Consider the following 59637-nt stretch of genomic DNA (forward strand, 5'->3'; position numbering starts at 1 on the left):
AAGAATATAGATCAGCAATAACCAAAACATCCAAACACATTGACTATCTTCGAGAAAAAATAATATCTCTACAACACCCAAGAGAAATTCAACCACCATTCGATCACCCTGTTCATCTACTCTAAAGCGCAGACTTCTATATTCTCCAACTAGGAGCAAGAAAACTAACCTGGACATAAGTGCAAATAATATCTCTATGATTTCCGAGCCAAATATATAGCTACATGAGTCAAGGACTGCTCCCGCTTCAGGCTTCATTCACAGCAGAATTTTTCGAAAGAATGAATGACTTATTTGACTTAGTTAATTCAAGATGTGTTAAATTTAACAAAAATGTTCCATGTAAGGGTCCCATGACTGCAAAGTCACCACACATGGAGATATTCGAAGACATGGCCCAATGGTTAAAATTGTGGAGATTTCCAGGTTGTAAGTTTTCTACAGTTCCATGTTTAGAAGGTTGGAAGTTGGCCATTCAGGCAATCATCGGATTATACAATGAGCTGACCACTAAGTACAAATTTGAATATTTCCTTACCGGCAAGTGCAATCAAGATTTCCTTGAGAATTTTTTTGGGGTCATACGGCAACATGGAGGAAACCGAGATCACCCCTCATGCCAGCAGTTCCGTAGCAGCTATACAGCTGCTAGTGTTAACTTTCTACTAAAACCATCTGCCAAATCAAATTGCATTCAAGATGTGGATGAATTGCTTTTCAACGTTGATACATTTGAAAAAGCAAAAAAAGTTCCAATAGTAATTGAAGAAAATTCTAGTGAAGAACTCAAAGAACACGAAAATTTTGAAACCATGTTCGAACAAATAAGAGAAAATAAAGATGACAACCATATATAATACAATAACTTACATAAATGGTTATATTTTAAAGAAATGTTTTGAAAACAAAAATCATTTGCATTGTGAGTCGTGTAAAAAACAGCTTTTAGACTATAAAGGAGAACTCTCTAATTCAAACCTTTTTTCTTCATTCAAGTCCTATGATGTAGAAAGTGTTAGAAAACTGACCATGCCCAGTACTGCATTCGCTAATTTCTTAATTGAACTCAACAAAGAATTTGATCAACTTTTTCCAAAGATCATTCATATGAGTAATATAAAAAATCGCTTAGTAAGACACATCCAAAGTAAAGTAGATAAGCAATGGTTCAATGCAAAAGAAGATAAGTGTATAGATTTATACGACTACACAATTAATTATTTTGTGCGATTTTCTATATTTTCTGCCATAAGCCGTATAAATCTAGGAAAAGAAGCCAAGAAAGTACAAGACAGGGTAGACAGAAAAGCACTTAAAGTTAAACACTAAGTGGCTGTGATATTTAGATGTTAGGCTTTAGTTCCTATTTTTTTTAATATCTTTAAAACAGAGATATTATGAAGAATGATTTCTAGATAAACCGTTGTGATATTTTTGTATAGGCTTTAGTTCCTATTGATTCGAAGTATCATTAAAACTGAGTTATTGTATTAAATGATCTCAATAAATTTCCTGTTTTAATCACAAAACCTTGCTTTCAATAAAATGTTAAAACATATTTACTTTATTATGTTAAAACATATTTACTTTATTATGTTAAAACATATTTACTTTATTATGTTAAAACATATTTACTTTATTATGTTAAAACATATTTACTTTATTATGTTAAAACATATTTACTTTATTATGTTAAAACATATTTACTTTATTATGTTAAATTCATATTATATTAATTATATTCTATTGCACGAAACATAATCACGAATTATTTTATTTCATTTTATTATATTTAATTTATTTATGTTAAAAAGAAGTATGGAAGGAATAGTAAAAAATGACCTTAGCGCAGCTATATACTATATCTGGTATTTACCTTCGTAGATCGCGATTCTCGCTTTCACTGAATCAGTGGGTATTGTTTATGTTATAAACTTAAGATATTTTAATTAATAATTATTATGTGTCGGGTTTTGGTTTAAAACTAAAATAGTTGTTAATGTGATGTAATATTTTCATTTATACGAACCACCTTATTAACGGCGATTATAAACAATTTGGTAAGTTTATCTAGCCTTTTCTTTTACCAGATTCTGTTATTATAAGATTTTTTATTTAAAGCGTACTTATTCTATTTCAGTTGTCTGTCTGGAACATTGTATGAACATGATTGACAAAGGAAAATATCACCAAGTCTATGGTTTGAAGACTTGCTCGGCTCCGCAATGTAACAACAAACAAGGGCAAGGGGTGGAAGGAGGTAATTTATCATCACGAACGGTATGACTTTATTGGGTTTTTCATCATGATATGTGACCGGTACCGACTACGCCTCATTATAGGTCTCAGTGACGGATGTTTTTGTTTCGTCGTTCATCAAAAACTACAAAGGTTATCCATTGTAATTTCTTACGTTAATATACAATTATTTTGTCAGATGTCAGAAATGGGTTTCAAACTGTGGGAATATGGAGTTTCAAGGTTTAAACTCATTGGTATTGTACAAAAGTCACCGATTATGCGGAAAACACTTCGAAATATCGCAGTTTATGAATATACCGAAAAAAAACTGATGCCAAATGCTGTTCCGACAATTTTCAGCTGCAAAGAGCCATCAGCAAATTTACCGGAAAGACTTGTGGGAGCTAATACATCAGTCCACGTCAGGAATAACAAAAGTTCTGTAGCGGCAACACCATTTAAACAGACTATACAGATTAAAAACAAAAAAGGGGTGGGGGGGGGGGTTTCTAAAAAATTGATTTCCACGCAGAATTGCGATAAAGACCGTCGTCAAAGTTCATCGGTTCATCGGGTTATTTTTTCGTTTCATAATCTCAATACTTTCACGAGTATTGCGTTGAGCAAATGTATTTGGTTGAGCAATAATTTTAGACTTGTTCAAATCTATCATGTGACCTGTTTTTTAACTATGGTAGGCTACCGCAGATTTGTTCCACTCACATCGGTTTAGGTGACCTTTATGTTCCGAAAGTCTCTTTTTGAAATTGCGTTTCGTTTGTCCTATGTAAGTTTGGAGCTTAAAATGCTATAAAGTTTTGAGGAAGATTTTCTGCCTGCCACATCCAAGAACACTACGTGATTGGCTTTCCACGATAAACATCCAGACAGGTTTTGAAGAATTAGTGAAGAAGGCTAAGAACATGAAACCTAAGGATCGAAATTACATTTTGACAGTAGATGAGGTGTCTCTTTTTGAAATGCTCGCTTATAATCCGGCCAGATATGAAACTGAAGGCTTCGTGAATTATGGGGAAAATGCAAAAGAACTAATGAAGCTCTGGTGGTCATGGTCCATGGGCTATTCAAACAATATTAAAGGCGTTTTCCCTCGAGATCTTCGGTTTCCCCTTCCCATAAAAACTTGCTGAGGTTAACGGTAATAGTAAGTGTAGGGAGCTGACGGTTGGCTCGCGTGGCATGAAGGGCTTGACACCACCCTCCTACGCATTGTAACCCGGCCACCTGTTACTTGATCACGCATAAGCAACATTGCTTATGTAGTCGAAGGTGGTGCCTTGGGTATTAGCTCTATTTAATATATATATATATATATATATATATATATATATATATATATATATATATATATATATATATATAAACAGCCAGTATCGTACATTTTTTGAAAAACTTCCTAATAGAATCTATCAACCAATTACACTCGAGGGCCCCCTCAAGTCGATTTGTGGGCCCCTAAGTGTAAAACAAACGTAGGCTATAGCCCAGTAGTGCATGCACGATTTTTAATAACCTTGGCTTTAGCCTGTCTCGCTTACCCCTAACGCCGCCCCTGGTTGCGAGTATTAACCCAGTGCCACAAGCTTGGATCAACCCCAGCTCCTCTCAAGTCGATTTGTGGGTCCCTAAGTGAAAACAAACGTAGGCTATAGCCTGTCTCGCCTACCCCTAACGCCGCCCCTGGTTCTGAGCTCCTCTCCTCTTGTTGCGAGGTGAAAGTGCTAACCACTTCACCACTCCACAGATATGTCACCGTCTCCATTTTGGAGAAAAGAGGTTATTTCGACGATGCACAACTTGGCTTTGTTATGTACGGATCCTGCTTTACAAATATCCTGGTTCCATTTGAAAAAGTAACGAAATGTAATATACCTTGATCTTCAAAAGGCGTTCGACACTGTTCCGCATTAAATTAAATTAAAATAACGTACACTTGACCCCCCTCTTCCAGTTGTACGTAGCTGGATCGCCGCTTGATTCTCTCAAAGGAAACCGAGTCTGCTTCAAAGGCTCAAATTCATAATGATTCTCTGTAACTAGTGGTGTACCTCGGCGATCCGCCATTTATTTTTCATTTTTTTGGCTGACGATAACAAGTTTGGTAAAGCTATCAGAACAATCGCGTGCTCAGATACTCTGCTGAAAATGACATGCGCTTTAATCTTGAGAAATCTGTTATGGTGCATATTGAAAAAAAAAAAAACAATCCCTGTTGGAAGTACACTTCAATGGGTAGCAGTGGCGCCGATCCCATGGGGGCGGCGGGGCCGAAGCCCCCATTGGTAAAACCGCCGATGTTAAAGGCCATTTACTTTTAAGCAAGAAAGTGTTGCCAGCAGCCTCATTCCAAGATTATTAGTGAGCTTCGGCCCCCATTGGGAAAAAAAGCGATCGGCGCCACTGATGGGTAGAGTCATTAACTTAAGTGTTGTTATATCCACCATATGACTGCCTCGTGTTCCACCTAGGAATATAATACTGCGCACCTGGAACATAAATTTGTATTCCCCCATCACGGACTCACTGTTTTAGCTTCCGCAACGCGAGAGCTATAAAATTTCGGAGCGCCATCGTAAAAATAGGCGGAATTTTTGTCTCTATAAATTTTGCCTACTTTTCATTCTATTCACAAGGATTTTTTGTACAAGTTGAAACAGGAATATTCTACCTGGATTCTACGAAACTAATTTCGGAGATGTTTATTTAATTTGAAGACCAAATAAATAAATCTTTGACACGATTTTAAAACCGGCACGCATTTCTAACCAAGTCCCAACGAACACGCGGACGAAATTTTGACCACGGTGTCCGCTAGGTGTCTCTAGTATCTTATTCTTATGTCCGAATTCCCCACATTGCCAGGCCTATATTTATCCCATATTTCCCCTCCAGTATTTCCATCCTCCTATAGGTTCCACTAGAACTGCGGCTTCGAAAGCTACCCGTGTGCTCTTTATTCTTCGTTGCTCATTTTCTCACATGTTAGAAAAAAATTTGGCATACTTTACCGAAGCCCTCACCTCATTAAAGACATAGAGCGGTACTAGAGGCTTGCGCCGCCGCCGATAATTTGGAACGCGCCGATCGCGCCGCCGCCGATTGTTCGAAAATCGGCGCCCGCCGCCACCGCCACCGATACAAAGAACGGTGTTTCTTTTTTTTCTTTATACACTTTTTACCTCTCCGAGGGGACTTTGTATCCTGGAGGGGTATTACAATCACCGTGTCTGTCTGTGGGTCTGTCTGTCCTGCGAACGCGTTCGCATTTTCCGTGCAAAGGTTAATCATTGCGTACGCAGTTTCTCGAAATCTCTGCGTTCGCAGTTTCTCGAAGGGTTGGCAAAACCACCGTGTGACGGTGAGCGTTAACGGGTTCATTTGCGGTTTGGTTTGGATGGTGTTTTTTCGCTCACCGTCGTGACGGTTTGGTGTATTACGTTTTTGTAATGTTTATGCGTAGGTTGTGAGTGTTGAGTTTGTTGTGTTTGTGTTTTGATGGTTGTGCATGTTGAGTATGTTGTGTTTGTACGGGCTTTTTCTCTCCAGCTTCTACTTAATGACTTTGGGACGGAACGAGTGCTGAGTGTTATGCAACCTTCCAACGTCCAATGGCAGGGTTTCCACCAATTGTTCACGGTATTCGTCTAAGTATCTGCCTCGTGCAAGAGATTTACTCTAACCACTCAGCCACCAACGCTTGTTAAGTTACGGTGTTTTTCTAAAAAACAGCTTTGGCAAATGTCATTTACAAAGTTATAACGTTAGGTACTATCATTTATTCTACATCATTTTAAATATTTATAAATTATATTAATCTTATATTTAATGAAATCTTTATAAATTATATTAATCTTATATTTAATTAAATATTTATAAATTATATTAATCTTATATTAATAAATTATATTAATAAATTATATTAATCTTATATTTAATTAAATATTAATAAATTATATTAATATTATATTTAATATATTTGATCGTGTTCAGGAATTGAACTCGGGTCGCATCGTTACAATGCAGATAGTTTACCGCCGAGCCATTGACTTCCTTTAGGACCTTATGAAGTAAAGAAACCATTATGATAAGGCGGGTTTTTTACCTTTTAATAACGCTTAGAAATAGGATAATTATTCAAAACTCCCGCGGAAACTATATAAAAGTAATAATATAGCGCCACCGCGTGGAGAACTATCAATCAAACCGGGTAAAAAATATAATATCTTGACGGGTCTAAAAAACACCAAATAAACGTATATAAAGCCGTTGCCGTCAATATGGAAGATTTAGTCTTTCTTAGTTCTTGGCTGTCAGACGAACTACTACAGGACGGGGTCCTGGTGTCGGTCAAATGTTATGAGGTAACTTTGCGGTTTTAATTAGTATGTTCGGTCTTCGGTCAAGGAAAGAGTTAAATTGTGTTTCGCGTTTGGAACGTGAGCGAATGGACTTCAGTGTATGAACAGTGCGTGTTTAAGACTGAAAGTGTTAAAGTAATTGTGAACTAACTCAAGTCAGCTGTAAGATAAAATTGATGGTTTTTATTTTTTGAATTAAAATAACCTAATTATACCCTTGAAATTATCAACTCAACCTGTGAGGCTAATTAAGTAGATTGGAAGTAATTAGTAGCGAACAGCTCTCAGCTGTTAATTAAGACAAGAAGAAACCTTCCTTAGTCTATGGTCCAACCCTGTGCATGTCCCATTCGGCTTTTATCAGAGAACGTTTACAAAACTTTGCTATTCCTTTATTTAAAATTTTAGCGCGCTATTGTATTCACGCTGTGCCATCCATCCCCGAACCACTAGTGCTATCGCGAGACGATGGTAAATGGTCTGATGGCTTGTCCTTGATCCCATAGTCTGGTGGGAATTTAAACACCATTTGTGTCTAGATATTTTAAAAGACAAGTGATTTCTATTTAAATTTAAACTCTTAATTAATTATAGAAATTGTTTTAATTTATTGTTACGGGCCTCCTTGTAAATCAGTCATGTACTGAAGGTGAAACCCAATAAAAGCATTTTTATTATTATTATTATTATTATTATTATTAAATTGCTTGTGTAAGATTTCACCCACACTGATCCTCATGCACAATATTATTCGGTTTTCATAATTTCTGAGCCTCTGCCCAGGCTGAAATCAAAGATAATATAAACCTCGTACCCTAGATTCGAAATAACAGCCTCGCGCATAGTCAATAGCGTTTCCCACTTCCTACATTAGCTCCATACTTACCATGCCAACCAACTATAGATAAAACTACAACCAACTTTGGAAAACATTAGCTCCATACTTACCATGCCAACCAACTATAGATAAAACTACAACCAACTTTGGAAAACATTAGCTCCATACTTACCATGCCAACCAACTATAGATAAAACTACAACCAACTTTGGAAAACATTAGCTCCATACTTACCATGCCAACCAACTATAGATAAAACTGCCACCAACAGCACGTCATCAAAGTTGGCCATGATATGACTATGGCAGCGACCGATGGAGGCATAGTTTTCGGCGGTCACGTGCCGGAAGTGGGTAAACGTTTCGTTACAAAAACTTAAATCAGAAAGCTATCCGAATTCGAATCTAGGGTACGAAGTTCTATATCAATTTTGCTGAAATGAAGAATAAAGCCTGGAAAATAATTTAGTGAACTCTAGGTTCTTTCTGGCGCGACGGTTTGGCTATAGTTTTATCAAACTAATATATTATCATGTTTATTTGTCAAAGGAATATATTTTTATTTACCAAAATAATATATTTTCAAAATGATATGATACAACACATTTATAAAATTTAAAAAATCTTTAGTTGTATCTATCCTAAATTCATCCTATACCAATCCTATATCTTCTGAGCTTTAACAAACACTCCATTCTTCGGAGCTGATATCGCCACTTTAAAAACAATTTCGATATCTCCCTGTAAAAAATATATATATATAATTAAATTAATTATCAGAAGATGAAACGAACATTCGAGTAGACCAAGCCTCCCAATGTGAGAAGAATATTGAGAAAAACCTTTATCTGGTAAGTGCCTAAGATCTGAACTGCTCAAAATGGAGACAGCGAAAGCCAGGGTACGGTATCATACAAGGGCATATCCAGGGTTTTATTTGATTTCGGGGGGGAGTTGACCCCCAAACTCCAACCCTGAAATACGCCCTTGGTAGTAATACAGAGAGCCAGGACATTCTTGTGAAAGCGTTATATTTTAACGCGCGCGCTGCTTAATATTCCAATATTTAAAGGCTCGTTCAATTTCGCACGCGCCTCCTGAAAGAAAAACAAATGAACGCGTTATCAACTTAAACGCACTCTCGCCAGCTGAATTTTCTCACATAGGTAGCTTTTAGTTCTTTGATGAAAAAGAGATGGCGATGGAGTCTATCGCGACTCATGCTACGAGCTATTCCAATCTCACTTCAATGTTTATTGTGAAAGTCGAACCTTAGAGTAAAAGTATATGTGGGAAGGAATGAACGATATGCCACAAAGAGTTAGAAATCAGTCACTCCAGGGGGCTGAAAATCCTCTCTCCGCTACCTTTGGCTGTACAGCGTAGTTAGAGACACCTCCGCTACTCTCATTGCCGCTACTATCTAATGGAAAAAATTGAAATAAAATAAGTAGTCCCGAACTCGACGCTAACACCAATTTTGAGCTTGCGAGAGTGCGTTTAAGCCTTACAAATAAAACTAACATGAACACGTGACTATTTTATACAGTGACTCACGCGTATGCGCGTTGGGGGGAAATAAAAAAGAGAGCGGTATTTATTGAAGGGCCTATCCCTACGCAGTGTGCCAGAGACCCGAAATTTTTGAATAATTTCCAGGAAAGATAATGTGGAAATATTTTTACATACTTTGGTTCATTACACTGTACGATTTCCTATAATATAAGAACGGAAACACTGCGAACCCTGGTGGCGGAACAAGCTTCCGTGAAGGAATATAAAAAAAAACACCGAAGGTAATGGCATGGATAGTACACCATTAGATTAGTCAATTTGGACATTTTTAGCTTCTTAGGTATATTAAAACGCTCTGCACAGACGAAACAAGAGTGAAACAAGCCAGCCAAGGCCGTAATATTAGTTCCACATCAATGAGGTGAAATTAATTTTTCCCTAAGCCTTGGAGCGTGTCAAATGGTTAAGCATAGCGTCAGACGTAAGCTTCTTTATCTGTATTCTAAGTTTGAGCTCCGTATCTCAAATCCCATAGGAACTACGAAGAAAATTCGCATACGCTCACTAACCCTTGGCGCGGGCTAAAAGAGTTAAACATAGGGTCAGACTTCAGCTTCCTAACTGGTTTAAAAGTTTGAGCCCCGTATCTCATATCCAGTCCAAACTACGAAGAACATTCCTATAGGATCTATAAGCCTTGGCGCATGTTAATATAGCTAAGCATAGTGCCAAACGTAACCACCTTTACCTATATTCAAGGTTTAAGCCCCGTATCTCAAATCCAATAGGAACTAAGAAGAAAATTCGCGTACGCTCAATAAGCCTCGGCGCGTGTTGAAATGGTTAAGCATAGCGTCAGACTTCAGCTTCTTTATCTGTATTCTAAATTTGGGTCCCGTATCTCAAATCCAATAGAAACTAATCTATTAATAACGCATTATCCGCGAGATTTTTGGGAACTTTCGTACTCTGCGTAAATCAACGCTCAAAATCAGAAAAGGGGGCTGTTGCGTCCCCTGTTTTCCTGACTGAGCTGAAACGTGCACACAGTGTAGAGGTATAGCAGTAATAAAGATGAGAAATGAAACGGAATTTCAAGGTCAATCGGATCCAAAATTATAAGACTGCGTAATTGTTTTTAAATAGGGGGCAGTTGCGTCCCCTGTTTACCTGACAGAGCTGAAACGTGCACACAGTGTAGAAGTATAGCAGTAATATCAGAAAACTATAGAGGTATACACTGGGAATGTCTAAGGTTCCATTGGGACGGTGATGAAAGCGCGTCGAGAAAAAGGCGGGGCTTAACTACGTCAAGTGTTAGACGTAACACGACATTTCAAATTCATTGGAGGTTTGACGCGAAAAGAATGCGTCGTCATGGTAACAAATAGGCGATCTTCCCGCGCAAAATAGACTTATAAAACAATAGATTTAAAAACCTCAATTTGTTATCGTACTTAATATTTTAAAGTAATTATAATGTTCTTCGCGAAAGAAGTGTAGTGATACCTAATTTCAGGTATTTGTATGGTTATAAAAGAGATAATCAGGTAAGCAAATAATATAATAACCATGACTAGGCTTAATGACGAGTTTTCGTCGAATTAGGGTACCGAGGCGCGAGTTTTTATCGTGAGTTTTCCCGCTTTAAGACACGGCCGTAAAAATCTTCCTTAGACGTTCCAAGTGTATACCTATATAGTTTCCTGGTAATATAGATTAAAAATTAAACGGAATTTAAAAGTCAATCGGATACAAAATTATAAGACTGCGTATTTTTTAAAAATGTTTTCAGTGGGGGTCGGATGAAAGGGGCTGACAAATCGGCCCTAACTACTGTTTAACCTAGTTCCTCTATGGTTTAACCGCGGAACTTGGTTGTGCAGATAGAGACAAATCTATTCAATGAGAAGCCTACCACGGCCGCTAAACGGACTGTGCGTCGATGAACCATATCAAGAGCATGGATGTCACGGATCTTGTCGGGATTCCACACCGCGGAACAACATTCCAGGATAGGCATTGCTTGCGAATGAACAATGGGATAAATGCCGGCGGAAGAGTCTCAGTCTCCAGAGATCGCGACGCTTGGGAGGTTATTTTATCGACATGGGTGGGTGTAAGTGTAACACCGAGGTATTTTTGGGCAGTGACTTGCCGCAGCGGTGCTTAATGAGTGACGTGAGGGTCAGCACTGTGAATTTAGCCGTATTTAACGGAAGACGCCCAGTTTGACTACATTCCGGGATGGAAGTAAGGTCTTGTTGAAGAATTGAGACGTCGGGGGAGAGTAGATGGTACGCGAGAGCGCGACGTCATTGGTAAAGATATAAATTGGTGACACAACGCCATCGCATGTCGTTATTGTAGATGACGAACCGCAGGGGGACTCCAGAGGCAGCGTGGAGCCATTCCGATGTAGCCCCTGGAAGGACCACGGAGGTAGGCGCCGAGCCAAAAAAGGGTTTTGCCCTGGACTCCATACGAGTGAAGCTTGGCCTTCAGGAGATAGTGGGGGACCGAGTCGAAGGCCTTGGGAAAGTCAAGGAAAATGATGTCCAGCCACCCAGAAGATTCAAGACCAGAGGACTAGTCGTCAACGCAGCACTGTGTTTCGGTGCTGAATCCGCTGCGAATCCCATGCTGTTACGGGCGAATTAGATCATGGATGCTGAAATGGCTCGTAATAGCCGGGGCACCGACGTGCTCGTTGATCTTGAGGACTAGACAGAGCAAGGCAATGGGGTGGTATTCTGCTGGATCGGAATCTTCGGTTCCTTTAGGGACCGGGGTAACGTTGTCCAAGTCCGTGACGTAGGACAGTTGGAATATGGACGCCAGCGGTGCCGCTAGCAGGTCGGCACAGTGGTGGATAAGAGCCGACGGGACCACATCAGGCCCAGGAGCCTTGAAGGCCTTGGTTAGAAAGAGGAGTTTCTGGATACCATGTGCAAAATATGTGATCGGAGCCATCGCCGGGCCTTCGAAGGAAGGAGCGGGATAATGTCATACTCGTGACGGCAAGCAGAGTAGCTTTGGCAGTGGCGGATGCGAAAGTCTTGCCACCCGACCTGCGCTGGTAAAATTACCGGTGGTTAGTATAGAAAGGTCCACTGCAACTTGATCGAGATGATGAGTGCGAGTGGCTCGGAGAGCATATTTTTCGTTCAATCAAAAAGTTAAAAAACTAATTTTCGCGTTAAGCCTTGGCACTGGAAGTCAAGTTTCAAAACGTTGCTCTTTAATACAATTTTTGAGGGGCGTCATAATAATTAATGTCAGCCCAAATACAAGAACTTCGGTGTTAGAACGAGTCGGGATTTCGTAAATTCATTTTCTGTGTGAGTTGAAATGACAATGGATGCTTAAACATTCCATACATATATAATTTACTGGTAGAACCAGATAAATAACTTTAGTTAATTTCAGTGTTCTTAACATAAAATTCAATTGGTTACGAAAGCACATCTTAATTAGATGAAAAAAACATCTAATTTCAACTTACAGTTTCAGTTTTAGCACAGGGAAGCAACTTGTATTGCCGTAGTATTCGGGCGAGGGCTAATTTAGCTTCCACTTGGGCGAATCGCATCCCGATGCAGTTGCGGGGACCTTGCCCAAACGGCTGATAAGCCATTGAGTTTATTTTGCCCCGGTTCTCTGGGGCGAATCTAAAAGGAACAAATGTAACTTTGGAGAAAGCTCTTCTAAAAGAAATAAACAACGAAAGACTGACCTTTCGGGAATAAATTGATCTGGTTCGCTCCACAACTCGGGATCTCTGTGTAGAAGTTCCGCTGGGACGATCACACTGACGTCTTTGGGGATTCGAACGCTGCCGTATGAAATATTCTTTTTGGAAAATCTTGATACGAATCTGAAAAGTAAGTATAAGAAATTATACAATGAACATAACAGCTGGGGAATTAACGAAATGGTAGTATAACTTGAGGTTCAGTTATTGTTTCATTATATCGATTAGTAGAATGGCCGCCATTTTGGGGGAAAAAGGTTTATCTACAGGAAAAATCGAGGGTGATGCATAAGAGAGTATACAGAAATTTAAGATGTTCTTAGGTGGCTCAACGAATTTCACGTTTTGTTTAACTTTTTTCCACTAGGAGGGCGGTTGATTGACCTTTAGAATGAGAAGACTGTAGGAGTTTCTATTCCTACAATCTTATGTAGAATTCCGACGCCTGAGCTTAGACGGAGATAGATTCGTTCAAAGAAAACCCTGTGTAAACTTGAGAAAAACTCCTATCTTACGATAAATGAATGTAGATTTCGCGGAGTGTAAAATGGTAATTTAAAATTGAAATATGTCCACCACCAAGTACAACCTCCCAAATTTTAAAGCATTTTATATTGCTCTTAATGGCATACTTAAGAGTGTGTTTGTGGGTATAGAGATATAGTACGCTAGTGGCCATTTGGTTCCAACCATTACTGGTCACCTTGCTATCGCAGTTGTTTAAAAGTTGGCAGTTATAATGGTACAGTAAGTAACAGACTTGTAAATAGTGACTATTTTCACGAGGGTGCTCTGGACGCAGACCCCTCAATCTGTTGATTTTCTTTAGGAGTCCAGGACTCCCTCATATATCTGATTTTTTAAATTACCCCGTTTTCTTCATTTCCCAATTAAGATTTTAAATTCAACTAACATCAACTTTTTAACGGTATTTACGGTTTAATTTTAGGGGAGCTCAGCGGACTCTTTACCCGCTTTTGGAAATTTTTTATCAGTAGTACAGCGAAATTTTCAAGGAATTTTGGTCTGCCAAGAAAAATAGGTATTTCCATAAAATAAGCTACGCTTGCTGAACTGTCTTGTTGTTATGTAGCTCATTCGTCACGAAATACGAAGAAGTTCAATTCATTCTATACTTAAAAACAGGGAGCCTCGTCAAATTAACCTTTATATAATTTCATAGTTATACGTCATCGATACGTTATCCGTGACGCATCAGAAGCATCAAAACAAGAATGCCAATGTTACTTTACAGAAAGGCCTACTAACAGATAAATAATATGAAGTGTTTCGCATTCATATATTCATATTCAAAACCTAGTCAAACCTTCACCCCTTCAAACTCAAAAGGGAGAAAGCTCTCTAGCAGAAGCAGTTCCAGGATGATAGGAGGAATATACCAAGATCACCACCTACAATCACTGCTAGGTGAGCGAGGATAGCGGAGATAGTGAGAGTGCAGTACGATTGATATATTTTAACCTCTTTTGAAATTAGGTACTAAGACAGTATAAATAGAAGGAAATTAACTTACGTGGTAACAGGGGGATAGTATCGCAGTACCTCCGAGAACACCATGTCCATGTATTTTAGTTTACTTAAACTGATATAGTCTATTTTACCCTGAAATAGTTCATAAGATAATTTTATTGATTTATATAATTGATTTTCGTATAAATTATAATTCTTGACGGTGGTTCGACATTTTTTAACCACTCCTAAGGTCAATCATGATTGCAATTTTATATCGCCGAGGCTTAGAAGAGGGGGGGATTACGATAGAGGACAAAGCACCTTATTTTCTTCAAAGTCGTCTGCTCCTACATCATGTCGTGGACGTTTTCTAACTATTATATGTGTAATAATTATTTTTATATTTTTATGGAATTTTTTAATTTGTATTACGAGTGAATACCAATAAATTATTTCGAAAAATTTAATTGAAGTAGTAGTAGACGACTTTAAAGAAAATATGATACTTTGCCCTCTTTCGTATTTCCCCCCTTTTCAGCGTCACCTGTTAACCGAATGTCGTGCTTTTGCTAAGCCTTAATATGTCAAACACTTGTACTTCGTACAGGTGAAAAGTTTCTATTATTTCAAGTAATTACTTGCAGGTCATGTCTCTCGGATATATTACTTATTAGCAATTTTCTTGTAGATGTTTTAATGAAGCGTCTATAGCCTTTCAAGGTTTTTGGGGAGCCTGATTAGTCTTTTACACATCTTACATTGTAAAAAATTAAAGATATCCCAAAACCATCGCTAAATTAAAAGCAAAAAAACTATTTACGTCTTCCTCTTCGACTCGAAGTATTTCCTGTCGAATCCTTTCTTGAATTTCAGGATTATTAACCAAGACGTGCGCTGTGAACCCTAACGCCGTGCTTGTCGTTTCGTAACTAAAAAGAGAGTCCCAGTCAAAAATGCAACGTTTTACGCATTGTAGTGCATTTATTCACTAGTTTCCTCTACTTCTCATACACTGGCGTTTGATTTACCACCAATCGTATTCTGGAAACCAGCACGTGAATCTGGTTAAATTCAAACACCAGGGTGTACCTTTAAAGCCAGGCGCCCACTGCCAGGGTTGTTTTAACCTTTCCGTAGGCCTTAGGCAAAAATCTCTCAATTACCGTCTTTTCGGAGCTTCGTAGGCCCTATTATATGGAATCGTAGGACCTTATGTCTCCTAAAAGTTTCGTAGGCCCTAGGCACTTTGTATAATCTGCCTTATGGATAAGGCGGCCCTGCTCACTGCTCTTCGTAACGTCTCCGTCCTACCATTCACAAGCCTTTGCTTCGTAACCGAGACAATGCCTTGTGGAAGGCAGGACGAATACGAAACTGAGAGCCAGTGGGCGCCTAACCTAAGTACGCCATGAAGGTATATATTGCCGGATTATATTGCGATTTTAGTTTTCGTTCCATTTTTGGTTTATATTACTAATTATTACTTGGTGACTTCATTACTTTTGATCTCTTGAAAACGTGTTGAGGGAACTTGAAGGAGATTAGAGTGTAGACAATAAAGCTACGTCTGAATTCTAACATGTTTCCTTTACACTTTTATAACACTGTTTTACGCGCGTATTTCCCACACCAACAATAAACGATAATATAAAGTGGGTTGAAATTTTTAACTGTCGCTGATTCCTTAAATCTGGACCCTATCTAAGGAAGGGATACCGGATTGGTTGATGTTTGGAGACTGGAGGACTGGAGACTGGAGGCCCAACCTGGATTTTTTGGGGAAAGTAGCTTATTGCTAGAGCTTGAAGATGGGGGGGGGGGGGGGTGGATTGGGAGCAAAGCTGAAAATTGTCTCGACATTGTCATTCTTCCCCAATCTAACATTCTTGTTAGAGCATCATTTTTGCTGTCTTACCCCGCGAAGACGAAGAGAATTGTGTTGGATGCAACTTCGCTAGTGTTGAGAGCATAGCTCGACGACTTCTTTTTTGCGTCACCTTCAAAACAAAATTATTACAATTCCTCAGTAAGAAAACTAGTGTTGGGAAAGAAAATGTCTATGCAGATAGTATTAGTTTTCGGTTTCCAGAAAACCATAACAATTACCACCTCTAAAAACCACCAAGCAAGCGTCGAAAATGTCAAAAGCCATAGGAGGAAGTGGAACTCCTTTGTGCATAAGCAAAGGCTTAAGTCAAATTTTTGACGATCACCCGTTATTAAGAGGTAGGTGTTCAAAATCTGTACCTCCTAGTGGCTACGTCATCAACTACGTATTTACCCAAATGAATGTCGCGCGTTGCATGATGAATGCGCAGAAGGCGTGCGCGAACGTTTTTAAACTTAGAACCAGGCGAGAGAAATCTCCGCCGCGAGCCCTTAGCACCGTAGCCAAGGCTTAGTCACAATTATGTCACTTTCAAACTTAAAATTAACACTTATCGTAGCAAAAGATTCATCAGAACCTAAAACTGGCTTTTAGGAATAAGAGAACTGGTTTCTGAGGTATTTATTTTTCAAACGTGAGATTTAGACGCGTTTTGTGTGGCATTTATCAACCAGCGCCGTAACCAGCCTTAAAATTTGAGTAGGGCACTAGTAGCAGGGCCGTGTTAACCTTTCCGTAGGCCTTAGGCAAAAATCTCTCATTGACTGACTTTTCGGACCTTCGTAGGCCCTATTACATAGAATCGTAGGCCCTTATATCTCCTTAAATTTTAGTAGGCCCTAGGCACTTTCCCTAGTCTGCCTTATGGATAAGGCAGCCCTGACTAGTAGGGCACTGTTTTTAGTGGCGAAGTATGAGTGAGCGAGGCGCTCCGCAATGCATATTTTTAAATTGATGAAATTTAGAATGTTAATCTGTCGTCCAATGCTCAATGGGCAATCGAGCAGAGAATGTAACGATTGACGGGCGGCCCGTTTGTGTTAGATTGACTGCAAGTTTGCACGCGGAACGAGCGCCATGATCAGGTGTCACGACGAACTTGGACGAAGAGAGATTTATAGACTATGGTTGCGATGGTTCGACAAATATTTAACATTTATAGATATTCATATTTTTATAAATTTATTTGTTTATATTTCTAATTGCTAATTGTTTTTTGAACGAAAAAATTAAATTTTATTATATTAAAATAAAAATGCGTTCAACTGAAAAACTTTAATGATCACCAAAATATCTGGGTAGGGCACTTTCCTCAGATTTCAATTTCATCTCAAAATTCTAGGTAGAAATTTGGAAAACGAAGATGTCACTACTGCCCTATCGTCGTACGTTCATTTTCTTTTATCCAGGACAACGCCGTTAACATGGGCTCCTATGGTAGACCTTTTCTTATGGGGACGTTATGATAGGCTTATGATAGAGGTTATATTTTCTTTAACAGGCATTTTTTATTTAACCCAGTGTAATCACCGGCAATAGTGGACTGTTTCACTTCTGATTCGTATCCGGCAGTCAGGGATTCTCCCGTCACGTTTTTCATGTCGCCTGAGAGTTCCGCGTCAATCATCAGCTGAAGCATGTCTTCACGGCGGTTCTGGAAAAAATTATTAGACAGTACCGTTATACAGAGGTTAAGTGACCCCAGCATTTCAGCAGGAACGTCTAGAATATAAACTCACCTTGGGATCAGATTTTCTCAAACGAACCATGTCAATACATTGAGACAACATAGCGCGAACGTGGCTGATAGCCAACAATGATTCTAACACCGCCGTCATCTTCCTCATGGGGCCCAGCAAGAAGTGAATCTCAGGGAAACATACTAGAAATATTTTGATGGGTTAAAATAATGTTATCCATGGAAGTTTCCAAGGAAACACTCGCTTCGTTCCAAAATTGAATTAGTGCGGTATAAAGTAGGACGTTTGATAGTGGGATTTAACGAATTTTATGTTGATATCGACCAGGATCGCGGTTGATGGATTTGGTGATTGGTCTTTAGCAGTGTCAATTTAGACTTTTCAGTTTACATGGAGCCCCGTTGCGGTCAAAGAAAAAGCTACACAAACTGCTGCATTTTCGCCTGGTATTGTGTTGTTGTAAATTGTAATGGCAAATTGTCTGTTCTGCAAACGAAAAGCCAACAGTTTGTAAGCTTCTCTAACCACCATTCCCCATTATGTTACGTATGTCACCATCTTAAGCACAGGTTGGACTAGTGCGCTGTAATATATCTACATACATTTGTATTTCGTGCATAAGCAAGCATATCGCGTCAGTTAAGGGATCGGACGTCAAGGCAGTCACTTGACTGTAGAAACAATATACTTAAAACTCCAACTTTTGTAATTTTAAATATAGTTATTAAATGATTTAAAATAGTAGCTGTTCAATAACTCAACCCTTGACACAACATGCACCTTTCCCACGGGTTTCCTCCGAGCTTAGTAGCCAAGATAATTTGTTCGAGGAAGTCACTGCGTATCATACTCCAATCAGGAATCAAAATTACACCTAATTTTTCAAGACGCTTTATACTGCCTAAGCGTAATAATAATAAATCAGCTAGGCTAATACCCAAGGCACCACTTTAGGCCTAAGTCATCAAGCGACTTTTGAAGCCTTTAATTCAGGTGGCCGGGTTACAATGCGTAGGAGGGTGGTGGCAAGCCCTGCATGCCACACGATTGAGCCAACAGCTCCCTACACTAACTATTACCGTTAACCTTGCCTTAATAAGCCACTGTTGTCAGAAATTTTACTTTTAAATTAGTGAACGCTTATTTTAATTTTATTTAGATAAGAATTAAGTGGTTATTACCTGCAGCGCAAGTCATAACCGAGGACAGGACCCAAGGGAGTGGGTTTGGTAGTTCAAGTCCCCAAAATGAACCCTGGGAGTGCAAACAGTAAATGGATCTTAGGTCAAAAAAAGAATGCATAGTTCAAACCCCACCCGAAATAAACTTCTGGATACGCCCTTGGACATGACAAACATAAATTTCCAATCTAAGAATTTTAAAAGCGAGATTAACATTGGCGTGGAATTATTGAATATTTTGTCTTTCAATTTCGTAACCCAATTACGACTCATAAAACTTCACTATTTTCATAAATGCAAAACAGTAATATATTTTAAAACATATCGGATTTTCCCTCAAACGGTGAAATTGTGGCACTTACAGGATACCAGGGTGAGATATGGTGATGATCCGTCTCCGAGAAGTTCTTTGACTCCGAGCAGAAATGGGTCCTCCGGATTGGATTGGACATTGGTCTCCGTGCCGAAAGCGGTTCTCGAAATGACGTCCAACGTCAACCCTTTGAACATTTCGTAAATGTCGAAACCGGAATCCTTTTCGATTTGAGCGTCAATTTTGCTCAGAAGGCAATCTACGGCTTTGTCCATGTGAGGTATCATCTGTAAGATTATTTATTTATTTGTATTTAAGTATGCCCCTCCCCTCTAACTGACAATCAATCTTATTGGTTCCCGAAAACGTGCGACTGGAGACTCAAGGCATCAACTGCCTACGCAGGATAAGCAGTGGTGTAGTTGGGCCAGGGCGGGGCAGGGCGTCGCCCCGGTGCTTTTTTCAAAGGCAGGGCTCCATTTTGCCAGGGCGCGCCCTGCCTCTTTTTTTAAACTTTCCAGGGCACGCCTTATTTCTATTTCATAAATCATTTTTCTCGAATAAAGGGTGTGTGACTTTATGATAAATTTTGCCCGCAGAAAAATACCATAGCAATTTCAAATCGTTACCTAGCTACGTCCAACTTCGATCACGCTAAAAATCGAAGTTGGACCTACATTTATAGCAGCCGGTACAGCCAACTTCGGTTACGCGCGAAATCGAAGTTGGCCGTACCCAGGTAGCGCCCCGGTTCTTTTTATTTTAGGACTACATCACTGAGTATAAGGTAGTCGTAGCTTTGCGAAAGACAAAATCTCTAGCGCGCTTGATGCATGGACAAACTACTAGTTTGCCCATGCTTGATGTATGCATTGGTCATCAGTTGACTTTAAGTGACTAGCTACTGTTAAACTTAGTTACACATTTAATTGCGCTTTTCAAAATCTAACCGGCTTCGCCACTGGTTAGAAAGCTCGATGTTCTAATAGGCCGATAAAAATATTATCCTACGAGGAGACTTCCCCCGCGTAAACCCGCGAAGAAGAGGATTTCTCTGATTGGTCGGAATTTACGGCAAACTTCGACGATTTTTTTTGCAGTCTAACGAATTCGCAATTCGCGAATCGGCAAGTTTGAAGCGACGGATTCTCCAAAGAAAAGGTTTGTTAATGTTTTTGATAAATGTAAATTAAATAGCATCTAAATAAAACAGCGAACAGATCCTCCAATTCCAATTAGACGATTCATTTGATATTTTTAACTTATAATTTACGTGTTAATCATAAGAAACGTTCGCGTAAGGCCACGGTTCTTGCTAAGGCTTATGTTTCCCACAAAATACTGCAGCAGACGAAATTGGTTTTTAACGTTTTTTATAGTTTTGATATCTGTACATAGATGGCGCTGCTGTTGAACATACGTCACAGCCTAACTTTCCCTTCCTACCCCCTTTCCGAAATCCTCTAGTAGCGACGGAAAGAGAACAACTTAGGCGAAATATTTTTATCGGCCTATTCAGAGGTTTAAGACACTATTGCCCTATTCACACGAGCCATCATTTTTACAAAACCAAATTGCTCCAAGCTTTAAAGAACAATCGGTTTTTCTGACCGAGGTGCACTTTCGAATATTTAAAGCGGAACGGTCAAGCTTTAACCAGTTAGATAGCCCTATAGCCAATTAAAAACTAAAATTTATGGCGAAAACCGCATCAAAAAATATTGAGTGATTAATTTTTAATAAAATAAAGAAATTTCGGGAAATCGAAAAGCGCGCGTCCGCCGCGACACCTGGTGAGAAGTCGGTGAGACAGAAAAACAACGTAAAAGCGCGCGCTGCTGAAGACGCAAAAATTTGTTTTGCACGCGCGCGCGTTTCAGTTATAAGAGACTTAAGCCTAAATTGCGCGATTGTAAAAGTTAGGATAGTTCGCAAATCGCTAATACGGGGATAGGGGCGCTGGCGGCAGCCCCTAAGATGGCGGCTAAAATTCAAACCCAAACACCTGGCGTTATTTTTCGTTTCAACTTTTTGGGCCAAAAGCTATTTATTCAAGACAAAAAAGGTACGTGTTAGTATATTGAACGTCTTGTTAATCTTTTGATACGGAAATAAGGCCATATTTGGAAAAGCTTGGCCGTTCCCCTTTAAATTTAATATTTTTGGTTTTACAAAACTAAATGATAATATTAATATTAAATTAACACGCTCAATAATAACAGTGATTAAACTTAAATTTATCAACTTATATATCGTTTTACCTGCTTCATTTTGCCACTAGTAAACGTCGGGGTGAGAATAGCTCGTTGATGTTTCCAGATGTCATCGATTTCGTTGATGACGTGGTGGCTCAAAGCGCCATCAGCGAATACTCCGCCCGGAACCAGCCTCTGCAAAATTTCATTTAAAATATTACGAATCGATTCAACGCGATTTCTTCGACATATTTTCATACGGGTCTGTTAATGAAGGACTGGAAGTCCTTTATTTGGACTTGTTTGATCACTTCGGTGTCCATCACAACTAAAAACGGATTGGCTCCCAAAAAATATCTACGATTAAAAAAAATACAGCCATTGATATTTATATTCTTGGCCTTAGCCAAAGGAAATGAAGCGGAAATAAAGGATCCGAATACAGGGCCGGGGCTAAGGCCACGAGCAGCCGCAGATGACCAAGGTCACTAGGCCTTGTAGAAATTGATATGGGAGGAAGATATAGGTAGTTTTCCTACTGCATTTTGAAAATATAGTTGAACGAGCAAAGTCGAGTAATAAACTGTACTAATTTATGTATAAAGTGTCGCTATGGTCAGTTGCTCCGGACATTTCTGTAACGGAGGAGTGACAGTGACCGCGATTCGGCGAAGCGATCGTACGCTGAAAATGCGATCAAAACTACGATCTCGGGAAAAAAATTATCTTTCCGCCTACGATTCTTATGGTTTTAAATACTATCCAAATCGAAACTACGTACGATAATTCGGTATCTGTCATGCAACTCTGATCGACCAATATTTATCTTTGACAAGGCTGTCGCCGATAACAACGGGACGGGATAGTGCGCGACTTCTATGGCCGGCCTGGTTCCTAGCGTTCCTACGCCACTTAAGTATTAGTATTGTTACGCGCCAATGAATTTGATATGTGTTTTCCTGGGTTCGTGCAACCCTGCTGCAGAGTCTAGTTCGGAGTTCCCAGCCCGACCGAAACCCTCCAGTATGTGAAATATGGGATTCTGAGAACTTCGGTTCATTTACCTCGGATACTAGTGCATTAAAAAATTGCAAAACTACGTGATTTTGTATAGTTACCCAAATTGTTTTCCGTATTTGCTTCTCCATTGCTTCAACGCTTCCGGGAGGCTCTGAAACGCAAAAGAGGTTTATTTCGGCTGAATTGAAAGTGAGTAATTCAGTGCGCATTTTACCTTTTGGTTGATCTCGGGCAGGTTCCCCCAGATCAAGTTGGGCGCGGGCCCAAGGATCCCATTCTTACGAAACACGTCGATTCTCCTTTTTCTTTTGCTGTTTTCATAATGTGTTTTAGTATGATCAGGAGTTAATAATATATATCTTACGGGAGCACTATTCATCATCTCATACCCCTCGAAAACGTGTGAATGCACACTAAAATGCTAGCTACGTCTACATTCCTACAAGTATGTTGTGATTTTCTAAGAGTGATAATATATGCTTTGTTAATTAATTACATAACCATATGAAGAATCACTCTATTTGCGTAACCTTTTATCAGATGGAAATTTTTATATTTTAAAACCCTTTGCTTAAATTTGAACCTTAAAACCGTAATAGTAAATTCATTGATAAAATATTAAATTATAATATATTTTATTGGCCCATGCTTGAGACCAGCCCTAAAGTTTTATAACTTTTGTGATATCTTACACAGACTACGTTTTCATGGAGGTAGTAAATTCTTGTTTGGTGTAAACCGAATTTCGAAATCCGTGCTATACATTGCATGAAAACGGTTGTGTTACACTGTTAAAAAAATGTTCTTATTTGAACAAATCGCCGTTCAGAAGGTTGTCCCTGTAACAGAACGCCATTTTGTTCTAATATGAACAAAAAATATTCGTTCGATAAAGAACGATGGTTGATGGTTCAATATTGAACTTAGATGTTCTATATCGAACAAACCTTCTTTGTTCAAATTAGAACGTTTTGTCGTTCGCGGTGGAACACTTTGTCGTTCGCCGTGGATCATTTTCTCGTTCGACTTGGAATGCTTTATCGTTATTGCTTTCTAAATTATAGCTCATGTCTCCTGCCGGCAGTTCATCATGCTAAATTAATAAAACTAGATAATTTGAATTTAGTTCCAACCTCAAGTTTCCTCAACTACAACCATCTTATTAAGCTTAAAATATCTACCACGTAAGTGATATTTGTAAAACAAATAAAACCTTTTTCATAGCGCAAAAGTTATTTCATTCTAATCCCAGCCTAAAGGCCGAGAACTGGTAACAAACGATGTTAGAATTTATTTCTATGCTGAAAACGTCAAACCAAATTGCAGTTTATTACGAAATATTTTCTGTAAATTTTAATTCTGGAACTTGGGCAATTACATTTCCGAATTAATTTCGTCTACCTTGCCAATCAAATAAAAATATACTTTAAAAAAACGGTGCGTGTCCTATAAATTCAGACCTTTCACAACCCTTTTTCGTTTTCCACTTCGTCGCTAGTGAAGGAGCTACGCTCTAACAATGAAATTGAATCTTCGGTAAATTTCCAAACACACTGTACATACAACTACATAAACAACTTCATTACAACATGTTCTTACTCACCCTGGAAATAAATAACTGCGAGTAATAGTTTAATCAACCAGTACACTAACTTAAAACAACATAATAATGCACGAAAAAACTACCTATAACAAAGCGCACTCTATACCACTCATTTATTACTATATGGATGTTATACTTGTTTGTTACTTTTGGCCATACGAAGTTTTCCGCAAAATAGTGTCACACTTATTTGTTACTTTTGGCCTTACGACGTTTTCCGCAAAATACTGTCACACTTATTTGTTACTTTTGGTCATACGTTGAAAGTGTCACGCTTATATGTTAGTACATGTACATGAAGACGATACAAAGAAACCATATAGGATTGTGTGTAAGACCTGTTCTAAGGGGAACGATCTCCTAGCTCTTGGAACGAATCTATTCTATTGTGTAGTTTACAAGCCTTCCTCCAGAGGGCGAAAGAGCATTCGTTCTAATTTGAACGAAATATAATATATTGAACACACCGTTCTCTGTTACATACCTTTAGAACGCTATCGTTCATTTTTGAACAGACTGTTCTAAGTTGAACGTCTTCTGAAGGAATTTTTTTTTAACAGTGTAGAGTTAACACGTGTTTTCTCTAACACGGGTAATGGACCCGTATTTTCTCCAGGCCCGTACATTGGGGGGCGCCAGGGGATGCTCAGCGCCCCCAAATGAGTACTTGAGCATCCCCAATTTACTAATTTCATAGGTGGGGAGATAAAAATGACTCAAGGCATTGGCACCCCCTAAAATAATTTAAGCGCCCCCGAGTTTTGGCGGCTGTGTACGGACCTGATTTTCTCAGAAAATCCGATTTTTCTAAGAATATCGAACATGGGTTTGATATGCTGGGGTTTGTTTAAGTTGGTAATGTCGGGTTGTTTATTGAACGGGACGAAACGAAAACGTTTCGTTTTGATTCATTCCTTCATGGAATACACTAGAAAGGGTTTTTCGGTTACATTATTTATTTCGACTAGAAATAGAGCTAGAACTGTTTTAAACACGATAGTCGTATTCATTTTCGGTCTTTCTGCACAAGAAGAGCCGGACGTCAGAGCCCAATAGATTTTGCAGAGATCGAAACTAGTCTAAAAATTCTAAACAGTGGTTTTTTGTTGTCAAGGTTGAAAGTGGACGTCATGAAAACGGCTCAAAACATGTTACCGAAAAGGCTCACGTGTCCGAATTCAGTGTTTCCTACCTCCATGAAAACGTAGCGATTGTTTTCAAACATTTATGGAATAAACTATAAAATATCTCTAAATCTAAAATATCTGATCGGTCCTTACTTAGCCCCTCCCTTAAATCTGCCTTTAAACTGCTTTGGTAAAAGCATTTTTTTTTAAATATTTATGGTGGATCAACGAATTTCAAATTTCTGCCACCAGGTTTAACTGAAGCTTCAGGTGATTGACGCTAGTTACGTTAAACACATGACGTAGTGCGTTTTGCCGACGATTTTTCGATTTAGTTCGTACTATCTTTATCGTTTCATCGAAACAAAATAAGCCCAATCTAATCGAAAAATTAACAGTAATATACAGTAAACATATTTTTAAATGTAATTACATTGTTCTACTACCATTGAATACCTCTACAGTCATTACAGAGTTTAAGACGACCAAAATTATGCACTTACATGAGCCACAGTGAAAGCAAACAAATTAAAACAGCAACCGGTATTATAAGCAAGTCCATCTTCGTTCCGGGCTTCAGGCCAACACACAACGAAGAACAGATACGTCGAGGATTACGTACATTTTTCGAATTAGGTTTATCGCCAAAAATAGTGATTGTTGTTATCAATGTAAGTAGATAAAATTAATTGTAATAACGTTCCAAATTATATTCGTTGTATAGAGATCCTTCAAGGACTTGCTTTTTTTTATCTATAGAGTAGTAGCACTCCGTAGCTTTGGCCATGGCCGCCAATGTGGGCGCAAATTTTTTATGAATAGGAAAAAGCATGGGTTACGTCGTGTGACGTAGCACTGCCATTACTCTATATAAAGAACATTTTTGGTCTGTTTGCCTCTGGGATCCAGACAATCATCAAACTCTTCAGAAAAAAGATTTTCGAAATCTTAAAATTCCCTAGGCAAAAGTCAGTCCTAAATCCACGAACGTATTCATTGCTTCAATTCTTAACCGATTCCACATTTATGGCTTCAATTCTTAACCGATTCCACATTTATGGCTTCAATTCTTAACCGATTCCACATTTATGGCTTCAATTCTTAACCGATTCCACATTTATGGCTTCAATTCTTAACCGATTCCACATTTATGGCTTCAATTCTTAACCGATTCCACGTTTATGGCTTCAATTCTTAACCGATTCCACATTTATGGCTTCAATTCTTAACCGATTCCACGTTTATGGCTTCAATTCTTAACCGATTCCACGTTTATGGCTTCAATTCTTAACCGATTCCACGTTTATGGCTTCAATTCTTATCCGATTTTAATCAACCCAATTAAGGATATAATACCTATATCCATTGACTATAAATACTTCAACGAACGGCTGTCTCTCGTGCTAACGAAAGTTAATACTTGTTATTATCAGTTATCTGTTGGGTGGTGAAGGTCATCTCCCCGACGTCATTATTTCTGGCGGTTGAAAATATCGTAAGTGCGTAACTAGATTTTTCTCTAATAACTGGATTTAAAAGTAATTTAAAAGTGTTCATTACCTCTTTTAAACGTATAAAACGTTTTTGTCATAGATTACTGGAGTATTCCTGATTTGTGAAAAGGCTTCAAAACTTCAAGGTATATTTAACGTTTTTACCCACACCAAGAATGTATTTATTTATACTCAGGGAGAATGAATATGTCGAGACTATCGACGGACACGTTGAGGCCCTAACCCCCTCACGCTAAGGGGGGGGGGGGGAAGGAGGCGGTCTTATTTTTTGCGTTCTCGCTGCAGCATTAATCGCGTCGAAAAACGTAATTTTTAAGAACCAATGAGATTGCAGTATTATTTGATTTTATTAAAGCGGAGGAGCATAACGGGGGCCCCAACGGGTGGAAATAGAGTAACGCTAAAAATAATCTCGACATATTAATTATCCCTGAGTATAAATAAATACATTCTTGCCCACACGTACAGTGTAGCCGATGCCGCCGCTGCCGTATTCCACATATCTCTCCAAGAATTAGGTCTAGAAGAGTCAGTGATATATTAGTCGAAAGCATATGGCATACCCTCGGTAGCCCGTTAAAAAATTTGGCATCGGAGAGCAATAAGTTAATAATTTTCCCATTTTCGTGGTTTTTGACGATTTTGGCCTTAAAAGTTAATTTGTTTTTAAATTAAGAGCGACTTGGTTGAATATTATATTTTTAGTTAGTACTGATAATTTCTGCGGTTTCATTTAGAAATTTTAATTTTAAGTGAGATTTCTGACCAATTCGCGGGACCTCATAACCCGCGTACGCACTATTGTGATATTTGAATTTCGTACCAATTGATACAGGCGCCATCTAACTCCAAAAAACAGGGCTACCTTATTTCCAAAATCAGGTAACTCGAAAAATTCATTTTCGATAAAATTCCTCTTGGGTTTATTACGTTAATGCATGATTGAATGTATTCATTTCAACCATGAATATCGAACTGCATTAGGTAGTCTGGCCTCAGTCGCCAGGATGGGAGGAGCTTAGCTATTATGACGTTGGGAACGTGCCGCCGCTCAAAAATTGTATGTAAGAGCAACGATTTGAAACTTGACTAGCTATCAGTGCCAAGGCTTATCTAGAAATTTAGTTTAGAAAATTTGAATTCACATCTTTCTGATTGTACGAAAATAGGTAAGAATATTATTAATAAATTCCTTTATTTATGATTATCAAGTAATTTTGTTAAAGTACAGGTATTGTTCTAAGAATCACGAGTCATTTTCTTCGCCGGTTAAATCGCGCAATACCGCAAACGTTTTGTGGTCCTTGTGGATGGAGTCAACGACAATCGTCTGTCTCCTAATTGGCTCAAGTGATTACGTAAGACGCAAAAGGCACCGCCCATTTTAGAACCAGATGGTAGAAAGGGTAATGATATAGTTCGATATTCATGGTTGAAATGAAGACATTCATGGTTAATGTACAAGATGTTCAAATTTAAATTTAATATTTAAAATATAGTTATAACATCGGGGGGGGGGGGATTGTGTGCACTTAAATGTCCGCGTGACATCTTGTTTTTCGTGTAACGACTTTTTAAAACTTTGGTATTTGTGTTTCCTGAGGCAGACAGATTTCTACTCCTTTTATGCTGAAGATGGCGCCGCACACCCCTAGGGCCTTTTCCGCCTCTATTTAATAACGGCGCACTCATTCCGATTAATAGGTGCCATGGAGCATGCGCATGCGTGGCACCCTTATAAAAAAGAAGCGGGAAAGCCCGCACTGGTATGTGGCGCCATCTTCAGCATAGAAATCTTCCTCATTCTTATTGAAATTTTGGTCGGCTTGACGATTTCTCATTTTTGGAGACCACGGGTAGCATTGAGGGTTGGGTTTTTGGTTTTTAGGTAGCATTGAGGGTTTGGTTAGTGTTTTTTGGGTAGCATTGAGGGTTTGGTTTTTGGTTTTTAGGTAGCATTGAGGGTTTGGTTAGTGTTTTTTGGGTAGCATTGAGGGTTTGGTTAGTGTTTTTTGGGTAGCATTGAGGGTTTGGTTTTTGGTTTTTAGGTAGCATTGAGGGTTTGGTTTTTGGTTTTTAGGTAGCATTGAGGGTTTGGTTTTTGATTAGCATTGAGGGTTTGGTTTTTGGTTTTTGATTAGCATTGAGGGTTTGTTATTTTTGGGTAGCATTGAGGGTTTGGTTTTTGGTTTTTAGGTAGCATTGAGGGTTTGGTTAGTGTTTTTTGGGTAGCATTGAGGGTTTGGTTTTTGGTTTTTAGGTAGCATTGAGGGTTTGGTTAGTGTTTTTTGGGTAGCATTGAGGGTTTGGTTAGTGTTTTTTGGGTAGCATTGAGGGTTTGGTTTTTGGTTTTTAGGTAGCATTGAGGGTTTGGTTTTTGGTTTTTAGGTAGCATTGAGGGTTTGGTTTTTGATTAGCATTGAGGGTTTGGTTTTTGGTTTTTGATTAGCATTGAGGGTTTGTTATTTTTGGGTAGCATTGAGGGTTTGGTTTTTGGTTTTTATGTAGCATTGAGGGTTTGGTTAGTGTTTTTTGGGTAGCATTGAGGGTTTGGTTAGTGTTTTTTGGGTAGCATTGAGGGTTTGGTTAGTGTTTTTTGGGTAGCATTGAGGGTTTGGTTTTTGGTTTTTAGGTAGCATTGAGGGTTTGGTTTTTGGTTTTTAGGTAGCATTGAGGGTTTGGTTTTTGATTAGCATTGAGGGTTTGGTTTTTGGTTTTTGATTAGCATTGAGGGTTTGTTATTTTTGGGTAGCATTAAGGGTTTGTGATATTTGGGTAGGTTTGAAAGTTTGTGATTTTTAGGTAGCTTTGAGGGTTTGTGACTTGTGGTTAAAGCATTGGGGTTTATAACGTTTGAGCGAGGGGGTAGTAATCAGGTGTACAAATCGAAGATAATCACAGGAAATAGCTTAGTAAAATCATTGGAACTCAACAAATTATTTTCGAAAATCAGTAATCTAAGTGTACAAAGATTTTACCCAGGTTGCTTTTGAGCGATTTTGGCTGTTTTCACTTTTGAGCGCGTTTATGCTTTCGGACTCTAGAACGGTTCGATTTAACTCCATTGACATTGGTTTCGTAGGAACAGAATTTCTATACTACCAAGTTTTCCCTTATAGTTATAAAATATTTTTTTAGTCTTTTTAGTCTTTAATTAGGCATTTTTAACAACACATGAAAATGATGCGTTTCCATAATTTTTATTTGTTACAGGAACTATCTATTATTATGCCTAAATACGACATTTTACCTTAAGATTCAAGTTTATTCAACAAGGAAAATTTTGGGGAATTTCTAACATTTAAGATGGAAAACAAGGGAATTTTTCAAGTTACCTATAGTACAGAAGCACTGTTTGTAGTGGATGACGGAGCTATAGTCAGTTGCAGGCTAAGAAAGACAAAATATATAGTACAGTCGGCGCAAGGATATCTCAGACCATTTCCGGCCAGTCAACCACGCGAAATTTGAATTTGGCCACTTTACGGTCAATTTCAAATTTCGTGATTTTCATCGTATTTTCGCGCCATCTACGAACCGAAATTGGAATCTATTTTTTAATTTCATGTTGTCATGAGTTTAATTACTGAATACAGCCGAATTATTTTGCTAAAGAACGTTCGATAATGGAAGCTCCAAATATTTTAAATAGCCCAAGCATGATAAAGGTTTATTGTTAACAGGTAAAGAGAAAAACATAATTTTAAACGTCTATAGCTCATTAAGACAACGTTACCCCCCAGAAAGCATGGTAACTATTTTAAAAGAAACTGCCGATTCAACTGGTAAGACGTAGAAATAAATTTACAAAATTAAATAATTATTCAATACTATTTTAAATTTAAGAATGATAGGAATGCCTTATCTTTTAAATTTGCTCGCCGCCACAATTATAAAATTAAAAAATAAAGATTTCAATTTTGGTCTCTATATTGCGCTAAAAGACGACGAAAAGGGCAAAATTCGAATTTGACCTTAAACGCACTCTCGCAAGCTCAAAATTGGTGTTAGCGTCGAGTTCGGGACTACTTATTTTCTTTCAATTTTTTCCATTAGATAGTAGCGGCAATGAGAGTAGCGGAGGTGTCTCTAACTACGCTGTACAGCCAAAGGTAGCGGAGAGAGGATTTTCAGCCCCCTGGAGTGACTGATTTCTTACTCTTCGGGGCATATAGTTCATTCCTTCCCACATATACTTTTACTCTAAGGTTCGACTTTCGCAATAAAGATTGAAGTGAGATTGGAATAGCTCGTAGCATGAGTCGCGATAGACTCCATCGCCATCTCTTTTTCATCAAAGAACTAAAAGCTACCTATGTGAGAAAATTCAGCTGGCGAGAGTGCGTTTAAAATGGCCAAATTCAAATTTCGCGCGGTGGAATGACCGGAAATGATCTGAGGTATCCTTCCGCCGATTGTACTATATATTTTGTCTTTCTTAGCCTGCAACTGACTATAGTGAGAGCAAAAATAAAAATTTGCCAGTCTGCTTAAAACACAATCCAAATCCGCAACTTTAAGATGATTAGTAACAATCCAAAAGTTTAAGGAACTTACAATTGTTAGACTATAACATTCTAGCAAGCCCAAAGAAATAGCTTAAATCCACATGGTGAAAATCAAAAAGTTGCGTTACGCACCAGTGTGTAATTTATTTTATATTCATTTTTCTATTCACGAAAAATACGAAAATAAAGCCGCGTTCACACTAGACACTTTTTAAACGTTTTGAAACGGTTTCAAAAGATCAAATTGCCAATTTTTTTTGTCGAATGTATTTATCGTATGCCTATTAATACAGTTGACACCGAAAATGTTCAATTTAATCTTTCGTAACCACTTTAATTTTTAAATCGTTTCTAAAGCGTCTATAGTGTTAACACGGCTTAAATGAACAAAACCAACCTCGGGTTGATTGGAGTCAATAAAGCATAGATGGCACTAACGTGAAAAAGGAACTGTGGAGATCAAGTAGGCTGTTGAGTGACGTACCGTTGGGACAGTCCCATATTTACCTTGTACAATAAGTACCAAAAATTGTGTGTCATAATAATATTTCATTAACGACGAGCAATTGTGTATCATCCAAACATAATAGGTTGGAAGAGAGGACACATAATTCGATCGCTTACTTAGTACTTTGAAAAATTTTGGGTTATTTGGACCACATTTAGGTATATTTCGTCCATTTTGGGTAAATTGTAACATTTTTGGAGTAACATTGTAACATTTTTTGGGTAAAATAAGTAAAAAATCTTATTTTTGTTTTAAGTGGTCAAAACATTTTCGGTTGCCATGGCAAATCGAATGGGTAGTACAACGTCTCCTTTTGAGAAATTAGGTCTACATTACGCCCGCCTTTGAACAAAATCGGCAATAAACATCTCGGGTACTCTCCTTGTTAGTTGGGTCGTTGAAAAACTTAACTTGGGTTGCCGTGAAGTCGAATCCGAAGTTTGCTAAAAATTGGTGAAGAATTAAAGCCATGACTGTCCAAATCAGTGAAGTATTGAAGCCATGTATACGTGAACGAAGCATTTTATTTATATAGATAAATAAATGACATTGAAAAAGAAGCATTTATTTCAACTTAGGGCGAATGAATATGTTGAGACCATTGTTAGCGTTGCTCCCAATCCAGCTCCAGCTCTAACCTATAGGAGCAACAAACACAGCACACCACACAAGGAGAACGCAACCTGTCAGAAGTCGTGCATTTTCTTGTGTAAGGGGAAAATTCCGAAATTGTCTGGCCACCTTTCCGTAAAACGATCAGCTTGTCCAATGAAATTTGTACACAACACTGCGTTAGCCTGTTTAAAGGCTAGCTGCGTTCTCCTTGTGTTTGTTGCTCCTAGCTCTAACAGTAAGCTCATCCCTTCAAAAGTCAACGAAATCGTCCCGCGGTATCTCATTAGCTCCCTAAAACTGAAACACACGCCCCTCTCTCGTGCCGGTGTAATATCAGAAGATGGTACCAGCGGATCATTTTCAGAAATATTATTGTTAGAAGATACTTCTGGTAAAAATAATCAGCTAGGCTAATACCCAAGGCACCACCTTAGGCCTAAGCAGTGGCGGATACAGAAAGAACTCAAAGGGGGGAGCCGCTAAAAGAGATCTTGAGCTATGGGTGTAATAACAAATCATCAAGTCACACGCAAAGCCTAAGCGTCAAGGGGGGGGGGGCGCACCCTCATATGTATCCGCCACTTAGCCTGAGTCATCAAGTGACTTTTAAAGCCATTAATTCACTGGGCCGAGTTACAATGCGTAAGATGGTGGTGACAAGCAATCTAGTTTCTTTAATCGCACAATGCCAGCTTAGGAAATATTTCTTTAAAGAATACGATTTGTAAAATTATGACAATGATCTGAATTTTATCTATTTACATTGATAACAATAATCACTATTTTTGGCGATAAACCTAATTCGAAAAGTGTACGTAATTCTCGACGTATCTGTTCTTCTGTGTTTGTTGCCTGAAGCCCAGAATGAAGATGGACTTGCTTATAATACCGGTTGCTGTTTTAATTTGTTTGCTATCACTGTGGCTCATGTAAGTGCAATTTTTGGGTCGTCTTAAACTCTGTAATGACTGTAGAGGTATTCAATGGTACTAGAGCAACGTAATTACATTTTAAAGTATGTTTACTGTACTTCTGTAAATACAAAGATAGTTTTATACAATAGAAATTTACCATTCATGAGTTACTTAATGTTTCTCTTGGAATGGGAAATTTTAATTTGGATAAAACGTTAATTAGCATTATGGGTTTCATACACCTTTATAGATGAATGCGTGAGATTAGGCTTACTAAACCATACGCAGGTACTCAAAAAGTGGGCGGTCCACAGATAGTTGAGGGAGTCTGTATCTTCAAACTGACGTGAGGCGACATTTTATAGCCGATTTTATTATCTTCCAGTTTAACATGTGGTATTATATACTGCTTATAATAGCAGAAATATATAATATGTCTCTTACGTGAGAAGTCTCCATCTACGACAGAAAAATTCAACACGTATGTTCCTAGGCTCAAAGCCCATTGCGATGGTTATTACTTTCGCGTTAAACAGCGGATGTGTAGCGCACCCCACGATTCTAAATTTACCGCGTGTATTGCTTAAATTAGCAATACCCAAAGAACCACACAGGCCTAAGTCGACTAGTGACTTGTGAAGACAATTTCCGGCGGCCGCGTGAAACGGCGAAGGAAGTTGGTAGCGAGTGGTTCCGATTTCTCATCCAGTTCCACAAACTGGGATCGAACCGGGCTGCTCTCGCTGCGGGCCGAGAATGTTAACACCTTCGCCAGCCCACCCAGGGATATAGATTTATCTAAAAGGGACACGGATACTTCAGAGATATGAATAGACACACTTCGAAAACGTGAACGGGGAAACTTGTAGGAATGTAGACGTAGAGTTATTCGCATTCGAAACGAGTCTAGGTGGTGTAACGGCGCTAGCTTCTCCGAGGTAGCCCCTATGATCTAGCGTCTGCTACGGACAAAAAAAAGTCATAAGAACGTTTTTTTTTAAATAAAGTTATCAAACGAAGTAAAAATTATATTAAAATGCGAGTATCATTATTTATAAAGTCAAATTTACCAATAACGATGAGGAAAAACTAATAGCGTTTGCTTTAGCCGCTACCTATCTAGGTTTGAATGGCGAACCAAAGGGGGCGTAGCGATAGTTTTCGCTCGGCAATTGCGTTTAACCTATACTCAAACAAGTTGCTCCAACACGTTTTCGATTGGTATGGGAAGATGAATAGTGCTTCTGTAAGAGATATATTATAATCTCCTGGTCATACTAAAACGCTTTATGAAAGCAGCAAAAGAAAAAGGAGAATCGACGTGTTTCGTAAGAATGGGATCCCTGGGCCCGCGCCCAACTTGATCTGGGGGAACCTGCCCGAGATCAACCAAAAGGTAAAATGCGCACTGAATTCAATTCAGCCGAAATAAACCTCTTTTGCGTTTCAGACCCTACCGGAAGCGTTGAAGCAATGGAGAAGCAAATACGGAAAACAATTTGGGTAACTACGCAAAAACACGTAGTTTTGCCATTTTTTAATGCACTAGTATCAGAGGTAAATGAACCGAACTTCTCAGAATCCCATATTTCACATACTGGAGGCTTTCGGTCGGGCTGGGAGCTAGACTCTGCAGCTGCAGGGTTGCACGAACCCAGGAAAACACATATCAAATTCATTGGCGCGTGACAATACTAATACATAAGTGACTTAGGAACGCTTTTTGACTAGGCCGGCCATAGAAGTCGCGCACTATCCCGGCCCATTATTATCGGCCACAGCCTTGTCAACGATAAATATTGGTCGATCAGAGTTGGCTGCCAAATACCGAATTATCGTACGTAGTTTCGGTTCGGATCGTATTTGAAACATAAAGGATCGTAGGCAGCAAACTTTGCTTGTTCTACGTGGAGATGGTACATCTGGCAAATCTGATCGACGATTCAACTAAATTTTGCTGCAAAATACAGTAGGGAATCTCGGAAACATGTCACCTCTTCTCAAATGAATTTCTCCAAGACCTAGTTATCGCGTTACTCGGTGTGGTCCAAGGCACCTGGCCCTAAATTCGAATCATTTACTTCCGCTTCATTTTCTTTAAAAATGTACAAAAACATAAATGTCCGTTGGTCTATTAAATAGCCATTATTCCTATTTTGAATCTTAGATATTTCTTGGGAGCCAATCCGTTTTTAGTTGTGACGGACACAGAAGTGATCAAGCAAGTCCAAATAAAGGACTTCCAGTCCTTCATTAACAGACCCGTATGAAGATATGTCGAGGCACTCGGGTTGAATCAATGCTTAATATTTTAAATGAAACTTTAGCATAGGCTGGTTCCTGGCGGATTGTTGGCGGATGGCGCTTTGAGCCACCACGTCATCAACGAGAACGATGACATCTGGAAACACCAACGAGCTATTCTCACCCCGACGTTTACCAGTGGAAAAATGAAGCAGGTAAAACGAAAGTCTAAGTCGATAAATTTAAGTTCAATCTCGGTCATGAGGTGAGTGTAATGTGACTTCTGCAGAGTGGAGACGAACCTACCTGTGAACGTAGCCTCAGCCACTCATGCTTTAAGCGAAGCGAAGTTGAATGTTTAAACAATAGATACACTAAAATTTATTTCCGAAAGTTGGTGCCTGTCTGTCTATCTGTCCACACCATTTTCCTTAGAACGTCCAAATTTTTCATAATTGTTCTCAACGTAAATTTAAGCGAATCGCTCTATTTATATATGAAATGAAACAAATTGAGTTTGATAGCAATGGCTCATCACCCTCGTCACAGGCGATAATGCGTTGAACAATAGAGACTCAATCCAGAACTAGAACATCGAGCTTTCTAACCAGTGACCCAACTGGTTAGATTTCTAAAAGCACGATTAAATGTGAAGCCAAGTTTAACAGTAGTTAGTTAAAATCAACAGCGTGTCAGAGCTTTTAAAACTCGGAACAACTCCTTCTGCGTTGAGTTTGCAAGGTCTCTCCCTACTGGTTTAAGGGGTTTTCCCCCGAGTTCTTCGGTTTCCCCTTCCATAAAAACTTGTCTAGGTTAACGGTAATAGTTAGTGTAGGGAGCTGTTGGCTCGATCGCGTGGCATGCAGGGCTTGCTACCACCCTCCTACGCATTGTAACCCGGCCACCTGAATTAAGGGCTTCAAAAGTCGCATGATGACTTAGGCCTAAGGTGGTGCCTTGGGTATTAGCCTAGCTGATTATTTATTTATTTATTTATTTATTTTTTATCTTTCGCGAAGCCACGACTACCTTATCATGCGTAGGCAGTTGCGCCCTGAATTCCCAGTGGCACGTTTTCGGGAACGAATAAGATAGCCGGTCAATTTGATTGAAAGTTTAAGGCTTACTTAAATACAAATAAATAATTAAATTATCTTACAGATGATACCTCACATGGACAAAGCCGTAGATTGCCTTCTGAATAAAATTGACGCCCAAGTTGAAAAAGATTCCGGTTTCGACATTTACGAAATGTTCAAAGGGTTGACGTTGGACGTCATTTCGAGAACCGCTTTCGGCACGGAGACCAATGTCCAATCCAATCCGGAGGACCCGTTTCTGCTCGGTGTTAAAGAACTTCTCGGAAACGGATCGTCACCATATCTCACCCTCGTCTCCTGTAAGTGCCACAATTTCACGATCTTCACCGTTTGAGGGAAAATCCGATATTTCTTAAAGATATTACTGTTCTGCATTTATGAAGGTAGTGAAGTTTTATGAGTCGTAATAGGGTTAAGAAATTGTTAGACAAAATATTCAATAAGTTCATACTATGTAATTTTATTTGGTGCCTATTAAGGGTTCATGTAATATTAATAATTATATGTTAGCGACTTTTAATGCCTTTTAATTAGGCTGCTGAGTTAGAATTCGTAGGATGGTGAAGGCAAGCCCTTCGTGCAACGTGAACCAATAACTCCCTACATTTACCATTACTGTAAACCGAGTTGTTACGAAAAAGAGTAACCGAAGAACGGGGTTGAGGGGCGTTTAACCGGAGCGGTTCCGGTATTCCACCCAGTGCCACGAGCTGGGGTCGACCCCTGCAGTGATTCGAAAGTGCTAACCATTGTGCCACCCACAACCCCACCACCAAAGGCTATACAGGGTGTTTCAAAAGGTTATACAAAAATGCTAAGGAGTTGTAGGGGGTGAGTTGAGAAGTGTGCTTGTTTTTCCCCATTTTCCTACGATGAGTTAAAAGAGCGCCAGAGAGCTTCAAAGTGTGGCCTACTGGCCCCTGGAAGTAAGCTGCAACAAGCGCGAAACCAAGCAGCAGGAAAACGCGAACATTAAGGTTTGGGTTTGTGTGATAGGTAAAAAAGGACTTTTTAAACAAATCGAGGTAACCAGCGTAAAAAAGTAAACTGCTGATTGGTCTTGCGCTCGTTGCAGCCTACTTCCTGGGGCTAGTATTGGTTTCACGTACAGTGTAGCTTAACTCTTTACCAGTTATCGTTATAAATTTCAAAGATATCTAGTTCGACGCTACATTTACCGGCCTCGGTATCCCAATATAATTTTTTTTTAAATCGGAGCCCAAGAAGTTTATAATTTTTCCATTTTAGTGGTTTTTGGCGATTTTTGTCCTTAAATCTACATATTTTTTTAAAATTAGGATCGATTTGGTTGAATAAAATATTTTTAGTTAATATTGATCATTTCCTACAACCTTTTCGGTTGCATTCATAAATTTGAATTTTAAGTGAGATTTCGTGCCAATTGATACACGCGCCATCTAACTCGTTCGAGTTTCGCTACCTTATTTCAAAAACCAGGTAACTCGAAAAATTCATTTCGATAAAATTCTTCTGTTTATTAACAAGGAGACGACCCGAGGTGATAATCACCGATTTGGTTCAAACTCGGGTTAAGTGTACACCTCCATGTACCTTAAAAAACCTGCATGGGAAACGTTGCGACGGGCTTTCGTTTTGCCATCCCAACAACATAATTTGGAATTTTTCCATTGAAAATAACATGGGAATCTGAAGGATTTTAAGGGTCCCCCCTGTGAAATCCTTTAAAAAAGGAAAAAACGTTAAAAAAAACTAAATTGATTTTAAAAATTTAATTTAATCAAGTTTAAATGCAATTTGGTCAATTGGGGGACCCTTAAAATCCTTCAGATTCCCATTTTATTTTCAACAGAAATAATTCCAAATCATGTTGTCAAAAACGTTTTCGGTTGCCATGGCAAAACGAAAGCCCGTCGCAACTTTTCCCTTGCAGGTGGTTTAAGGTACATGGAGGTGTACACTATACCCGAGTTTGAACCAAATCGGTGCATATCACCTCGGGTCGTCTCCTTGTAAGTTAATGTACAAGATTATTGAAAATTTGTTCAAATTTAAATTTAATATTTAAAATGTAGTTAATACATCGGGAGGATTGTGTGTACTTAAATGTCCGTGACATCTAGTTATTCAATTTTAATACGTCCCAATAGTACAACTTCTGTCCACCCGAGTGCTAATAATAAATAATAATAATAATCAGCTGGCTAATACCCAAGGCACCACCTTAGGCCTAAGTCATCAAGCGACTTTTCAAGCCATTAATTCAGGTAGCAGGGTTACAATGCATAGGAGGGTGGTGGCAAGCCCTTCATGCCACGCGAGCCAACAGCTCCCTACACTAACTATCAATTTCGTATTATTAATGTTTTAAATTCTTGTATGCTCTACTATTATGGCCAAGAATGTATTTATTTATATTTAGGAAGAATGATTATGTTGCGACAATCACCGGGCACGTTGAACGCCTTTCCCCCGTCTCGCGCGGGGGGAAAGACAAAACGTCACCGGCGTTTGATTACCATCGCGTTAGGTGACGTAAATTTTAAGCAGCCAATGAAATACCGGGACTATTCGTTTTATTTTAAGTGGAGGAGCGTACTGGGGGACCAACGGGTGGATTGAAAGAAAGGCTAAAAACCGTCTCGACATAGACATTCTCCCTAGGTATAAATAAATACATTCTTGTTATGGCTATGAAATTTCAAAATGAGCTTTATCCTGTCAAAATTATTTATATGTCTGACATCATCGATCTCATTCCGATTGAGAAGAGGAACATGCTACTTCCGAGCAACGAACACGAAAAGAACTATACGAGAGCTATCGAAATCAGCAGATTGGTTTCATACGATCTCAGAGCACTCGAGAGCAGTCAAATAGAAAACGCTATCAATAATAGCAATAATCCACATACTGAGCGCGTCATACACGTCAAGGATTACTCATTTTCATTGGTATAATATCTCAGAACAAATTTAGACCCAAAAATTGCTCACTTACCAGAAAACCGCCATTTTTTTGGGCCCCAAAAGGTGTAACAGCTTTCGCTCCTCAAACTGCTTATTTCAATTCCAATTAGTTGAGCAAACTTGATGGTCAAACTAATTGGCGGGTTATTTCGATTCTAAATGCATTTTGAGAGCGAAATGAGAGTATCGATGGAAGCTTTCGAAGATATCAGCATTTTAATCTAGTTTGCGCATCAAAATATTTCTAGTATGCTTCCCTGAGATTCACTTCTTGCTGGGTCCCATAAGGAAGATGATAGCGACGTTAGAATCTTTGCTGGCTATCAGCCACGTTCGTGCTATGATGTCCCAATGTATTGACATGGTTCGTTTGAGAAAATCCGATCCCAAGGTTTGCATATTTCTTACTTAAATTATTTTAAGACCCAATTTAATAATAATAATAATAATGTTAGCTATGAACATAGGTTTGTTTAACTTCAACATAAATATAAGCTCTATAAGCCACTTTGACAAACATTGTTCACCCGATGAAGTTCATACATACACCGCTAGCGAACTTGGCACTCGGTGCATAACTTCTAGCTTATGCAACATAATTACTCATAAGTATGCCTCCGTATAACATTTCCATATAAAAAATTGCAATGATACCTTGTTTCACATGGAACAGACAATAAGCGGACCCAAAATTTGCAAAAATTCTCATAATTATGTCGCTATTGAAAAGGTTACCAAGGAAACGAAATCACGTGATCCCGATGCACGAGCTATTTAACTACAGATAGTTCAAGTTAGAAACGCGCCAGGAAATCTTCACTAATTTCCGTTTCCCATCAGCAAAGCTGATGACTCGTTTTTCGTCACGGAGCCGGACGTCACGTAATTTACGTCATATCCCGTGAACAAGGGTTCATCAAAGAAAATGCCTTTATGGCATACTTATGAGTGATAATGTTGCATTTTCTTCCAGGTAACGACGGTGATTAATCTTATTCCGTCAGATAATTTCTGATTGAAAAGTGACGCTTCCTTCGGCATCAGAAAACGTAATTACACCAATGGCCGCTTTAAAGTCGACACAACCTGGATCACAACAATATTAGCGACTCCCTCCGTAACAATGAAGCTGAAAATCCACAGGATGGAGCGGACAGTATTGGAACCCTTTAGCCATACTAACGAGATTACGCGTAATCTTCAGAGTCTTACGTTTATCAGTGTTGAGTACGCGTAATCGGTGTACGGCCATCTGACAGTGGTTAGCCTCTCGGGCCAGCGTGACACAAAAGCTACAGGTTATATTACCTTTAAAGAAAGCCCATAATATTATTTCTTAATGACCAAAGTACCGCGTTAAATCTAATCAACAATAGTTATCTTCCAATCGTGCTACCTGATGTATAACGGTATTGTCCAATAATTGTTTCCAGAACCGTCGAGACGACATGCTTCAGCTGATGATCGACGCGGAACTCTCAGGTGACATGAAGAACGTGACTGGAGAGTCCCTGACTGCGGGATACGAATCAGAAGTGAAAAACACCGCAATTACCGGTGATTATTACGAGTTCAAGGGACTTCCAAGGGAGGTGTGAAGGGTCGGAATTCGATTCAAAAAACGTCACTGAAACGTCATCAGAGTTTAACTTTGTAAATGCGACGAATGGTGACTGAATGGACACTAACCCCCCCCCCCCCCCCCACAGCACACCCTTGAAAATCCTTTTAAATGTTTCTTTAACTGAATAGTACCTGCTAAGACATTTTCTTACGGTGTAATCAACTATAATTCTGATGATTTTGTTTTGAAGGTAACCCAAAAAAAAAGGCACTGAGTTATGCTCTCAACACTAGCGAAATTGCATCCAACACAGTTATCTTCGTCTTCGCGGGGTAAGACAACAAGGATAATAATAATAATAATAATAATCAGCTAGGATAATATCCAAGGCACCACCTTAGGATACACGTCGATGAAATATGAAACATGACCGTTTAACCATTGTTGTAGTTGTCCAATCACTTTTCCCTATTTCGTCTATCCTGGTTTAGCCCAAAACCGTTCGTGCAGTGAAACGCGCGAAATTTTTTTTTTCAAAACTATAGTAAAAACGGGTTGGGGATGCTCAAGTATTTATTTGGGGGCGCTGTCTGTAATCGCCTCTGACAGGAGCAAACTGACCACTTAACGAGATCTTCTATTTTCAAATAATGACAATATTAAGGGAAAACTACTCTAAAAACAGCTTTTGACTTAATATTTACACCAAAAACTCTATTTCCATAGACCAAACATACTTCTAGCGCTTAAAAAAAATAAGGTTTTTGACTAATTGGTTTAATAGATATAAAAACGCAACGCGTAGGGTTTTAAAGCTAATCAAATATTGAATTTAAAATTGTCAAAACGTTTTTGAGAGTAATAAAACAAGGTATTAAATTCGATAAAAATAGCAGTCAAACTTTGAATTGAATCAAAAAAACATCGTTAATGTGTTAAATTTGATTCAGTTGAAATGTATGACATTGGATCAAGTCATTTTCGTCAGTAATAAAGTTATCGCGGGAGGGAAAGTGTTCAACTTCAACAAATCAAATTTAGAGCTAGATGCAAGTCGATGCTTGTTATATTACGGCTGATTATCACCTGTAGCGAAAGCGACGGTAAGAATTGTTTTGTCAGTGCAAACTAGTGACATGAGTTAGTAAATGTAGTCTGCACCTGTAGTCATTTAAACCTAACGCTAACGCGAAGCCAGTAGTAATTGTCCGGCGATGACGAGAAGTTTGATCACCTTTCTTCGAAAATCAGAGGGGTGTCTATTGGCAGTGGCTAAAAAAACGATAGTTAATCCGTCTCATACACCACGCGGTTGCTGCTAGGACCACATTGTCTATCTTGGTATCTAGTGCTAACGTTCGAAACTCACCACAGTACTCTTCCCCTTTAAATTGGCGTGTTAAAAACCAAGTGGAAGAATCTGCTTAAACTAATAACAAAAATAAGTTATTTCCGGATAACCTGAGAAGGAAAACATCGTAACTCTGTTTGAGCATTTTCAGAAATATTCGGGGTCATCTTCGCTTTAATTGACACGAATTAATAATAATCAGCAAGGCTTATACACAACTTCACAAGGCACCACCTCAGTCATCTAGCGACTTTTAAAGCCTTTAAATTAGGTGGCCGGGTTACAATGCGTAGGAGGGTGGTGGCCAGCCCTTCATGCCACGCGAGCCAACAGCTCCATACACCACCCTCTTACGGAATCTAACCCGGCCAACTTGAATTAAACGCAATAAAAGTCGCTAGATGACTTGGTCCTAAGGTGGTTATTATTATTATAGTTTGTCGATGTTAATATGAATACAAAGACGATCTACTTGAACTAGAAAGCGAGCGTTTTTGACTGTTTGAGTTAACTCTTTTCAGTTACGAAACGACCAGCACGGCGTTAGGATTCACAGCACACGTCTTAGTCAATCACCCTGAAATTCAAGAAAAGATTCGACAGGAAATACTTCGAGTTGAAGAGGAAGACGTAATTACTTTATAGCTATTTTTAAACTGGCAATGATTTTCAGATTTATTTTTATTTACAAAAATCGTTCCTAAAAGTAAGAGACATAGAAGACAAAGAGTCTGCCTCGAAAGCTCTCCCCTAGCTTCCACCACAGGTTTCCTGTAAACTTCCAACTTCACCCTAGGAATATAATACTGCGTAGCTTCAATAACCTCCCTCTTACGCCCTATACTAGCGAGCCAATCATATTGTTAGAATTGAAATCTTTATTTTGCGGAAAAAATAGTATTGCGCAGACTTGGAAATAGTGATATTTTTTACGGGGACCCCAACCCCCCTTAAGTTTATTTTTATTTCGAGCCACTGGCCCAAGCGGGGGGGGGGGGGGATTGGGGGAATTTTTTAAAAATTAGGTAGGGAAAATAGGGAAATTAAAATTGGTTACGTTACTTACATAACATTTATTAACTTTAAAACAAGCAAGTATATTATAATATCACACATAATCATTTGTAACGCTAGATCCCGCTTTCGTATAGGGTAGGAAAACAGAGTTTCAAAAACGGCGTATAAATCATGTTCCAGAAATTTCCGTAAAATGTTTAATAAATATTTTTTAATTAAATTGAGAGCCCTGGTGGTCCGCAACCCCCGTTTTAATGATTTATTTTAAGAGTCCACTGATTTTTATTAAGAGCGATTGGCCCCAAGACTCCCGCTAATTCCAAGTCTTGTATCGCGACACTAGCGATGCTATTAATATTTCGGGTGAATTCACGAAACTTCGTCTGCTTTAGTTAACGAGTTTCCAAACTCAGGCTTAATTACGTTATAATCGTCTTTTATTATAATTTTACGTGAATTAAATTTTAAAATGTCTGGAAAGAAAAGTAGGGTGAAGTTGACAAAAAAGTCAACGCAGTACAATGCTTTTGCAAAGCTTAAAGATGTTCGGGAAATTGGTGTTCAGTGCCTTATCAAGAGACACGTTAAGAATCAATCAACTCAGTACCATGATTATGTAAAGTCTAAAGGTGTTCAGGATTCCCATGAAATTGATATTCCATGCTTTATTGATGTTGAAAGTACAGCAAAGCCCAAATCAACAACCTTGCTGAATGACATCTTTAATCAAGATCCAATACACCACCTAAAATTCTGTTCATTGTTTTAGGTGTCTTAATTTGAATTTCTTCGCTTCCCAACTGTTAATATCCAAATCATATGGCCTTTTATTCGAAATAAAATTTTAACTTGGTTCATCATTCAAACTTTGTTGTAAAACATCAGTACGGGATACCTTTGCCTTCTCGTCAATTGACCGATACCCAATCCATTGTAATACATTTGATAGTTCACTCGATCAATATCACACGCAACAACAGGCTCCGGCCAAGTATCCTATATGTCTAACATATAGGATCCTTGGTCCGGCTTGCCATTTTCATTGAAAATAAATTTGCTTATCCACAGAGTTCATGCAAATGAAAACCCGTATATTCTCCTCGATCATCTTCATGCTTGGATTTTAACAAGTTATACTGATAACTCATATCTAACGGTAATAGTTAGTGTAGGGAGCTGTTGGCTCGATCGTGTGGCACGTAGGGCTTGCCACCACCCTCCTACGCATTGTAACCCGGCCACCTGAATTAGGCCTAAGGTGGTGCCTTGGGTATTAGCAGGAATTCATACCTCGAGGTATGAATTCCTGGTATTAGCCTAGCTGACTTTTTTATCTTCTAATATTTCTTTTATGCATCCGTTATCTCTCATGCATTTTATTGACTGTTTTCTTAATCCAGTTTCATCAATTGTAAAGAAATCATCCTTCTCATCATTTTTCAATATAATTTCCAAGCTAAGTTCCCTTGTTTCCATTTCAATTGGTTTTTGAAATTTTCAGTACTTCCTAATTTCAGCAGCACTATTTTTCTCAGCCGAATAATGCATTTTCAAAGTGCTACGCCCGTAAAATTTCTAGAAATCTAGCTCCCCCCCCCATGGGGAAAAGAACTGAGGGCGTAGTTGGAAGTTTTCACGGCACACGGGGGCCGCGCTGAGGTAGACTCTTTTTCTTCTATGTTTCTTGCTAAAACGTTGCACCAGAATCGGATAGCTCTTTTTCTTAAACATTAAAATATTAAAAGTTCATCGTTTCAAGGAATAATTTTCGGACTAAAAATCTTTAATCTTGATTAAATTATTTAATTAATTTCAATCACAATTTAAAAAATATTTCTTAATTAAAAAAGATATATCTTTAATTACGATTTAAGGTTTTAAAACAATTAAGTACTTTAAAAGAAGTAGCACGATTAATCCCGATAAAATAATTTAATCACGAATAAATAATTTCAGTTACGATTTCAAATTTAACATCACCATTTAAACGTTTCAATCAATATTTAACCTACAAAATGTCCAACTACTCCGTAGAATTTTAATTTATACGCAGACCCAGAAGATCGGATATAAGTCTTCGTATAAACTCAAATTCTTAAGAGTAGTTGGACATTTTTAACCACCTTTTAAATATAATCTTTAGTATTCCTGCTGAAATGTTACGAATTATTTCAGGGTAAAATAGACTATATCAGTTTAAGTAAACTAAAATACATGGACATGGTGTTCTCGGAGGTACTGCGATACTATCCCCCTGTTACCACGTAAGTTCATTTTTGTTATACTTTACACTATAGTAGCACTTAATAGGTGTTTCCATAAAAAAATTATAAAAAAATTGAAGTATAAAATGTTTTTATCTACTTAAGCTTTTTAGTAATTTATTGACACTTCAAATTCCAAAATCTTTATCGACTCGACGCGCGCTCTCTATACGTAGAAAAAACATTTACAATGACCTCCCGTATTTTATAGAAACACCTATTCCAACAAGATGAAAAATATATTTCATTCCATTTAATTATTTCCTACTATCATATGTAACATAATCAATTTGTGGTTTAAATAACAAACTAATTTTTCATAAGAGACAGCAAAGTTTAGGTAAAGCAAGTGGCGGCTCGACGTGAAGTAGCTCTTTTTTCAATAGATGTCGCTAGCATCGAAATAAAAAAGGCGGTACTTATAGGTACCCCTCGCGTTGATTATTAACAATATTTTTACACGGGGAATATAATCCAGGTTAAAGTCCACTAAATAGAGTATAAGCTGGCTAACTAAATACTCTACAATGGCACTCTGACGACGTTATCATTTGGATATTTTTAATTTCAACTTTCTTTGCCATAAATAGATGGCACCACACTCTCTAGTAAAGTCGCGTTTTTCAAAGAATCGGATAGATTCATGGCCATCTCTAATAATAGGGGCCTTTTCATAATACAAGTGCCAATGATTATATTAACTAAATCGAAAAATCGTCTGCTAACGCGGGTTACGACTTATATTTAACGAAACTAGCTCCAATAACTACTATAGCTTCCGTTAAACCTGGTGAGCGAAATTAGAAGCTCATTGATTCACTATAAAGATATAAGCTCCGACAAAAAATTCGAAGAATATGATTGGACATATCGCCTATCACTAAATACGGAAGAGGGGGAGCTACTAGATTTTAATCAAAAAATTTCTAACGCCCTTGTGGCCCTTTAAGCTATTACAAATCTGTTCTTTTAATTTAATAATTTATGGTATTTGTTTTTCAGATTCGTATCAAGATTTTCCAAAAAGAATGTTTCATACGGCAGCGTCCGAATCCCCAAAGACGTCAGTGTGATCGTCCCAGCGGAACTTCTACACAGAGATCCCGAGTTGTGGAGCGAACCAAATGAATTTATTCCCGAAAGGTCAGTCTTTCGTTGTTTATTTCTTTTAGAAGAGCTTTCTCCAAAGTTTCATTTGTCCCTTTTAGATTCGCCCCAGAGAACCGGGGCAAAATAAACTCAATGGCTTATCAGCCGTTTGGGCAAGGTCCCCGCAACTGCATCGGGATGCGATTCGCCCAAATGGAAGCTAAATTAGCCCTCGCCCGAATACTACGGCAGTACAAGTTGCTTCCCTATGCTAAAACTGAAACTGTAAGTTGAAATTAGATGCTTTTTATCATCTAATTAAATTTAGTCATAGTATTAGTACCATAGTTAGTGAATATTAGTTTAAGTGAAATGAAACAAAAAATTAACGTTATGGACACAGCCACTACAAATGGCTGAAGCTGTTCTTGTTGGTTCTAACAAGAAATTTTATGTCTACATTTGGAATGTCTAGTGGTACCGCGCTGTAAACGCGTCTGGATTAACGGACGAGGCTTAAATGACGTCGAATGGAAGACGTAGCGCGTTTTTTTCAAATTCACTGGCTGGCTGCCGTCGCTAATACTGAATACATCTCCCAGAAAATTGCTGAAGAATTTATAAATCAGTCTAGTTACGCACCAAATCTCGTATGTAGATATTTAAAAAAAGTCCATATGAGGTATTATGAACTCTTAATTGAGACAAGGCTTAATGTCGAATAGGCGCGTAGCATGTCAAAATATTGGCTGTAATCCACGCCCTTTGATGATCATCAGTGCCACAATAATCTTTCGTAGACATTCCAAATTTATGCTTATGTTTTCATAATTCTAACTTATGATATTAGGTTTATCGATTCTGGGTTTTACACTATAAAATGAATAACCCTGGTAAACATCTAACGATATTAATTTTCATAAACATATATTTGTTTTGTTACAACTTACAGGGAGATATCGAAATTGTTTTTAAAGTGGTGATATCTGCACCGAAGAATGGAGTTTTTGTTAAAGCTCAGAAGATATAGGATTGGTATAGGTTTATACCAATAAATTTTGTAAATGTGTTGTACCATACCATTTTGAAGACTATTTTTCAATAATTAAAAATGTTAAATTATAATAACTTATAATGTACAGAAATTTGAAAAATGTAACACCAGAAGTTTATAATAAAACTCTGACGGGATGAGTATTTAATTCCTTATATTTGAGTCTGTAGATTCCTATTTACAAGTAAAAGCGTTCGTAGACAATAGGAATTCGTCGGTGTTAAGGTAGTATCGTCCGGGGCGTATTAACCATTAGGCAAAGTAGGCACGTGCCTAGGGCGGCATTTTTCTAGGGGTGCCAAAACTGTGATAAAGCCCCACTGTCCATGTACTTGGTTTGCCCCTACTCAAAATAACGCCGAAAAGGTTTGGGGAAACTAAAATATATTTATTTATTTATTTATTATAAACCGATACGCCCCTCCTTAGCTGACCAATGCCAAGGGGCGCCAAATTTTTCTAAAGGCGCCGAAAGGGTTAATCCGCCCCTAAGTATCGTTGCAATAACAACAAACGGACTTACAAAAAATGTAAGTAGTTAAAAGGCAAGTATCATTATTTATTTAGTCAAATTTACGAATAACGATGAGGAAAAACTAATAGGGTCTGCTTTAGCCGCTACCTATCTAGGTTTCAATGGCGAACCAAAGGTAACATAAAGATAGTTTAAAACACAAATATTAAAATTTCAATCAATAGGCGCTTAAATAAAAAATTCTTTAAAGAAATCGCCAAGAAGTAATATTTCCGAGAGCCAGGACCTGCAAATAGTAGAATTTTGTTTCAACGCATGGTTTTTAAAAACTGCCAAAAATAATTTGGTGTATCAGAACTATTTCAATAAACTCTTGAAAATCCCTTATAAAAGTGAAAGGTAATTTTTCTGAATACGACCACGAATATTGTAAAAATAATTGCCATTTTCGTTCTTGTATCCCATTTAAATGAGTATAAATATGTATGTGGTTTCCAGAGGCGTCTCCAGGGGGTAGATGTAAGTCAAAGATTACGTTAAGCTATAACTTTAAAGTGATAGCTCTTTACAAAGTCTTTGGTCATGGCCTAACTTGAATTTTGAAAGAGGCTCTAAACCGAAACGGTGCCGAGAGGGAATTAACGTGAACGGGAAAGCAGCCTGTCATTGACTTCGCTCCATCCACCATTAACCCACACCCACCACCCTGCACTGTCCTGCTACTTTCATGGTCTTTAACCCCGACAGGGCATCAAGAAAATCTGGTTGAAAATCCCCTTTCATACCTTATCCTTAGAATCCGGAAAATGATATTCTTGCATTTTTTCTAAGCTATTCTCGAAATCACTGTTACCTTCGACCTTGGATTAATCACACTATTATTAATCAAAGCTTGGACCACTACCAATTTACCTAAGGCGGGCATTGTTTGGCCTCCACCGGAAATGTAGTACTATAAATAAAGTGATCTGTGATAAATATTATTAGATTTGAGTTAGGCTAACTTCATTGTCTGCCTCTAATATGAAGTAGGAGCTTGAAAGGGTTTCTAAAAAAATAGTATTTACTAATATATTTTCCCACCTAAAAATTTAATTTGAAGTATCTCAACTGTCATGTATATGAATTGACATAGATGGCGTTAGTGACTTAGACGAATAAACACGGGACGGTTCACGCCTACGATTTTATCTTTTCCGTTGAGCCACGACAGCCAAGTTTTACATGTTTCTAGTGACCTTTTAGGCTTAGGCTAGAGATAATTTAGATGGTCCTGCCTTCCTCAAGGCTTCGTCTCCGTTACGAAGCAAATTGAAAACTGGTCTACTACGTGCAACTGTCACCGGTCATTCAGTTTGTGAATTTCGTCGTCAACAATACATTCAAATTCAAAATTCTTCTGAGCTCAGAAAACAAAATAGAAAAATCTGTTTAAACCAAATAAGAAAGAGTTAAATCTTACAAAGAACGAAAAAAAGTAAAGATTAACTATTATTTATTCATTCAAGGTAAAAACTCTTCCGTTTTTTAAAGGCACAAATTTCAAAAAAAGAGTACCCACAGATAAAACATTATCTCGCAGCTTATGGACTTAAGAAATATCGTGTTAATTTACGTTGAAAAATGGGCTGTTTTCTATCCTATCGTCTTTTAAAACTAGGTTGCATGCAATGAGTATAGAATATGAACTAGAGATTAAAACAAATCTGGGATTTATCCAATCGTGTTGGCGCAATCTGTTTCTATAAGCAGACACTTTGGCAAAATATATTAAGGTTTAGTTTTCCAATTGCACGATTTGATTAAGTTCATTTACTAGGCCTAACTCTCCAACTCAACAAATACTGTCCCGCAAAACTGTAGGTCCTGGAAGGCGGATTTGGATCTCTATTTATTCTACCTCATTGGTTGCATGACCTTCTTAATGTATGTATTACGAATGACGGCAAAAATAAATAGGGGGAGAAAGTCTGGCACTTGGGTCCCTTACAAAAATAAAAGGCTGTAATTTGTTTGCAGTTGGGATGCTTTTTGACTGTTGGTCTGTAATTAAGTTAAAATTTGGCTACACTGAGCTGCAATGAATTTCAGTTGAATTTCAGTGTCTAACATAACGACTGTAATTTGACTGCATTTATTTTTTAGACTGCATAGAGGATGCATAGTGACTTTAATAGCGGCTATTTTACCATAGTCCTTTTTATGGTGACTGGAATAATACTACAATTGCAGATTATTGACTGCAGTCTGAAATATGACTGCATTATAGCTGGAAAAACATATTATCTTTAAAAGATGTAGTGTGACTGCATTTAGTCTGCAATTGTAGCCTTAATATGATTGAATGTTTATAGAAGTACTTTTCTAAATTATTTCAAGTTTATAAATGACTCAGCTGAAATGAAGTTACAATTGCAGACTTTCAACTGCAACTATACTTTGTCTGTAATATATATTAAAATATGGAAAATTAGTAATTTTAGAATTTAGATAAATTTGTGACTTGATTACTTTACAATAGTAGCTCATATATTAGTTTAGAAGAAGGGCTTAATTGTTCATGGGTTAGCAAAGCAGTCCTGTTATTTAATTGTTAGAAATTCAATTATATAGACTTATCCAGTTAATTTTACAAAATTGGTTATGGGTGTTTGGAAATTATTCGATTAATAGCAATCCGCAATCAACTATTTCAACCCATACTGTTACAATTACTATTTATTTTCAAATACTAATAAAATTATAAAATTTCTTTCAAATTTAATTAGTGCAATAATTTTTTTAGAGATAAAATATTAATAATATAGATAATTTAGGTTATTTCATGCATTCATTAAATTTAGCCGGACTGTCGTTGCACGCTAAGTTACTCATGGTAACATAAAAATTTAGTTTTAGTTAAATAAGCACTTGACAATACACCTGTCTTCAAGATAACAGCAACTAGTATACTATCAAAAGCATCAACCAATTGAAAGTCTTTAATTACCAGGGTTAAATGTATGTTTGGAGATAATTTAAAAAAATACAATTACTCGCCAAGCTATATAAAGGTTCATTCATTACTCTGAGAAATGTAAAAAGTTTCAGAATGTGATTCTAATATCGGAAACATTATACAGTGTTACTACATAACGTTCTACAGTACAAAATTACTGTTATGGGACTGTAATTTGTCTTCGGTTTCCCCTTTCCATAAAAACTTACGATAATAGTAATTGTAGGGAAATGTTGGCTCTCGTGGCCTGAAGGGCTTAATACCACCCGGCCATCTGTTTAAGGCAGTATATTTCGCTAAATTACTTAGGCCTAAGGTGGTGCCAGCTGGTTATTATTACTACTGTTATAGGTCTGTAATCAGATCCCACTGAAACTTAAGTTTACTATAATGATGCGTACGACTGCAAGATACAAAGCGACTGAAACTGTAAAAGAGCTGCAATTTGATTGCAAAATAACGTAAGTTGGGCTACATTGTGCCTGTAACTGTAAAAGAGCCGCAATTCACCTGCAAAATAACTTAAGTTGAGCTACGATGCGGCTGTAACTGTCGAAGTGCTGTAATTTGATTGTTAAATAACTGTACTATGGCTACCATGCGACTAACTGCAGAAAAGCTGCAATTCACCTGTAAATTTATTGTAACAACTGTTGCAGTGACGCTGGAATGTGACTGCAGATGAACACAAGCGTTGCTGCAAGGAAACTGAAAACCAACTGCTTTGCATCCACATTGCCACCTTTAAATTTTTGTTAGGGTTGGCTGCAATTACTTTTGTAAGCTCGTTGCAAACATGCTGGAATTGGCGCGTTTACAGACATTTTGCAGCTTCTCTTAAGAAGAAAAGCAGTTTGAAAATATTCTGGAATTTTACTGTTCAAAAGCAGTATTTCAGCACCAAAATTTTTGTACGGGGAGGCTAAGCGAAGTTATATCTCGTCTTTTAGAAATTAAAAGTGATTATGGAAATGGAGAAATCAAAGGACAACAGTAATTTACAAATTATTAAGGACCAGTCACCAGTGTATACGATGAATTTAAACGAAATATCAGTCGATGAATTATTTGATGTTTATTCCAATCAAATATTAATTGCTGCTTCCACGTGTGAGTTTGGAAAAGCGTTGATTGACTACTGTAACCCTTCAGGTTCACTTTCCCCCCATACCTAAATTTTTTTATTTTTTCTGAGTTTTATTTACTTTTGTTATTACATTTTCCCCCGCACTCTTGACCCTCTATAAATATTGACAGTTATTGTTAAGTATTCTTTAAGCCCCCTACATCAAAGATCTTAGAATTTTGAGCTCTATTTATTAAAACAAATCACAGTGTTAAATATAAATTAAAATTAATGATAAATTAAAAACTTAAATTTCTTTTGAAAAATACATACATATTAAATATAGTTTATAGAACTCAATGAACCCCCACTATAAATTATAAAATTGAGATAATTAATTAAACAGGGTACTTAATATAAATTTTAAACTAAATCCCTGCCTTCAGCAGTACAAAAAAATAGAGCCCTTGACATATGGAGATAATTGGCGTCTTTTTCGATCATTTTATTACCGTGAAACCATACTTTCCGAACCAACCCCACCCGAGTTTTTCTCAGAAATTTTCCGAACTAAACCAGTAATGCCCCCTCAACTCACAGTGATCCCATAGAACCAGTGGAATGTTAACGGGCCTTTAGCCCACTATCAGGTAACCCGAATCCAACAAAAAGGCGCACGTTTTCCAAAGCCAGGTCATAGGTCGAAAGTGTGCCTGGACATTTTCGCTTGACGACAAAATAAAGATAACCTCGTGATTTCCTGGCACCTTCTCCCCCACAAACACTGAGACCCCCGCAATCCCGCGGAACCCACCCCAAGGGACCTTTCGCGGGTCAGACAACGTCATACATCCCATGACAGGACACGAGTCTTGGGTGCACCAATGACCCAAATAAAATGGGAGGTCACCAATTACTTTTTATTTTTAACTCCGCCCTACAATCCCCGGGACAAAACCAAGAGACAGAGCCCCAAAAAGAGAGAATTCTGATTCTGGAGAGAACTCAACTTGTACCAGGAACTCGGGCGAGAGAAAGACCATGTCGAGATAAATATAAAATAATGTGCGATGAAGTCGCGCGTAGAAATTAATGAACCCTCAAAGCAGCCCTCATGACCGAAACAACCCTCACTGACTGCCTAGATGACCTACATCCAGGACATCCGACCGGAAGAGCATAAGCCGAGCAGTAATGAATCCGGGAAGCGTACTGCCCTCAACACCCTCGAATCACCTGTTGATCACCCAAAATCTAGACGTTCCGAGAGAAGAAAACCAGATGACCGAGTCCGATTCCTTCGCCTAATCCGGCTCGTTAGTTACCGTAATCCAGGCATCCGTGCCGTAAGCGAGATGAACGGACAATTTGGAACTCACCGCGAAACAAGAAGTCCCCCGTCGAGCCCCTCCAAGAAAACGCGTGGGCGTGTGTCTTACGGAATCCCGTAATAGTCCAGTCAACGAATGCTCAAAAAATGGTATAGAGGGAAATGTGGGGAACACAATTTTTGACTTGGTAACTTTGTTTGGACTAGTTAGGAGGTGAACATACCAAAAGTCCCCGCCCGTAGCCCTTGAGCCGGTGGGGGGAGGGGGGTTTGAAGGTCCCATTTTTCGGTTTTTCACTTATATCTCGGTAATTATGCGCCCTAGCGACATGACCGATCAATACAAAATGAAAGCTGCTTACATTTGCTACAAGTTGGACCCAGTCAAGTTTTTCAATATCTTGTATAGTTTTCGAGATATCCGCTCTTGAAAGTCTGTAATTTTGGAAAAAAAAACATTTTTGCCTCACATTTTTTGCTCTTTTTGACCGGATAACACTTCAACGATGCAACCAAAAAATAAATGCCGGTCATAGGGTTGTAGAGCATTAAATTCACTTCAATAACATATATTATTTTACTATTTTATCTATTTTCCTTAGCATTTTTGTTAGACATCCAGTTTTCAAATCGTTAGCGCCCAAAAATGTTGGTAGGACTGGAAAATCACCATCTTTCGACGCCATATAATCTATAATTTATAACTATAAGTTTTAAAGTTTGCCGGGCTTTCACCTAGTTCAGTAAATTGGGGTTTAGAAAACGGAAACAACATGCACTTTACTTTAAATATGCAATTAAATTTTTAAATAGTAAATAGTAATTTTTTTAAATTGCAAACGTTTAATAGTGCAAAATATCACATATATTTGTTTTCTTTGATTTGTATAAGATGTTATTATGATAAAGCGTTTTTGTACACAATATTTGTAGTTTCTCCGTACGGAGTAAGTATGTACAGGTTATTTTCAGCTCTAACTCTTGAGCACGCCACATAAAGCTGACCATGGGAAAAGCATGGGTTTTCCAAATTAATTCCCGCACCTTGAGCTTTATTAATTGTTATTGCGAAGCTAAGATTGATTGGAAATTGCAGGCGTTTAAAATCAAATGGCATATCGGTTGATATTATGGGTATGCGTGAAATGAATACGGCCCGGGCAAAGGTGCCTGCGTGACACAGATAGAGAGGGAGGGGGGAGGGGGCTATGAAAAGAGAACGAACGCCAGCGAAAAGGGTCGAAGCATGGACACTGTCCATGGTTGAAGGTCGTGCCATGCAGCAGCTAAGTGAGGCAATTAGAGCCAGAGTGATAAACTCCCGTGTCTCTTGACAGCGCGAGGTCAGGGGATTCTGTCTTGCGGTCACCGGTTATTGGTTCCGTGGTCAAAAACTACGAAGGTTAGCAATCTCAAGACGCCCCTAAAACCTGACGGCAGGGGCCACAATTCCACGGGCCAAATTTCGTGCAAATCGGACAATTATCTTGGGCGTGCATAGAAGGTAACAAACCAATATATATATATATATATATATATATACAAACATCAGATTTTATTTATATAGATATATACAACCATCAGATTTTATTTATATAGATTTGTATGTCATGTTCCTAAAAACTCGAGAACGGTTAGCTCTAGAGCTTTGAAATTTTAACTCAATGGATTGTTCAGGGCCTGATTTCCAACTAAACGCGCCTAATTCCAAATACCTGACATGGTTATTAATCTAATTCAATTTTACTCATAATTCAATTTTATTTTACTCGACTTTGGACGACCCCTTTGCTTCCCTTATATCCTCTCTTTAGTTCCTCGCGACCGTCCCGACCTTTCAGCTTTTTTAACGGGTTAGTGTGAAATTCGTAGAAGGGGAGTTAGTGTGAAAGAAAGGGACTTCGTAGAAGGGGAGGTTTAGTTGGGATTTTTAAGTACAGGACGTGTTGCGTTTTTGCTACCGTTTTTGCTACGCGTGTTGCGTTTTTGCTACAGCGTTTAACTTTCTTACGTACAAATCAGATCTAATTCATTAAAACTAAGACGCCGGGCGAGGCCGGGTATTAAAGCTAGTAAATAATAAAATAATACATCATTGGAAGGTAAATAATCTAATTTTTAATTAATTTAAGTTATTTTTAGCTGTTTTATTGAAGATTTATTGTATCTAACATAAATAATAGACGGCGATCGCTACGATAATGCGTCTCATAGTTTTAAAGGGCAACGCAAGTGAGCTGGCATTGTGTGAATATGTATGCAAAGTGCGAAATTGACGGTAAACTCTGCGTGGTCTCGCCAGTACCGAGTGGGGCTGTAGGGGGTTAAAAAGCACGTTGCTTTTTCTTTTTTTTTGCCACAGAGCTTGCGTTGCCCTTTAATAGACAAGGATCGTTTCGGCTAGCATTTTGTGACATGGTTAGGTTATTTTTACACAAAAAATAAATTGTTTTTGGGCTTTACTGCTAGTTATAACCTAATTGGGCACTCATTTGTTTGTTTTGTTTGTTTCAGTGGGATGTTTTCGTGTCACATTTAACGATGTCGTGAGTGTTGTGTCGTCAAAATGAGCAGCAAGTGTTTTGTATGTGATGAGGAAGTGACTGCATCGAGTCCTGATGTTTCTGAAGTGGGTGAAAAAGGGATAGTTTCCCTTTAAAAAGCCAGTAAAGAGAGGGGTGACGGCAAAATCAGCCAACTAGCCAATGTGACTTCACTTCTCGTCACTATCCCAATGTCTTATAGACACTCATATATGCACAAACATGGTCATAGCAACATATTTTACCATTAAATTGGTCTAGATCTTCTTTAATTTAGTGTGAGGAACCTGGTCAGCGGGCCCACAAGTATATATTCTAAAATGAGTATCTGTGCTATTTAGACGTCCAGTACTCACTATGTGTACATAATGGTGCATATTTCGGCCAAAACGTTGACTGGGAATGGTGAGAAATTGAAAGATTCATTAGTCGACAGTTGTCGCAAAACTTCAGATTTCACGCTCAACACTGATATTGCTTTAACATTGGAAGAAAAATAGATAAAATAGTAAAATAATATATATTATTGAAGTGAATTTAATGCCCTACAACCCTATGGCCGGCATGTATTTTTCGGGTGCATCGTTGAAGGGTTATCCGGTCAAAAAGAGCAAAAAATGTGACGCAAAAATGTTTTTTTTTTCTCCAAAATTACAGACTTTCAAGAGCGGATATCTCGAAAACTATATAAGATATCAAAAGACGTGACTGTGTAGGTAATGGGCCAATTGCGCAGTTCCCATTAGCGCAGTTCCCATTAGCGCAGTTCCCATTTCCGCAAATGCAATTTCGCGGTTTTCCATTTGCGCAGTTTTCCATTAGCGCGTTTTTCATTTGCGCTTTTTCCGTAAGCGCAGTTTTCCACTTGCGCAGATATTTTCCATTTGCGCGGTTTATCATTTGCGCGGTTTTTCATTTGCGCAGGTTTGTCATTTGCGTGGTTTTCCACTTGCGCAGATTTTCCATTTGCGCGGTTTCCCAATGGGGCTGTTTTCCATTTGCGCAGGTTTTTCTATTCCGCGGCTTCTCACGACCTGAATATTCTATATTAAGCAATTTTCCTTGAAATAAGATTTTTTCAGGTAGTTGACATATCGGTTGTTGAATTATTTTGTTGGGAATAAATCTTCGGTCGACAAGCGAATCGTAGCTTCTCAGCCTTTAGGCTAAAAGAAAATGTAGTATCTGTAACACTGAGGACCGTATATTGGCTGCTATTGAAATTTAGTGCCTTCCACCAAAAACGCACCTTTTTAATTGCACTGCATGTTTCCTAGGGGTCAGAAAGAATATTTTTTAACGGTTAGGTTAGCCGGGCGCGCCGCAGGCGCGTAGGCACCGTTTTCATATAGGAGGTGTTCTACGACAGAGGCCATTCTAACGAAATATCTTGGTATTGGCCTCTCACATAGGACGTAACTGTCCTATGACAGAGGCCATTCCTACGAAATACAGGACGCTTACTGTCCTATATTGGAGGCCATTTCAACGAAATAGTTTTTATATAGAGGTAGTTATATCAAGGCTAGCGCGCATCGGTTAGGTGAGCTGGGCGCGCCGCAGGCGCGTAGGCACCGTTTTCATATAGGTGTTCTACTACAGAGGACGTATATTGACCTACGACAGAAGCCATTTTAAAAGTGGTGCTAAGGTATTAGGAGCATTTTTATCTGAAATTGAAACATTTTTTAATTCCTGTTTATTTTAGATGTTAAACATATCGTTTTTATTTTCTATCATGTTTTATTGTATCATTTTTATTGTGCCGCCTACAATTGTTTAAGAGGTATGGCCATCATTAAAATCGTCCGTAAAGCTGGAACTGTCAGTAAACAGTTACTACACTATGATCTTAGCCTGAAGGCCGAGAAGCTTCGAGTCGCTGTTGGACTATATATATTTTCCCAAGAGACTAATTCAACGAATGCTTTTTAACTAAGAAAAACCTAATTTTTTTTGGTATTTACAGCCCAACCGGACATTAAACAAACACTAGCAGCGCAACTGGATGGTAAACAAGGTAATGTTAAAATTTACCTGCCAGTAATAACCCTTTTTCTAGGAAAAAGGATTAATAGTGAATATTTAAGTCATAAAAATCCCCGCAAATGGGAAAACCGTTCAAATAACAAATCTGCGCAACAGGAAAATCGCGCAAACGGGAAACTGCGCAATCGGGAAAAAGCGCGCAAATGGTAAATTGCGCAAATGACAAACTGCGCAAATGGGGAGCTGCGCAAATAGCAATTCCGCAAATGAAAACTGCGCAAGTGGACCCAAACCGACTGTGTAAGACCAGTAGCAAATTTAATCAGCTTTCATTGTGTATAGAGTGACTATGTCGCTAGGATGCATAGTTTCCGAGATATAAGCGAAACACCGAAAAATGGGACCTTCAAACCCCCTCCTCCCCCCCGGCTCAAGGGCTATGGGCGGGGACTTTTGATATGTTCACCTCCTAACTAGTCCAAACAAAGTTACCAAGTCAAAAATTGTGTTCCCAAAATTTCCCTCTATACCTTTTCGTTGCTTGGACTATAAATCGAAGAGCAGCCACGAAGAGAATCAAGTGATAAGTACAAGCATCCTGGTAGAAGTTTATCATAACCCCCCCCCCCCCCTTGTAGAATACCCAGGGTTAAAATACGAAATAGCCGGTGAAAACGCAGATAATTATTTTTGGAAAGGATTAATCCCTCGCTATTGTTCGAGAAAAGGGTTAAAAGCAGGTCCCCTCGAGGTTGAGAGTTCATTCCGCTTCGTGTATTTATACCGTTCGGATTACCTTTTTCGTTCGCGCTGTACCCTCATTGTTATCATTTTCTTTGAGTTAATATTGCCATTGTTTAATTGTGGACCCTTAATTGTAGTATCTTAATTGTAGTGTTTAATATTTTTAGTGTAAGTGTATATTTATTTCTGTCCCCTCCATCCTTTGAGCCATAGAATGCCAGAATTTACAAACGTTGGAACTGATCCCATAGAAAAAATGTAAGAGATAAAAGTTAATGAAAATATGGTCAAAGAGTGTATATTTTTATGTTTAAGTTCCCCTTCTTATGTTGAAAAGCTAAAAGAACCATAGTGGAGATGGCCTAACCATCACTAGAAACAAAGTAAAATTATCCCCTCAGTCCCCCCGAATTTTGTTCATTTTTGTATTTTAGTGTTATTTTATAAAATTGAGTGTTAAATAAAGATTTTGTGATTGATTAACGACAAAGGGTTTCCATTCTGAATTCGAATCCCCCCCCCCCTTTTCCTTCTTTTTCTTTCCCTCGTATGTAAACCCCTCTCTCATATTTAATT

At 38.3% G+C, this 59637-nt stretch overlaps 2 protein-coding genes across 2 annotated transcripts; one reads left to right on the plus strand and one right to left on the minus strand.

Annotated features, from left to right (window-relative positions):
- Positions 1-7992: 7992 nt before the first annotated feature.
- LOC149959837 (cytochrome P450 3A6-like) lies at positions 7993-25851 on the minus strand. Its single transcript, XM_090166554.1, has 14 exons — positions 25730-25851; positions 22711-22807; positions 22595-22647; positions 21737-21833; positions 21543-21671; positions 19331-19568; positions 17827-17969; positions 17618-17741; positions 16115-16196; positions 15020-15128; positions 14261-14349; positions 12709-12849; positions 12478-12643; positions 7993-8198 (listed from the first exon to the last, which is right to left on the minus strand). The coding sequence occupies exons 1-14, from the start codon at positions 25786-25788 to the stop codon at positions 8121-8123; spliced, it is 1605 nt and encodes a 534-aa protein (XP_090022680.1). The 5' UTR covers positions 25789-25851; the 3' UTR covers positions 7993-8120.
- A 7344-nt stretch (positions 25852-33195) lies between these two features.
- LOC149959838 (cytochrome P450 3A24-like) lies at positions 33196-48073 on the plus strand. The gene is made up of 14 exons (XM_090166552.1): positions 33196-33300; positions 34585-34681; positions 34736-34788; positions 35453-35549; positions 35613-35744; positions 36691-36928; positions 39826-39968; positions 41011-41134; positions 41392-41473; positions 43014-43122; positions 45685-45773; positions 46776-46916; positions 46982-47147; positions 47815-48073. Exons 1-14 carry the CDS (start codon positions 33236-33238, stop codon positions 47890-47892), a joined length of 1614 nt encoding a protein of 537 aa, XP_090022678.1. The 5' UTR covers positions 33196-33235; the 3' UTR covers positions 47893-48073.
- The last annotated feature ends 11564 nt before the right edge of the window (positions 48074-59637 follow it).

The sequence above is a fragment of the Leiobunum rupestre genome, chromosome 2 (assembly GCF_980474605.1).
Source record: "Leiobunum rupestre chromosome 2, qqLeiRupe1.1.hap1, whole genome shotgun sequence".
In the NCBI taxonomy this organism is placed as follows: Eukaryota; Metazoa; Arthropoda; class Arachnida; order Opiliones; family Sclerosomatidae; genus Leiobunum; species Leiobunum rupestre.

Excerpts from the sequence above, each read along its gene's own strand:
- LOC149959838 (XM_090166552.1), top strand. The coding sequence starts at position 33,236 with ATGAAGATGGACTTGCTTATAATACCGGTTGCTGTTTTAATTTGTTTG. Across the intron at positions 33,301-34,584 it reads TTGCTATCACTGTGGCTCAT|CAAAAGAAAAAGGAGAATCG; the intron begins GTAAGTGCAATT and ends TTATGAAAGCAG. Across the intron at positions 43,123-45,684 it reads TTCGAGTTGAAGAGGAAGAC|GGTAAAATAGACTATATCAG; the intron begins GTAATTACTTTA and ends GAATTATTTCAG.
- LOC149959837 (XM_090166554.1), bottom strand. The coding sequence starts at position 25,788 with ATGGACTTGCTTATAATACCGGTTGCTGTTTTAATTTGTTTGCTTTCA. Across the intron at positions 22,648-22,710 it reads TGCCCGAGATCAACCAAAAG|AGCCTCCCGGAAGCGTTGAA; the intron begins GTAAAATGCGCA and ends TTTGCGTTTCAG. Across the intron at positions 14,350-15,019 it reads TTCGAGTCGAAGAGGAAGAC|GGTAAAATAGACTATATCAG; the intron begins GTAAATAGTTTT and ends GAACTATTTCAG.